Below are 62,071 nucleotides of genomic sequence, written 5' to 3'. Positions count from 1 at the left end.
GATTTGTTCGATCAGCTTGGTAGTGTAAGATGGTTTACCAAGTTAGATCTGAGATCGAGATACCATCAAGTTCGGATAGCCGAGGGGGATGAGCCAATGACAGCTTGTGTGACACGGTACGATTCGTATGAGTTCCTTGTGATGCCTTTCAGACTCACGAATGCCCCAGCTACATTTTGTACCCTAATGAATAAGGTACTTTAACCTTTTCTTGATCGTTTTGTGGTTGTTTACCTTGATGATATTGTGGTGTATAGCAAGTCCCTTGAGGAGCACATGGGACACTTGAGGGAGGTGTTCCAAACTTTGAGGGAAAATGAGTTGTTCATCAAGGAGGAGAAGTGCTCATTTGCCCAACAAGAGGTGTCATTCCTAGGCCATATTGTGGGAGGTGGTAAGATCCAAATGGACAAGAGCAAGGTTCGAGCAATTTCCGAGTAGGAGCCTCCAACCAAGGTAACGGAGTTGAGATCTTTCCTTGGGTTGGCAAATTACTATCGACGCTTTGTTGAAGGCTACTTTAGAATTACCACACCCTTGACGAACATGTTGAAAAAGGGGAAAGTATGGGATTGGAATCCGGAATGTGAGAAGGCCTTTAATAAATTGAAACAAGAAATGACGAGGGAACCCGTACTTGCCTTGCTGGATTTTTCGAAGCCTTACGAGGTACGCACAGATGTATCAGATTATGCTATTGGGGGAATACTGATGCAAGTTGGGCACCCAATTGCTTTCGAGAGTCGAAAGCTTAATGAGAAGGAGCGAAGATATACGGTCCAAGAGAAGGAGATGATTGCGGTAGTACACTACTTGCACACTTGGAGACATTATCTATTGAGTTCCAGGTTCGTGGTCCTTACCGATAATGTTGCCAATAGTTATTTTCTAACCCAGAAAAAGTTGTCTCCCAAGCAGGCTCGTTGGCAGGTTTTACTAGCAGAGTTCGATTTCACAATGAAGTATAAACCAGGAAGTGCCAACATTGTGACTGATGCACTCAGTCGAAAGATGGAATTCGCAGTAATTAGGCAACCTGATGGTTCTTTATTGGAACGCATTCGAGAGGGATTGTCCCATGATTCCACAACCAAAAATTTGATTGAGCTTGCCAAGGAGGGAAAAACGAGAAGATTTTAGCTTGATGGGAAGCTGTTATACACTCATGGACACCGCCTCTATGTGCCCCATTATGGGAAACTACGTAAGGAAGTCATGAAGGAGTGTCATGACTCGAAATGGGCGGGCCATCTAGGGATGCATCGCACTTTGGCCCTTTTGGAGGATCGTTATTACTGGCATCACATGGGTGTTGATGTGGAAACCTATGTGAAAACTTTTCTAGTATGCCAACAAGACAATGTCGAGTTAAAGACTCGAGCCGGTTTGCTTCAACCCTTGCCAGTTCCGGAAAGGCCATGGGAGAGTTTATCCATGGATTTTGTTATTGGTTTGCCTAAGTCTGACGGGTTTACGAGTATTCTTGTTGTGGTGACATGTTTTCAAAGTATGCGACATTATTCTGGCAACCAAGGACTGCCCTGCTGAGGAAGCAGCTCGGTTGTTCCTTAAACACGTGGTGAAATATTGGGGACTGCCACTGTCTATTATCAGTGATCGAGATGGGAGATTTACGGGCCGATTCTGGACGGAGTTGTTCAAGTCAATAGGCTCATATTTGAACTTTTCCACGAGCATGCATCCATAAACCGATGGGCAAACGGAATGAGTAAATGCATTGTTGGAGACATATCTTCGACACTACGTGAGTACCACACAAAGGGATTGGCCAAAGTTGTTGGATGTGGCCCAAATTTCATACAACTTGCAGCAAAGCGGGGCCACGAATCAAAGTCCATTTGAAATAGTGACGGGTCAACAGCCACTCACACCCAACGCTGTTGTGACCCATTATACAGGACCAAACCCGGCAGCCTATCGATTCGCAAAAGGTTGGCAAGAGAAAAATAATCTTGCTAGAGCTTGTTTACACAAGGCAAGTAAGCGTAACAAGAAGTGGGCCGATCAGAACTGAAGGGATGTGCAATTTCAAGTGGGTGACTCAGTCCTTGCTAAACTACACTTGATTTTGCGATATACTTGGTTGCACAAGAGGCTTGTGCGAAGGTATGAGGGGCCGTTTAAAGTTGTGAAGAGAGTAGGCAATGTGGCCTACAAGCTGGAGTTGCCAACAAAACTCAAAGTCCACCCAGTATTCCATGTAAGCATGCTTAACCCATTCCATAGGGATCAAGAGGATCCGAATCGAGGCAAGTCTAAACGAGCACCTATGGGGGTAAAGGTGTCGTACGATCGTGAAGTCGAAAACATTGAGGCAGATCGGATAATTAGACAAAAGTACCACCAACCACGACATGAATACTTAGTTCGACGGAAGGGACTTCCTGATAGTAAAGCAAGTTGGGAACCTGCCGAGGCATTGTGGCAGTTCCAAGGGAAGATTGACCAGTTCCATAAGGAGGATGCGACGAGGGCGTCGCTAGAACAAGTGGGGGAGAATGTCATGGGTTGCGCATGGGAGCACGCAACCATGACAAACTTGTGCGATCCATCGTATTTGAGGGAGGTCATTTGGCCCAATCAAACTGGTCCATTGCTTGGAGAGATTAAAAGTCCATCTCCAGAGCCCGATAAAATATGGAAGATAATCTTCAATGATATATAATTCGAGAAGATAAGATTATGTAGTCTTAGAGTCCTGATTGTATACAACTTTTTATTATAGCCATTGATGTACTTTAATTTACACCGTTGATTTTAGGGAGGCTCAACTATAAATAGAGACCTCTTTACTCATTGTAATTCATTCAGTTGTAAATAAGAATCGTGAGAGTATTCACTCTAAACTTTTCTCTCAAGTGTTCTTGCTTTTCTTTGGCTTTTTTTTATCTTTCAAAGTTCGTTCTTACTTCGCTCTTCTGTTGTTCTTCGTGGGTGCCTTGAGAGAATTCTGTTGAATCCTTTATCGTTGCGAGTTAGGTTGACTTAGGCGTTTTTGAGCAAAGAAACTGCCTAAGGCCGCACAGATCGCGTGGGAAAACTCTAAGTCCGTGACATAAGTAGATATGTTGTAATTAAATTTTTATTTGAACTTATTAATATTAATATGTTTGATCGGGCCAAAATGGTTTGAGGAAAGGAAATTAATGGAAAAATCCAGCTAAGGCCCAGTTGGGCTTGGGCATAAATTAGATATTGTATCAGTTTACGTCCATTAGTTCGTGTATATTTTATTGGCAGAATTCCAAAATTTGACCTCAATGTTTCAGGGTTTTTTCATTTTGGCCCTTAGCGGTTTTTTTGTTACAATCTCACTCACAATGTTGTCTAACATTTTTGTTTGATGTGGAATGCCAGACACTGTTGAGGTGTCGTGACATGTCAGTTTTTGAAATTAATTTATTAAAAAATATAAAATATTAAACAATTTTCTTTTTATTTCTTATTCTCCCTCTCCCTCGCGTCTTTCTTCTCCCCTTTCTCAAAACAAATCCTAGCTGCCACCCAACGCACCGCCATTCACCACTGCTGAATGTATGTATCAGTTTTGCGTGTAGTAGGGATCTTTCATGGTTCTGTAGAAATCTTAAAATGGTGTATTAAATTACTGAACTGATACAACTGAAAGCCTTTGTTGTTTCAATTTTTTATAATTTATTGGCGTCTTTGAGTTACCATTCAGTCTGGATATCATGTCACTTTTTAAGTCATTTTTTGGCATCTGAGTCAAATTCACGTGTATTATTTTAAGTTTACAATTTCCTTACTTTTATATCATTTATATTTAAGCCTTTTAGATTACCTCCAACACTATTACTTACATTCATTTCAACATTAATTAACGTGTCAAAATCATCACTATTTAATACATCATAATCATACACTTCTTCATCACTCATTAAATTTAATCAAGGGAACTTGCCAAATAAATTTAACATCAATGAAGATAATAAAATTTTTGGCATACACAACCTAGGCAATAATAAACTATAACAAAGCAAAGGACATCACACAATACAATACATAATTCTGTTACGCACATGCCATACACTTTAATATAAACAAATTTATTTCTATGATGTACATGACAGACAATAATCAAAGAAATCCAAATTTGCCATTCTCTTTGATACAAGCAAGAATCATATTTCAACAAATAAATTTAAACCTGCCATACACTTTAATACAAACAAATCCATTTATGTGATGCACATTGTAATACCCAATTTTAAGCCTGAGACCAAATAAATAAACAGTCCAATTTTACAAATAACCTAAACCCATTAACCAATTGGCCCAGTAAGACCCAAACCATTACAAACCCTAACACCGGCCCAAATTAAACAAATGCAGAAACCCTCAAGGGTTAGCAGCAAATTGGCGCCGCGTACTCCACGTCGCAGCAACCGCTCACATTCAGCAGCCTCTGCGCAGGACCTCTCGCCAGTGGTACCTGCAATAAGCCACGAATAGTAGAGATAGCAGAAAATATAGCAAAAATTAAGGGGATTTTTATTATTTTTTATTCTTCTCTAGGGTTCGGTTATAAAAACCGATTGAGGCATTTGTAAAGGGGGTTACGAATATTGTATCAAAAATAAACATTGAAAATACAAAAAAGAGAGAATGGAATAGATTTTTGAAGGTGATTTGTTTGGTATTTTTTTCCCACTTAGAGTTTTCTTTTTTCTTCATTTTTTTATCTCTATTTCATATTTTAAAAAATTAATAAAAAGGAAAGAACGCTTACCAGAAGGCCGAGGCTTATTCCTCCGTCGCACTCGGAGGCCAGGCTGAAATCAGGGTTTGGAGCGACGGCGGCGGCTAAAATTTGGAACCCTAGCAGGGAAAGCTAGGGTTCATCATTTTTGTTTTGAAGAAAATGGCAGAAAATGAAGGTTTTTTTTAAGTTGATTTTATAATAGGTACAAAACGGCGCCGTTTAGGGCCTGTTTCAGTGGCCTCAAAACGGCACTGTATAGGCCATACCCGCGTGCCAACCCGACCCGGTTCCAGGATCCGCGCGTTTCTTAATGAAGGGGCTAATTTCACTTTTAGCCCTTCTGATTTTCTATCACTTTGTAATCAAGTTTTTTTTATTTTTCAATTTTGCCCAAAAATTTTGCTTTTATTTCATTTAAGTCCTACGCAAAATGCTGCGTTTTGAAGGGCAGGAATATTTTTCTTTTTGGTCCCTTTTTATTGTTTGCGCATTCAAATTAGTCCCCATTTTTTTATTATTTCAAATGTTTACCTAAAAATTTCCTAAAGTTCTGATTTGGTCCTCTATTTGTTATTAATTATTTTATTATTAAATTAATTATTTTTACTATTGCTCTTATTATTATTATTTCTATATTAATACACACGCATTTTTTATATTAATATATATAAATATTTTTAAACTTTTATAAATACATAAACATATTTTACATATATATTTTTTTATTAATTTATTTTCATAACCTTTATATACATATATATACATTCACATTTTATAAACATTTTCCTTATTTTATAATTCATGCACATATACATGCATTTTTTTTATAATATATATATACTTTTTTTTCTTTTTTTTTTAAAAATCATTATAAGTTTTTTTTATATATTTCATTCATTTTTATTTATTTATTTTATATATGTATACTTATGTATATGTATTTTAATATATGCATACACATATTTTCAAACTTTACTTATATATTATACTTATATATATATACATATTTTGTAAATACATATACATATATATGATTTAAATTAAAGTATTTGTTTCATGTTGTTTATTAACATTTTATCATACTTGTAAAGAAAATATATTTGGTTTCATTAAAGCATTAAAATCATTTTTGTTCAAAAGCATTTTAAAATAAAACAATATTCGATATTTGGGATTTTCGAGAAGATTGAGCCCTAACGTATTAGGTTTCAATTTTCCATGTTAACCCTAAATAATCGAGAATATTTTTTTCAAAACACATAAATATAAAAATCATTTTCGAGAATTCAACATGTTATGTCCTAATGTATTGGGCATGACATATTGCTTTCTCGAGATGAAGATTTTCTTATAAAACTATCTTTTTAAAAATTCATCATTTGAGTTTTTAAAAAATATTTTTAACCCTCGACACTAAGACATTAAATAATCAATTTGGTACCAATTTTGGGCGTTACGAGGGTGCTAACCCTTCCTCGTGCGTAACTGGCCCCGAACCTGCTTTCTTAAATTTCGCAAACCAAAATTGTTTTTAAGGTGAGCCGATCACACCTCAATAAAGGATCGGTGGCGACTCCAATTTTTGTTTTTAAAGTCGATAACTAATTTTTGTTTTCAAAAAATAGTTTCGATAGCTTGGCGACTCCGTTGGGGACCGTTAGAGAGTCGAGCCATAAATTGATTAGTTTTTTGTCTTTTGGTCAAAAAATTGAATTTTGTTTTACATCATGATTTCCCCTTTGCATTTATTGGTTTTCATCGCTTGCTTAATTGGTCTAAGTCCGTTAGTTTATTTGCATTTTGCATTTCATGGTCAATTTTTACCCCTCTAAGTGGGAGTGAAATTCTACTCCTTCATGAGGTTTTCACCTCCGTGCTGGATAGTGGATCACTTTCGGGATGCATCCGTGCCTATGCCCTCGTGAGATTTTCATCTTCGTGCAGCCATAGGGAAATGTATTCCACTGAACCGAACTCGGTCCATATGAGCCTATAATGGGTGAGGATTGAGGAATCTGCTAGTTCGGGTACCCTTACTCTAGAAACCAAACCTCATATAGTGAACCTTAGGAATTCACCTTAGGTAGAATTACTCTGAACCTTAGTAGACACCTGACTAGGAGTTTTATTATTTCTTGATTGTATTGGATTTAATGTTTATTCTTGATATTAACTTGTTGTGTTTTGTTTTGACTGCATGGCATTTCATTATAGAAAAGAGGTGTTGATTCACGTTCGATTGCTAAATAGAAAGTTTTTCATGGAAAACAAATTTCTTGATAAAAGTGAAAGACAATACGATTGCCCGAATATAGCCCATGAAAACGTGATGCGAAAAGGGAAATAGTCTAACAAAGGAGTACACATCCTGGTTTCATTGCCTAAGGATTCAAGTTGACGAAGATTATTCAAGAGTCATCAAACGTTCCAACCTTTCTAAAAGAAGCTAATGAGCATGAGTGAACAAGGAGTTATGACCCAAATCAAGTAAAAAAGAGCTAGCAGTGGCATCCATTGGAAATTTGCGAGATTTATCTTAAACATACGAATGAAGAAAGAGATCGATGTTTCTTGGAGTATAAGGGCGATGCCGTATATATTTTCGCTTTATGTAAAGAAATTTGTCTTCTAGTAAAGTTTTCTAAACGGGATTGAATAAGAATCAATGTCTCTTTTTACATTCATCTCATGTATTTGCATTACATTACATCATATACATTAAAGACCACAAAAAGATTCTAATTGATTAAAATCATTTCAGTTAATTTGGAAAACCAATCAACCAAACACCCTTACGGTACTCGAGCAAAAACAAAAAATATGGATCAAAGATTGGAAAGGCTCAAACAGTTCTAAAAAGAAATGCAGGAGCAGCTCGAAAAGATTCAGCAGAATATGATGGACAAAATGATGGAATCTCAAGGGAATATGATGACTCAGTTAACGTGACTGTTGACTAAGAGAAAAGATAAGGGAAAGAGTCCTACGGCCAATGTTGAAGAGGAAGGTGATGATGGACCTCTCTATCCTCCAGGCTTTACTTCTCCACATCTACAGACCCAAGCCGAAGTATACCCGCGCAAGCCTTCTATCACAATCAAGCCTCAGCAGTCTCAGGCCGATGCTTCAAGGCTGATGAATTTCCAAGCCGGATCAGGCTCTAGCCCTGAGAATAATCCTGTCAATCCCGTTATCTCCGATCTTGATGAAGTGGTCGAAAAAGAAAAGATGAAAAAAGAATTACCAAAGCAACTAGAGGAAAGGTGGAAATGGATTGAAGAGAAATTCAGAACAATGGAGAGCACTGAGAACTATCGTGGGATTGATGCAAAGGATCTAAGTTTGGTCCCAGATTTGGTGCTCCCTCACAAGTTCAAAATGCCAGAATTTGATAAGTATAATGGGACCAGTTGCCCTGAAGCTCATATCACCATGTTTTACAGGCGAATGACTGGGTATGTTAACAACGACCAACTGCTAATACACTGCTTCCAAGACAGTCTAATGGGGGCAGCATCCAAATGGTACAACCAATTAAGCCGTACCAAGATTAGTTCATGGAGGGATTTAGCACAATCATTTATGAAGCAATACAGTCATGTAACAGATACGGTTCCTGATAGAATTACCTTACAGAACTTGGAAAAGAAATCGAATGAAAGCTTTAGGCAGTATGCACAGAGGTAGAGGGAGGTGGCCGTTCAAGTACAGCTGCTACTATTGGAAAGAGAAACAACAATGCTCTTTGTCAATACGCTGAAGGCCCCATTCATCACGTATATGTTAAGAAGTGCTACAAAAAGCTTCTCTGACATAGTTATGAATGGTGAAATGATTGAGAATGATATAAGGAGCGGGAAAATTGATGCATAAGAGAGTAACAAGAGGTCAGCCTCAAGGGGAAGAGAAAATGAGGTGAACAACTCAGGTTACTCTAAATCAGTTACTGTGAGTCAACCAGGAAAGTTGGTTTGTAATCAACAAAATTCATTAAGGCAAGATTCCGGCATAAAGACTAAGAAGTTCTAGTTTACACCAATCCTAATACCGTATAAGGAACTATATCAAAATTTGTTTAATGTACATGTTGTTTACCCTTTTCATGTGAAGCTTCTACAACCTCCGTATCCTAAATGGTATGATGCGAACGCACAGTGTGACTACCATGCGGGAATTACGGGGCACTCAATAGAGAATTGCACTACCTTTAAAAGGCTAGTTGAAAGACTCATCAACATGGGTGTTGTCAAGTTTGATGATTCATCCAGTACAAAAAATTTCACTATCCAATCATGTTGATAATGGGGTGAATGCGATGTATGAGGAAAAGTTAGAAAATGTTCATATCAATGCCATAGACACAACTGAAGGAGGGACCTTGTTAGAGATCTGCCCTTATGAACCTGGGAGCGAGCAAAATAATTAGACTATGGAAGAGATCTCTGTAGTATCTAGAGCTCGCTTAGAGTAATGTTCAGAACATATTTGTTGCTTTTAGCCTAGAGGCAATAAGAACTCCTTTGTGAAATAGGCTCATGTCTGAACGTCATTATTCTAATAAAATACATCTTTGTATTCATTTTTTTAGCCAATATTCTTTCATTCTTTTCGAATAATTATTCTTTCATTCTTTTGGATTTTCTTCCATGTTATTCTTTCATTCATTCATAATCATATTGTACAAATAATTATTCACAAATTCATACATTCTTTGTATATTCTTTGGTACCTACAATAGGTCCCTGGATATCAACGACATGAGTGACGCTGTTACAGACTCAGGATCTCCTTTTGAGCAAGACATGTGTTTAGAGGGATCTCATGACTTTGAAGATGACATAGATTGTAGCCCATCTCCAGACTTGTTGAGGATGGTAGAGTAGAAAGGAAATTCTACCTTATGATGAGACAATAGAGATTGTGACCTTAAGAGAACGTGCATAACCGGAGAAACAAAACAAAAATTTGTTGAGTGACCTCAAGAGCTCAAAGATGTCTTCGCATGGTCATACCAAGACATGCCCGGGTTAAGTATTGACATTGTAATCTGAATAGCAATACGATATCAGAAATTTGCAGTTTGTTCAAGGTAAACATCATGAATGATGCTTTACTGGGGCAATTCCTTTCTCTTTGACTTATCATAGCTTTGCCCGTTGAAGTCGAGTTGCCATCTCTCCGTATTTTTGTTGGATTTTATCCTAATTGAAGAGAGATCCAAAAATTTTCGTCTCATAAAGCTTTATAAGAGAAACTTGAGAAGATCTTTTGCGTACAAAATGAAAATAGAAGCTCTTATGTGGAAGACATTATCTGAAAAAACATTGATTCTGATCGAAAGGGATAACCAAGACTTGTCTAAATCCTATGAGTTCAGATTCAATCAAAGAAAAATCTGAAAAAATAAAATCAAAAAATAAAATCAAAAAATAAAAAATCAGGAAAAATCAAAATAAAAATAAAAAATAAAAATTGAAAAATAAGAATGATGAAAAAAGGAAAAGAAAAAGAAAAGAAAAAGGAGAGGCCAAGGCGAAAACCCGTAAAGGGCGCTTTGTGACCAAAAGTGGATTTGAGTTGAAAATCCAAAAAGGGCGGCTCAAATATTGATCAAAATGGGGTATGATGTGATCAGAATGGCTCAAATATTGATCAAAATGGGGCATGAGGTGATCAGAGCAGCTCAAATATTGATTAAAATGAGGCATGCAGTGATCTTGCTATACCTGAATCAGCAGGAAATGGTATGCGACATCTTGGGGCATCGACAGAGTACTGTAGATCTCCTAAACACATGTCAAACTCAAAATGGTCTTCAGCAAGTTTGTACAGAGAAGTTCAAACTGCGATATCTGGGGCACCTAGTTTTCATACAATTTATATTGAATTGTTTGTTATTGCAAGCATGTTGCATTGGAATAATGATTAATGGACCAATAAAACTTTCACAAAGGAAGTTTTGCATATTACTCTAGAAGTTTCTAAATAGTACAGTAACCTGAAACGGGACTATTGTTTAGAACACACCAGGTTTAAAGGTTGGAATCCGAGAAGGAAGAGTCTAATTAGGACTTGGTTTTTTGGATTTTGTTATCAAAAACATTGATTGAACAAAATGATAAGATGACAGGTTGGTGGCAAGACTTAGATGAACAAGTAAGAAATAATCAACAATCAATAAAAAGGGGTATCCTTGGAGAAGAGAATCATTCATTCGTGCATAGGCATTTGGTATGACACCCTGAGATTGGTATAAAAGACCAAAGAGCTTCACATTCTGTATCCTTGAATTGCGATAGGAGAGGATTGAGAAAATGCCAGATTTTTCTACCCTTGGGTTACAGCGGGAGAAAGATGGTACAAATTTTGCATCCTAGTAGATTGAACTTTGAAGTTTACAGTGGGGGCAATCTGATCAAGTGTTTCTTTGGAGAGGCCAGCCGAGGAAGAAGGCGTTATAGCACGTCAGTGATAAAGTCTTAATAAACTTTGAGTAATGATATCCTAAGCGAGATCATTCTCGAAAAAAAATAATATTCTACATTCATTCAAATGTCATTCATACATGTTTAGTTAGGAGCATTTGATTCATTCTGATCATGATATCCTAATCACTAGGCATAATTAGGTTCATAAATTGAATTATACAGGACATGTTCCCCAGAGAACAAGCCGGTGAAACTTCAGCCTTATCTCCCTGAGCAGCAGTGGAGTAGGTTGAAAATAGCAGATCGAAGATACCAGTCTTGTCTCCTTGAGCAGCAGTGAAGTAGGTTGAAAATGGCGAATCCTACTTCCCTGGCGTTGTAGCGAAGCAGATTGAAGCCACGACGGCGAATTTTATCTCTCTGGCGTTAAGGCTTGGATTAGCTGAAGTGGAGCGGATTGAAACTGTGGGCAGCGAATCCTATCTCTTTGGCATTACAGTGGAACAGATTGAAGCCACGACGGCAGATCTTGTTTCCCCGACATTGCAGTTAAAAAGATTAAAGCCACAACGGCGAATCTTACTTCCTTGGTGGTGTAGTGGAACAGATTGAAGCTACGATGGCGTATCTTGTTTCCCGACATTGCAATTAAAAAGATTGAAGCCACAACGGCGAATCTTACTTCCCTGGCGGTGTAGGGGAATAGATTGAAGTCACGATGGCGAACCTTGTTTCCCTAACATTGTAGTTAAATATATTGAAGTCACAACGGCGAATCTTACCTTCCTGGCAGTGCAGTGGAACAGATTGAAGTCACGACGGCAAATCTTGTTTCTCCGACATTGCAGTTAAACAAATTGAAGAAAATAATCCTATCTCCCTGAAATTGCAGTGGAGCGGATTAAAATCGGATCTTATCTCTCTAAAGTTGTAGAAGAGTAGATTGCATCCAGTCTTATCTCCCTAAAGTTGCAGTGGAGCAGATTGAAGAAAATAATCCTATCTTCCTGAAGTTGCAGTAGAGCAGATTAACATCAGATCTTAGCTTCTCTGAAGTTACAGAAGAGCAGATTGTATCCAATCTTATCTCCCTGAAGTTGCAGTGGAGTAAATTGAAGAAAATAATCCTATCTCCCTGAAGATGCAGTGGAGCGGATTAAAAACGGATCTTATCTCTATGAGTTGCAGTAGAGCAGATCGCATCGGACTTAACTTTAAAGTTGCAGCAGAATAAGTTGAAGCTACAAGTCTTATCTCCCTGAAGTTGCAGTGGAGTAGACTAAAGATAGCAAATTTTGTTCTTTTGAAAAGCTACAAGGTACAAGTCCTATCTCCCTGATGTTACAGTGGAGTGGATCGAAGCACCAATTCCTATACCTCTGAATATGCAGTAGGATGGAATGAGGCTACTTGAAAAAGAAGAGCACCAAGGTCTAACACGACCGGGCAAAATTGGCCATTTTTAGAGTCTTTGCTCTGTTCCCGTTACACGACAACGAGCAAAGAGGGGCAACTGTAATACCCAATTTTAAGCCTGGGACCAAATAAATAAACAGACCATTTTTACAAATAACCTAAACCCATTAACCAATTGGCCCAATAAGGCCCAAACCATTACAAGCCCTAACACCGGCCCAAATTAAACAAATGCAGAAACCCTCAAGGGTTAGCAGCAAATTGGCGCCGCATACTCCACGTCACAGCAACCGCCCACGTCGCAGCAACCGCCCACATTCAGCAGCCTCTGCGCAGGACCTCTCGCCAGTGGTACTTGCAATAAGCCACGAACAGTAGTGATAGCAGAAAATATAGCAAAAATTAAGGGGATTTTTATTATTATTTATTCTTCTCTAAGGTTCGGTTATAAAAACCGATTGAGGCATTTGTAAAGGGGGTTACGAATATTGTATCAAAAAAATTGAAAATACAAAAAAGAGAGAATCGAATAGATTTTTGAAGGTGATTTGTTTGGTTTTTTTTCCCATTTCGAGTTTTCTTTTTTCTTCATTTTTATCTCTATTTCATATTTTAAAAAAATAATAAAAGCAAAGAACTCTTACCTGAAGGCCGAGGCTTATTCCTCTGTCGCACTCGGAGGCCAGGCCAAAATCAGGGTTTGGAGCGACGGCGGCAGCTAAAATTTGGAACCCTGGCAGAGAAAGCTAGGGTTCATCAGTTTTGTTTTGAAGAAAATGGCAGAAAATAAAGGTTTTTTTTATTTTTAAAAAAGTTAATTTTATAATAGGTACAAAACGATGTCGTTTAGGGCCTGTTTCAGTGGCCTCAAAACGACGCTGTATAGGCCATACCCGCGTGCCAACCCGACCCGGTTCCAGGATCCGCGCGTTTCTTAATGGAGGGGCTAATTTCACTTTTAGCCCTTCCAATTTTCTATCACTTTGTAATCAAGTTTTTTTTTATTTTTCAATTTTGCCCAAAAATTTTGCTATTATTTCATTTAAGTCCTACGCAAAATGCTGCATTTTGAAGGGCAGGGATATTTTTCTTTTTGGTCCCTTTTTATTGTTTGCGCATTCAAATTAGTCCCCATTTTTTTATTATTTCAAATGTTTACCTAAAAATTCCCTAAAGTTCCGATTTGGTCCTCTATTTGTTATTAATTATTTTATTATTAAATTAATTATTTTTACTATTGCTCTTATTATTATTATTATTATATTATTATTATTATTATTATTTCTATATTAATACACACGCATTTTTTATATTAATATGTATACATATTTTTTAAACTTTTATAAATACATGAACATATTTTACATATATATTTTATTATTAATTTATTTTCATAACCTTTATATACATATATATATACATTCACATTTTATAAACATTTTCCTTATTTTATAATTCATGCACATATACATGCACTTTTTATCATATATATATACTTTTTTTCTTTTTCTTTTTTAAAAATCATTATAAGTTTTTTTTTATATATTTCATTCATTTTCATTTATTTATTTTATATATGTATACTTATGTATATGTATTTTAATATATGCATACACATATTTTCAAAATTTACTTATATATTATACTTATATATATACATATTTTGTAAATACATATACATATATATTATTTAAATTAAAGTATTTGTTTCATGTTGTTTATTAACATTTTATCATACTTGTAAAGAAAATATATTTGGTTTCATTAAAGCATTAAAATCATTTTTGTTCAAAGGCCTTTTAAAATAAAACAATATTCGATATTTGGGATTTTCGAGAAGATTGAGCCCTAACGTATTAGGTTTCAATTTTCCATGTTAACCCTAAATAATCGAGAATATCTTTTTCAAAAAACATAAATATAAAAATCATTTTCGGGAATTCAACATGTTATGTCCTAATGTATTGGGCATGACATATTGCTTTCTCGAGATGAAGATTTTCTTATAAAACAAAAGCAATATTCAAAGTTTGGGGATTTTTGAGAAATTGTACTCTAATGTTTTGGGTCACGATTTCTTCGTCTGACTTAAACAATTGAATATCTTTATAAAATTTCATCATTTGAGTTTTTTAAAAATCTTTTTAACCCTCGACACTAAGAGATTAAATAATCAATTTGGTACCAATTTTGGGCGTTACGAGGGTGCTAACCCTTCCTCGTGCGTAAATGACCCACGAACCTGCTTTCTTAAATTTCGCAGACCAAAATCGTTTTTAAGGTGAGCCGATCACACCTCAATGAAGGATCGGTGGCGACTCCAATTTTTGTTTTTAAAGTCGATAACTAATTTTTGTTTTCAAAAAATGGTTTCGACACACATGACAGACAATAACCAAAGAAATCCAAACCTGCCATACTCTTTGATACAAACAATAATCATATTTCAACAAATAAATCCAAACCTGTCATTCACTTTAATACAAAAAAAAATCATAAACCTTAAGAAATTTTTTAAACAAAATCCAACAAAAAAATTATAAACTCATTGAATATAAACATACACAGTGCATAAATCCAATGCGAATGCAATTTATTTCAACAAAGGAATCCAAAAAACCATAAACCCAAATCCCCCTAAATCCAAAAAATCATAAACCAACAAAGAAACTTACTCATAACAACGGATGCAACACCGTCGGTTGGTTCTCTTCTATTAACCATTATGACAGTTTTCTTTTCAATCTTGGAATCTTTTTTTGTTGTTTTTTTCTCCTGATCGCTTTTCTCTAAAATTTCAATTGTTCCCTTTCCCTTAAAATTTCAATCGTTCAATCGTCCAACCATTTTCTCTAAAAATTTCAATTAATTCCAATTGTCTCTTTTCTTATTTTTTTTGTCTGCCCTTCCCTAAACCTCCAAAATTAAGACCATTTGGCTCCTCATGTCTAATATGGCAAGTTAACTGGCCACATCACCTTGTAACTGAAAATGTTAGTGGGTGATTGATTTGGCACTTTTTGATAACGTTAGTGACTGATTTGTTATTTTTTTTAAAGTTTAGTGATTGCAAGTGTACTTTGGCATGTTATGCCAGACAAAATTGCTAACAATTGACTAACGGTTTCTATCTATTTTGGCTTTATTTGAAAAAAATTACGCCGTTGTGGGTGAGGTTGCAACAAAAAAGCAAGTGAAGGGCCAAAGTGAAAAAATACCAAAAGTTGAGAGTGAATTTTGAAATTCTGCCTTTTTTTTTTAATTTTCAAAGGTGTTTTCTAAAGGACTTTACTTACCTAAATTTTATGGGAAATCATAGACTAATTTTGTCCACTATCATTTTAATTCGAATTTTTTAAAATAATTTAATAATTAGCCTAATTTTTTTTTTCGATTGTTAATCCTGATTTAGAGTTAATAACCTGGTTTTAAAATTGAATTTTGAAATTAGGTTTTTTAACTGGAGTTCTAAAATTGGGTTTTAAATTTTAATTTGGATACTTGGGCCCGTTTCAAATTTGGCTATTAGATTTTAAATTTAATTATTGTGGCCATAGAAAATGGAAATGAAATAAATTTTGATGTACAAAAAAGAAAACAAAAGATTATCATTTTACATAGAAGAAGTGAAAAAGAAATGTAAGTTATTTTAAAAATCATAGAAAATTATTTTTTCTTATTTTTCAATTTTAGAAGTAATCGATAAAAAAATTACTTTTTATTAACCCGTTTTTTTAGATCACTTTGACCCAAGATTAAGTCTCAGCCACACTAGAAGTGAGCCACATTGACCCAAGGCCAAGTTTAGACGACCCTTGGATCAAATCTTCGTTACTAATTTTCAATTTCATGTCTCAATAATATTTGAATCAAGGTCATTGATATCATATCAAATTCTCAAGTAATAAATTCCTCAAATTTGTTTTCAACATCAAATCTCGAAAACCCTTAAAACGGACCTCGTTGATCCAAGATCAAATCTAAATGACACTTGGATAAAAGCTCTATTGGAAAAAAGAATCAAAAGATTATCTAAAAATTGTAACCCAACTTTTATAAATAATTTTTTTTTATTTGTCTCAATTCTTTAAGTCTTATTTCATTTCAAGACGTATAAAGCTTAAGATAATTTTACAAATTACAAATAAAAAGAAAGTCCCAACCCCCTAATTTAAGATGTGTCTAACATGTCAAATCATGATCATATATGAGTTTTATTTTATCATTACGATATTAAACTTGAGCCCGTATCATTTAGGAATCTAAAGAGATTTTTAACCTTTAGCCTAGATAAATCTTTACCTCAAGATAGGGTTATTAGGTTGTATGCATTGAGGAGTGGGAAATAGTTGAGGTATTTGTGCAAAAAGAAACAAATATCATTCAATGGAAATGTGTGACAAGTCTTCCATCATCCAATGCTTTAAAAGGGAAGCAAATGCTAAAGAAAGCAAGATTTCCCAAAGGAAAAAAAAATAGAAGCAAGATATAATACCAAGGCAAAATATTGCCTATGTAATGTAGGCAATTTAATTCTATAAATTAAAACCTCTCCCTTTCACACTTCTTATCTCTACAAATACACTAATGTACCTAAATTCTACCTATTAACTTCACTATCTTCTTTATCCAAACACCATCCAACCATTTATCTAAACCTCCGCTTTGCTTCTCCATAAGCCACGACGCCAAGGACGGTCATCATATACCCGCCGATGCCAACAGTTGTGACGGGATTTCTGAACAAAAGTATTGAGATAACAACAGCCACTGCACCTTTTGCATTGCCTAATACCTGAATCACAATATCACCATCCGTAAGGAAATGCAAGAACCGGTCGGAAAACACTAACAATGGACAAAGTACGTAAAAGAAAATGTCGAATCCATGACGAGTGTTAGTTCAGCTTTCGGCTATATAGGTATTATACAAGAGAGTGCTAAAGGATATAGAATGTGAGGTTTCGACTTTCAAGTGTATATTTCCAACTCAGGATTCCTTCCCGCGCCACTTAAGAACATGGTAGATTAGGCCAAGATTGAATCTGGCCAGGTTTTTGTAATCCAGACTAGCCCGGGTTACATATCATCAAGCTCTTATTTAACCTAAAATATATGGGCTCGGCTAGAGTGTAAGTGTTAGATATGGGTGTATGTTCAACAAAGGAATGTTCAAAATTTCTAGGTTTTTCCACGTTTTTGAAGTCCTTGAAGAGCTATGTCCTTGTTGCCATATATATCCGAATGAAGAGTTAGACAACATATCGAATGATTGCAAAACAATCTTCTTATTTTTCTTGTTCTTTTTTTTGTAACGTGACCTAACCCAAACATCCGGGATGAGTTTATTGCATACAAGTTTCACAGATTATAGCTATACTAGTGCTTCTACTTAGTGCAATTCAAACATTCAATAGGAAGCGGCTGGTGCCATCAATAGAATACCTTGATGAATTGACTCAAGACACTCTTTAGTGCTTAGGGTCAATATGTCCTACTGTAATCCATAGAAATATACATATCCAAAAGAAACTAGATGAAGGAAGAAGAGATTGAACCTGGAGTGTTAATGCACTTGTATGTTTAGTCACCAAGAAGTTCGATAAGTTAGCTGAATATGCGAGTGTGGAGTTAATGAAAAGAAGCAGCCACATGTATCTATGTTGTCTTCCAAGTGATATGATGACTTCTAACACGTTTGGCTCCATTACAAGTGCAGTAGGCACTAAAACTAGAACTGCAATTGGGGACATATAGAGTAGCAAATTCATCGAGTTCAACGTTTCCCTGCAAGAACAAAACAACAGCATAAGCAATTATGTTACAAGGGAAAGACAAAAGGAAATGCTTATAGGGGGAAAAAAAAAAAAAAGACCCGGCGGCCGGGCGAGAGAGGAATTCATGAAAGACATAACATGAAAATTGATTCTCTTTAGCGGACGGCAACAATAGACAATGATGGTAAATTAAACTACAAGGCCGAGCACTAACAGGAGAGTGACAGCTTCCTCTCATATGACTCTGGAAACTTGCCATGATTAGGGAATAAAAAGGAAAAACATAACTAAAAGCACTAACTTCTATAGCAGCGACTATAGACCGAACACATAAAGAAATGTGCAAATTGCAGATGATAAACAAATAGAAACAGAAGTGTTATACCCTTCTGAAGAAAGCAGAATGCCCTGAAGAACAGATTTGAAGGCCCTTGCAGCAGTTGCACTTATGCACATAATGAATCCGAAACAGTGAAAACCCGGTTCGCCCTGCAACCCATAATCAAATTCAAAGGTTAGAAGTTCGTTAATGATTTAACCAAATGAGCTTGTAATGAAAGAAAGCCTAGAACTACAGAATGTTACTTAGAGCTCTTTGTATCTTTCCTAGTTAATAACAAATCATAAATGCCTCAAAAAAACTGCTATACATATATACACAGCTAAAATAACGTTTCAACAATAGGATCTGCTGGATCAAAGGTCAACTTATACATCAAAGAAGGCATTACCAATGAACAGATCGGAGATCTTGAGCCAGTTTGTTTTGTTTCCTCTTCTAGAATTTTAAGACTCTCGAGCTAATTTTGCTTATATAAGCTATGCATCTCAGGATATGCTCCGAGATATGGCTAATCACAATGCAGTCAATATCTGTTGTATATATACTTTGGTACCGTATAGATACCGATCTAACTTCACGATATAAGATTTTACTAAGACTTACAGTAAAAGAGCAGTCCTGCAATATTTCTTAGATAAAAAAACTACGTTCTTCGACACTATTTCTTTCTTTAAGTACCCATGTCCGGCACCCCCAAAATACATAGAAATATGAACACATACAAGTCAAATACATACTCGACACTCCCACTCGAGTCCAAGTAAAATAACCATAAGACAACATCTGTAAATAATACAAATATTTGCTAGTTTTATTGTTTCAATTACTGAAACTAATTACTTATTTAAGCATAATATAGATTAATTAGTGAAAAAGAAAGACATTTTTTCGAATAAATTGACTAATGTTACTCTTGTCGATGTGACTATCGGATATGGATACATATCGACACGAATATGATTAGATTTAGAGAATCCTTAAAGACCAGGTCCTCATAAATGGATGTCTATACTTGAGAAAAATAAAGATTCACTGTTTATACAATATTGAAAGATCAAAGCATACATTTACAACTAACTATCATTCACAAATAACATCAATATAATCTCAGATCTATCATCTTGGTCACCACATATACATCAAAAACAAATTTGTGTAATGAATTTCAAACCAAGCATCATCATAAGATCCAAAAAAGCTGGAAAATTGAAAGAAAGGAACATACCCCACTGGCAACGACAACCCCAGTAACAACAGGGACTAAAGCAGCATAAGTAACCCAAGCTTCTCTCTTGAAAGTCATCAAGTAAGCAAACAAGGCAGTGAAAAATGGTGTAGTGGCACCAACAGCCTGATTAAAGGAAACAGGGAGGTACCTCAAAGAGATGTTACCCCCAACAACTGAACAACAAAAGACAACACTTAAAGTAGCAATCTTTAGGAACTGAGGCCTGGATTTGATTGGTTGGAGAGGGACAAGCTTGATGAAAACAATGGAGATGTAGCTGAAGAAAGCACAAGCTGACATGTGACACATTGTTAGAAAGATTGGGAATTTGAAACCATAGTTTGAGAGCAAGTATTTGTTTAAGAGAAGAACTCCAATGTTTGAGGAGTACCATAGGATTATGAGTGAAGCTATGAAAAGGGTTTGCTTTTTTGATGATGGCTGTTGGGTTGATGACATTTTTGGAGATTTTCAAGGTTCAGAGAGAAAAGGGTTGGATCTGTTTTCTATGAACTCGATGAAGGAGAAGAAGAAGAAGAGGACGATGTGAAGAAGATGCTGTCACCTGAGCTTCAATGGAATTTTGGATTTTTTTTTGTGGTTTTTCTTTATTTTTATTCATGTTTGCTAACACCTTTCTTAAATTTTATGTTAATTCTAATTTTTAATTAAATTATAAAAATGGGTTATTTCATTTTTCTTTAAAATATAAATCATTTCTGCTTTTTAATGAGAAAATTTATTTCCCCTATTTTACCTACCAGATAGTATATGTTGTTCATGTTTCAAAATCATAAACATTGCCCTTTAACAACATTCTTTTTCCATTTAAATTTAGTAAATTTTGATTTTACAGTTTTTCTATCATTTGATTGATATACAAGTTATAGAATTTTTTCAATTTTACAAATTTAACTAAAAATTGTTATATGTCTTTTCTTTATTATTTATTAAATAATGACATGTAAAATCGTTTTTTAACCTTTGTGAGTTGAACATTTTCATCATCGATGTATTAAATAGTTATTTTTATTATTTATTTATTTTACTTTTGAATTAAAAAGAGAAAAATACAAACAAGATTAACTATTTGTTTTAATCAACTAACAAGATCAACTATTGAAGAATGGTGTTTCATCTCGTGTGTGCATGTTACATAGTGTAAAAACTAAAATAGTTTTACACATTTTCATAACTAATTATATAATTAATATTTTAACGATTCAATCTTTGAATTTATCAATATAATTATACTTGTCATGCATGTAAAATTTTAAACTGATTCGATATTACTATCATATCAATCTAAAATACTCTATATATTAATATATATTCTACGGTTGAATTTTTTTACATGAAACAAATGGTTTGAAATTTTAAATTGACATCAAATTTTTCATGCATATAGATCATGAAATATAATGATCAGATTGTTAAAATATTATTCATATCAATAGTTATAGAAATGTGTAAAATTATTTTAATTTTTAGATCCCTCCCATATGTATTATAAGATTTAAAACCCAGAGCTAATGTAGACAGCTTATTTATGGATAATTATTAATTTTTTAATAATTTTAAATAAATAAAATTTAAAATCTCAAGTAGAATTTGGAAGGGTTAGATAAGTTTTGAAAATTTTACTTAAAACTTTTATGTGAGAAAACAAAAAAATATAAAACTATCATGAATATAAAAAATATTATTATAAATATAAATAATATTTATCTTAATATTTAAAATTGTTCTCGTTATATTTTATCTAAATTTAAAATTATGTTTTTTAATTATTTCATTAAACTTAAAAATATCATAAAATATATTATTTAATCTAATTTAAAGATATATAAATTTTTAATTTTAAAGAAAAATTAAATAAAGATATCTTATTTTTAAGGTGTAGGGTGAATTGTTTAGTATTAAATTAAAAGCAAAGTGTAATACATATACGTGTTGTTTGGTTCACTGTAATAGGCATATCATTACAGCCCTATTCCGTGGGCCCCACCTATTCTGTTGTTTGGTTGGGTGTAATGCCCTATTGCGGGCTTATTACATTACGCCCCTATTCCTAAAATCTGCTGCTTTTTATTACCGAAGGAAAGCTCAGTTTTGTTTCCGTTTTGGTTCTCCCGATTTCATCTGCCCTGTTTTACCATCCCAACCCGAAAGGCACCTCCACCCTCTCCCTCCCAACATCAAACAGAACCGCCCCTTACATTTTCCTTCCTTCTTTTGTTCCTGAAGGTAACTGCAAAAAAAATTGGAGGATCTGCCACACAAGTTCATCGCTTTCGAGCAGGAACTAGGGCTTCAAGAGATTCGGAAATACCAGCTTCATCAGAGAAGTGAGCAGTCTTCCTCATCTTCTTTATATATATATATTTTATTCACTTATTTTGTTTTTTATCTCAAAATTCTGACAAGGTTGGCTGTAAGTGGGGGTGTTTCTTTAACTTCAAACCTTGCAAATTGCTGTTGTTTTGACTTTCTTGTTTGGTTCTTGATTAGGTCTCAAGATTTCCTTGATCTCCATCCTTTCTGGGTATGTTTTGAATTCCTTTTTGTCCGAAACTTGTAAAAAATAGTGTTTGCTTTTACCAATTGCATTGGTTTCTTGATTGATTTTAATGAAAATGCTTAGTTTTACACAAACAGAAACTGAAATGAAGGGTACTGTGTGTTGATAGCTCTGATTGGTGGAGGGGGACTGTGAATCCTTCACCATGCTGTGTATTGAATATGCTGGCCCCTGTAGGTCTGTTTTTTGTTGGCAACTGGCAAGATTTGTAACCGTTAAGGGGACTTGTTAGATTTGACTTTTGTCTTCTATAACATGAATGCATTATCATTTCTGGTATCAAACACATCATCCTTCCCTTGAGTTTCTTTTCACTTTTCTACACAAACAGTAACTTGCTCAAATACTTTAGAGTTATGGCAAAGACAAGTAAATGAAATGGTGCTAGGCTTAGGGTGCATGGTCTAATCTTTCCAGCATTGTTGATTCTTGACAAATAGGGCCGAAGGTGGTTAGATCCTCCATCATCCATGTTTTTCTTTGTTTCATTAGTTATAATGTCTCAGCCCTTCTTCCCCTTGGGATTGGCTCCCACCACCCATAGTAGCCTCCTATAGCTGTTAGTGTACGGCTACTCAATCATCTTCACACTGAGTTTTGGGGGGTAACTTTAGAGTATCTCTTTTCAGAACAGACAGCAAAGGATCCATCGATTCTTGACAAATAAGGCCGAAGGTGGTTAGATCCTCCATCATCCATGTTTTTCTTTGTTTCATTAGTTATAATGTCTGAGCCCTTCTTCCCCTTGGGATTGGCCCCCACCACCCATAGTAGCCTCCTATAGCTGTTAGTGTACGGCTACTCAATCATCTTCACACTGAGTAATAGGGGGTAACTTTAGAGTATCTCTTTTCAGAACAGACAGCAAAGGATCCAATCGTCTATCGGTTTAGAGGACCTCTACTCACAACGGTCTCTTTGTTTAAGTGTAAAGTGTTGTCCAAAATCGACATGTCATTGGAAGAGCTTCCATTGTTCAAAATTCCATTGTTCTTGATTACATCCTTCCAGCCTCTGAATGTCTTAATTTTATTGAATCCCCAAATTTCTTATGTAAAGATGAGGTAAAAGTAAGATTACAGAACAAGCATATGATAAAAATACCTCCAGATGAAGCACAAGTAGCTATAAATCATTTGTTTATATTAAGTGTCCATGTGTTGTATGTATCAAGATAGGGTATCATTTGTTTATATTTAAGTGTCCATTTGTTGCACGTATCAAGATAGGGTATCAAAACCAGCATATCGTAAGATGTACAATGATCCACTTAAATCCTGTATGTTGTACATGTTGCTTTTGTTGAAGAGCCAAACCTTTTTCATTTTCTATGCTGTAATATTGCCATGTATTCACATACAAGCCTTCTATATTCTTCTTATTTCAGGGGCTATAGATTTAAGCAATTAATTGAACTTAATTTTTATTAATGGTACCTGCAACTAGTAATACCCATAGTTCTGAAGATGTCTGAATTTGATCACAAGGTATGGGTGCTTTCTCATTCTACTTTTATGCCTCCAGCTTTAACTAGTAAAGCACATGAAGCTTGTAGGTGAGTTAAATTTGTTTTAGTAAATAAATCTGTCTCAAATTGCTAAAATTTGAGCAAATAGAGGAGACACCTATTCATATTCACATTTAGCAAAGATCCAATGTTGGTGATGGTTCTGCTTCCCATTGTAATCTTTCTTTTCTGATAGATCCTATACTGTTAGAAACTTTATTATTACAGAGAGGAAAGTCCTTGTTAAGTATTTTGAATTCTTAAGAGTGAAGATGGTTTATTTAGTGAACTGTGGAGATTAATAAGAATTTTCATTTGGTGGATAGGCTATTCTAAATGTGAATTTATAAACAGATGGGACTGCTTCTGTTATATTAGGCCATTAGACAAACCTAAGATACTGCCACATCTTTTGTTTTCAAAAAGATGTAATCAGGTTAGTGTAGAGTTATTCCTGATAGTATGAAGGTGGCTTTCTTTAACTGGGACTGTATTTCGCCTACTCCCTCATAATATCTCTTTTCTCTATCTTGTATGATTTTTTAAATTCGGACCAATGTCTATATGCAGGCATTACTTGAGGAGAGGATCACTACTCAAGCATTAGCTGGTAAACGTCTAGTTCAGGTATTAATAACAATTTTTTTGCTTGTTCCATCATAAGCTGCATTGCTTCTTTTAAGGTCAATTAGATTTAGCTATGTCTTGGCAGCAAGGTAATATCATTTGACAAAAGGCTTAGTCGGGGCACTGCATTTTATCATTAAGAATATTTAAATAGTTTGGTTGATTTGAAGTGTTCTTTCTCAATCTTGAATGTTAATAGTTGTTTTGTAACCAAGGACTACTGTTAAGTACTGGGTTGTACAGCTTGATTCTATGAACATAGAGTAACCATTGACTTCATTGGTGTGTGGAAAATGGATCTCGGAAATTTTGTTGCTAACATTCAATTTCATGTGCTTTTGTTACAAATCATTGTGATTGATAGTTCAGCTCATCAAAAGGAGACTGAAACCTTTCAGCTCATCAAAAGGAGAATTGTATTTGCCTAGAATATTGTGATATAGAATTGTATTTGACTCTCCAAGGACATGGAAAACCTTAAAAAAGTATTTGACATATCCATTTTCGTCACAATTGTATGACATAGGTTTTTTGATACCTTTGTCAAGTGGGACTGTCTAATGAGGCAGTCTAAGCCTATAGAATAAAAATTGGATCATTAGATATAATCAAGTAAACAACTTGATTAAAAAAACAATTATTCAATATATTAGTGGTAAAATTTTTTCAAATACACATTGAAGCTGAGAAACTATCACTTTATTCTTAATTTTCATTTAAAAATAAAAATAAATAATGAGACACATGTTAGATTTTAAAATTTTGGTTGTGGTACCAAATAATAATCCTAATTAAAATTAACTAAAATGCTGGATAAATTACTTGTATAGTGAAATTTTTTTAATATTTTAGCATTTTAAGAAATTTAAATGAAGTTTTTGGGTGTCTCAAGTTGAGTTCAAATCGAGCTTAAGTACTATATTCAATGTTATTATGATTGAAAGTGCTTTTAAAAATTGTTTAAAGAAAAATGTGGTTTGTTAATGTTAAATTTGTAACATTGTTGTCAAAAAATATGGTTAAATGTTAAAATGTTCTTCTTAGAGATGATAGTGCAAAGTAAAAGATAGTTAAGTTACATGAGATTTAAATAATTTAATACAATGATACACGAGATATAAATTTTAAATATTTTTTAAGTAATTAATATAAATTGTTTATAAAATTAATGAAACAGATATCCATATAAAGAAATGAATTTTAAGTTGCAAAGATAATTTTAATACAATGATACACGAGATATGTATTGCAGTTTAAAAATAATAAAGTAAATTATAAATTATGTTTAATAATAATTATTTTAAATTATATTTTATAGTATTATATATTATGATTTTAGTAAATTCATATAAGAATGCTTAATACTAAGAATTTTAACAAATTATATATTTCTATTAAATTATATTTAATAATAATTATTTTAAATTATATTTTATAGTATTATATATTATGATTTTAGTAAATTCATATAAGAATATTTAATACTAAGAATTTTATTAAATTATATATTTTTATTAAATTATATTTAATAATAATTATTTATTATTTATATTAATAATCTTATTAAAATTTAATAAAAATAACAATAATCATCTACTTAAAAAAAATTCTGCTAAGGGTATTCTAGTCATTTTAGTTTTTTTCCTTATGCTATTACAACATCATTCCATTCAATCAAATACAAGAATACCATTACGCCTCTATTCCATTCCATTCAACCAAATAAAAGGATTACCTATTACGCCTCTATTCCATTACACCTCTATTCCATTACAGCGAACCAAACGTGCTCATAATATTTTATAAGGGTGAAGTAGTTCTTTTTGTTATTTTCCTATAATATATAATATTATGCATTTTGAAAACTTTCATATTTAATTGTGATTATGCGATTAATTTAATTAGGAAAATACAACGCCACCTTGTTGTTCATATTTGATTTTAAAGGTATTGCGGGGCAGAGTGCCACGTGTATTCTGGAGTTGTACTTTGAGTGGTCTCTGTAGGTGGAACGCTTACGAAGAAATCAAGTTCAATTTCGTTTTCTGTTCAATTTGTTGAGTGAATTTCAACTCATTTATCGAGGGTTGGCATATCCTCAATATACTTATTATCATTTATTCTAACACATTCTACTAATCACATTTTAATACTTAATTATTTTTAATCTCACAATTAACTTGAAAGGAAGTTCTATTTTCTATCATTACCTTTTAATTCCCTCTTCCTTGGGAAAAATTAAATCATAATGTTACAACAATCTCCAATTTGCTCAAAATAATAATAACAATAATAAATCTCATCAAACTTAGTACATTTATTTTCAAGTTAGGGAATCCTATCGAATTTTAGATTTAGTGGCTAAACCCTTTTGACTTTCAACCGAATGATATTCTCCGCTATTCTTGAACTATCATATGTTAGTAGACTAGGTTCTTATCAAAAGCCGGACACAAAATGAAAAACGTAATTTTTCTAGTAGGGAAAGTAAATTTTTCTATGGTAGCAAAAACTGAAAATTCTTAGCCACAAATCTGAATTGTAATTACAAAAGAAGTTGCAACTATAATCTCACAAATCTATATATTGAATGCTCACAAAAAAATAGAATAGAAAGAAAAAATATATATATACTTGTGTTGAATATTTTTTAGCACCCATAATCCAAGGAAAAATCATAAAAGTTCTACTAGAATAGAAAGAAAAAAAATATATATTTTAAAAAAAACCCTAAGTCCTATTAGAACTCCATGTGGTGCGCAACACACACACACAATGATTCCCTAATACATACGGTTCATTTGGCGTTTTATATGTTAGGTACAATTATATGCAGTACAAATTTATATTAATTTAAAACAAACTTATATAATTTATTCAACCTAATATTCAATTTTCTATTACCAAAATATTATTTGTTTATGTAATTATAATGAATGAATGAATTCAATAAAATTATTTTCTCATTCTAATTATAATTCCATTAAAGTCATGGCAATTTTACTGTATTAGAATCTATAAGAAAATAAATTTAATTGTCATATTCAAAAAAATTGCGATGACTAATTAATTTAATGTTCACTTTTGGACTCAATTATTCAATTACATTCAGTTAAATAGCAACCCAAAGAAATTAAGTTAATTCCCAAGTCACCTTTTGTTTCTTCCAAGAAAATGTATTCACTGCGAATAGTAATTCATGGATTTTATTTCTCATTCATCGTCTTGTTCATTTATTATAATGGTTCTAGTTTGCAATCCATACAAAGTTGTTTTGAGCTAACATAGGGGTCGATTGGACATGTATAATTAGAACTTATATAATTTTTAATTTAGTTCCTACTTTTGTCTATTAATTACAAGATTATTTAGTTATGGAGTCAATGCACTAAAAATACCATGATTAGTCTCCTCATTATATACCATTACGAAAACAACTTAGATTTATATTTTATCCAACGACCTAGTCTTTAGTGTTACTCTCACAGGATATTATTAATCTTTTTGGGTTAAATCATTTCACTCAATATGATCATATTTTTTCTTATGGCCACCAATGCATCTTCCATAATGAAAAAAATTATTACTAACAAATAGTAACAACAATCATTCGTCTTTGATGAATGACTTGTGGCAACATTTATTTTCCATAATTCATGCAATTATAATGAGAATATACTATTTACTATTTAATCAAGTTACGAATTCCAGTATTGTAAGTGAAATCAAGTCATACATAAGTCACATACCAACTTTTAGTTCTAAGACCAATGGAACACAAGCTTTCAATATATCGAAGTTTACAAGTTAGGTACATATGGTTAGTCACTTACTAAGGACTGAGGTAAGTCACATCATGAACGTCACAAGTAAAAAAACCATAAATAAATTCAAGATAAACAAACTTGTATCCTTCTCAATGTATCATCAATCTAAACAATCACACCTATGTTTCTATTTTCTAGGAGTCATCGGCTCCAATACCCAAGACAATGTATTTTCTCGATTGGACTTAACAGATAACATAATAGTCACTCGAATCAATTGTTTATTTTTATTCCTCGAACTATGAACGATTTAGACTACCTACTAATATAAGTTGTCCTCTCGCACTATAATCCATCTCTATTATGCAATTTAATATTAGTTAAATCTTAGGTAATTAATAAGTTAATATTTACTTATTCATTTTGTTTTTCATGCAAAAACCATTGATGACTAACATATAAATTTATTAATATAAAATATGAAATTTTATTTAAACAAATTGTTCAAAAAATTACAAGTTGTACTAAGGGTACAAAATTCTAACCAATTGCGAGTTGATAACTCACATATAATTATCTTGTAGATGCATCTACTAAAATCTGTTAGCTTGATAAATCAATCCAAAATTGCCAAGAGAGGGTGAATTGACTTATAAAAATTTGTGCAAGCTTGAGCGAAATGATAAGAGAATTGAACACAACCATGTAAAATTGTTCAACCCCAATTGCCTACTCCACTATCTTAGCTTTCTATAACTAAGGATTTTCCCAAATTCACTCGTTTGATCAACCTTTGAGGACAATGTTTAACCTTACAACTCCCTTAAGATTTCTACACAAATCTTAAGACTCAAACCCTCTCAAAGAGAAACAAATAAGCAAACAAAGAAATAACCCTTAGCAAAATTACAAAGAAAAACTTTTTAATTGATAGAAAAACAATGGAAGTTCACAAGTGTATACAAGAAAAGTATAAGAACTTTAAGCACAAAGGTTGATTGAATGAAATTTTTGTTTTGATAATCTCTCTTATTATTGTAGGACCTTTAGAAGCTGATATGTATACCTTCTAATTGATTTTCAACCGTTATGGTTGTTAGGATATTGAATAGAGTCATTGGGGATAAAAATATCAGTGCATTAATGTCACATATAACAACAGGTATCGATACTTTTTCTACGAGTATTGATACCAATAGTATTTAATGCCTAATTTAGTGACCGTTGGAACCAATACTATCCATACCCAGGAAATTCTATTAATACCAAATATGAGGTATCGATACTGTATTGATACTTGATAAAACCTTTGGAAGTCAGAATGTGAATTTCAAATCGATATTGAAAAATGTATCGATAAAAGTATACCATTATCGATACTTGAAGAAATTTATTGATACCCAAAAAGAGGAATTGATACCAAGATCGATACTTGGTAAACATTTTGGAAAAAAGAATACCATTTTCGTATTGATACCTGAAAAATGTATCGATAAATTTGTGAATATATTGATACTCATTTAAATTTATCGATACTTGACAAAAAGTATCGATACTGGATCAATACTTTTTGGCCTGTAACAATTTGAACATATTTGAAAAATGTTTGAAAGTTTGTTTGTCTAACTTGGATTCAAAAAGTATTTTCTAGTTATGAGTTCAATAACTTTTCTTTTAGATATCATTTGAAATGAAATTCTTACCAAGTTGTGTTTAAAATGATTTTTATTCAAAACATAATATTTGTTATATGAAAATTACTTGTCAAGTAAAGCTTGGTTCAACAAAATCATATTAAAACATCCACTTGTTGGATAAATGGACTCATATTCATTTCAGAAATGGAAGAGAATCAATATTAACTATTGCTAGTGAGGTTCTAATAAATCATTTTCTTTGAGAACAAACAACACTTAAGAAATATTTAGAATGAAGAATCTTCATGTTCTTTAATAAATATTCTAATCGATCATGCCAACTAATTAAAATAATAAGTATAAACTAGAGGAAATGTAGGTAATTTTACATTTAGAAAATTCATCCAATCAATTTCGATAACATATTTTATGTACTTCATAGCAATCAGATGGTCTAAAGTAGAATCTAAAAAATAGAACACAATACTATGTAAATAGACATGCTAGCATTATAACAAAGAAAACACCAAAATAATAAGTTTGAAGGTCATTGTAACAGCTCGTTTTCAATAAAATCGAAATAGTGGTTTCGGGACCACAAATCCGATTCCTAAGAAAATTTATTTTAATATTATTGCATGGTCTGCATTATGATAGAAATGTCGTATGAAAATTTCGTCAAGAAAATTTTACCGATTACATGTTTAATTGATAAAAGGACCAAATTGCATGAAATGCAAAAGTTGAGTTCTAATAGCTATAAGTATCTAATAACTATGTAATTCAAAATTAGAGGTCCTTATATGAAAAATAAATCATTAAGAGGAGTTAGTAGATAAGTATGATAATTCATCCATGGAAATTTAAGAAAAGAAAAGGACTAAATTGGAAAGATGAAATAATAAAATATGATATTTTAATTAAATAACAAAATATCATCATTTTCATCATCTTTCCCAAAATTGAAACATGGAAACCCTAGCCATGGAAACCTAAGCTCAATCCAACTTATTTTGTTTAATTATGTATGTTTTTTTGTCCCATTTTTAGTAATTTTTATATTTCTTAGATCGTAATAACTTAATCTAGTTATCTCGAGGATTAATTTGCAAATTTATTAAGGTACTAAATTTTTGTCATGGATGAGTAGGCATGAATTATGAAGTTTTATGGTAGAAAATGAAAGGTTTTTGTTAGTTAAACAACTTTTGTAAAAGGAATTTTGATGAAAATTATGATTTAAGGACTAAGCTGAAAATTTGTAAAATTCATGGAAAAATTTTGAATTTTGTGGAATACATGGACTGCTAATGTTATATGTAAAAATCGGTTAGGCTTGGAATAATGATTAAATTGCATGAATTTCATTTTCCGAGCCTAAGGACGAAATCAGAATTAATTAAAAGTATAGGGGCAAAATGGTAATTTTTCCTAATATGTGAATTGAATTGAATTGAATATGAATTGTATTAAATTGAGTTAAATTTACTCGTATAGATTCGAATAGATAAAATACAGAATTAGATCGAGGAAAAAAGAAAGTGTCAGATTAGTAAACAACAAATCAACGAACACTTGTCAAAGTAAGTTCGTGTAACTAAATTGTGTATATTTATATGTTGGAATTTAATGTTGTATATGTGAATTGTATAAATTTCATATGTATGAAATTGATTACATATCCGATAATGCCCGATAAATAATAAGTTTCGTTTGGATAAATGAGATTCGATGGATATAGGGTTCCTGAATTGGTTGTGATCCTACATATATTGTGGACACACCACAGCTTGAAAGAGCGTCCCGTTATTAGCCCTCTCAAGCTTCCTGTTATATGGTTCCTGATAGCTTCCCTTTAATGGCTCTTCGGAGCATCCCGATCGATTGTGATCCTGCATATGTTGTGGACACACCGCAGCTCTTATGAGCGTCCTGATATATGGCTCTTCATGAGCTTCCTGATTAATGGCTCTCCGGAGCTTCCCGATATGGATCGCTTAAACTTTCTGATATATGGCTATCCGCAGCTTCCCGATTAATGGCTCTTTGAAGCTACCTGTTATTGGCTCGCATGAGCTTCCTGACTATGGCTCTTATGAGCTTCCTGTTATACAGTCCGGATAAGCTTCCCATTATATGGCTCACAAGAGCTTCCTATTATATGACTCGAAAGAGAGCTTCCCATTTATGTGCTCGTAAGAGCATTCTTGAATATGAATTGACGGATCTTAGATTTGTACATTTCGTGTGTACTACCCGTATGTCCATCGATATTTCATATGGTTCAACAGGCAAAGTTCCAGTATAAGTTAAGATAAGTTCTAGATAAAATATTATCTGTGTCTACCTGAAAATACATGGAAATTGTTACATGATGAGCTCATACTTGATTCTTGATATTTACATGAAGTACATGACTAACATGTTTGAGGAGGTTTTATGTGATTAGGCTAATTGCAAAATTTCTTTGGATGCATTTTTGTATGTTTATTTTAATGAAAATGAATGGTAAGTTAATTTCTCGTTATACGAACTTACTAAGCATTAAATGCTTACTTTATTTTATTTCCTCTGTTTTATAGTAAATTGAAAGCTCGTTGGGTTGGAAGCTTGGTGGAGATATCTCACACTATCAATCGGCCCATTTCGGTACAAATATAAAACTAATTTTGGTTGTAATAGCATGTATAGGCTAACTTGGTCAGTGTTGGCATATAAATGTTTTGGTTGTAAATAGCCAATGGAATGGCTTGTGAGGAATATGTTTTGATGTATATATATAAGTAGATTTATCATGTTTAAAAAATGAGTTGATTATGCATATATGCTTTTGGTACCTAGGTAAATATGAGTAATAGAATGATATAATGATAAATTGTCACTTGAAGTGCTTAAGAGCACATTGGTTGTATGTGGCAATATGTCATGTTTAAGACATGATTTTAGCATGTTTTGAGTGCTTTGATATGATATGTAAATGTGCAATTTGTAGTGATAGGTTGATGTCAAAATTGGGTAAGAAATATGGCTTGGAAATGACCTTATTTTGTCCACACGGGCAGAGACACAAGCGTGTGTCTCAGTCGTGTGTGACACATGGCCTAGCACATGGGTGTGTGGTTTGGCCGTGTGTCCCTTGCATCTTAAAAATTTCAAAACCGAATGCTCAAAATTGATCACACAGCCTGGCACACAGGCGTGTGGCTTGGCCGTGTGATCCCTGCACCTATTTAATGAAAATTATTATGTTTACACGGCCTGGCACACGGGTGTGTGACTTGGCCGTGTGACCTAAGTTAGAGAGTTACACGGGTAAGGACACGTGCTGGGACATGGCTGTGTACGTACTTTGAATGCCTACGGTGCTTGAGACATGGGTGTGTCTCTTGGCCGTGTGAGCCACACGGCCTGTTCACATGGGCGTGTGCCCCTTGCACCTTGGAAAAATTTTGAGATTTTGCGAAAAATTCTCTGAGTACCCGGTTTAGTCCCGACTTGATTCTAATGTATGTTTTGGGACTCGATTGCTCATATAAGGGACTTTATGAATCATTTTTGTTATGAATGTTAAATAATAAGAAATGTTTGTATTGGATCTGTATATTCCGGTAATGCTCCGTAACCTTGTTCCGGCGACAGATATGGGTTAGGGGTGTTACAGTCGTTATAAATGGCAAGCAAAAAAAAAATCTTAAATGTCATCTTTCAAGCAACCAAATATAGAACATTAGCTTCAATACAATAAAATCAAACCATGGACTTACAGTTTAGTAATCAATAGCAATAATTATAAATTATAGCAACTAATTCCTCAATATGGATTATAGAAACTCTACAAATTGACATGTTAGCATTTAAAATGATCAGCATCATAAAGATAACGTCAATATTCTTTTAATATCTAGATTTGTCATGGTTATCAATTAGGTATGTCAAATTTGATTCAACATCAATCTTATTGTTTTTCTCTGCATTCTCTTCATTTTTCCACTTCTAGTATTGAGAAGAATTATTAGGATGATCCCTTTGACGATTATTATGGACTCATTTACCATGTCCACAATTATGTCTTTTGAATTTATTATGTATTGTTGCATTCGTTTTAGAGAATGGAGTAGATCCAGTAGAATGAGATCTTTCATTAATAACCATTATTTTGTTCAACCACAAGTAAACATGTATTAACTCAAAATATTTTTTAAAAATCTTTTTCACGGATTGTTATTGTAGGAGCACATTCGAAACATGAAACTTGAAAAGATTTTCTAGCAAGTCATCATCAATAATATTCTCCCTGTACGATTGTAATTGAGAAAATATCCTAAATACTGTAAAGTTATACTCACTTATAGTTTTAAAATCTTTCAATCATAACCAATTTTAAGTAAAATTATAATTGGCCATACCATTTTTTTTAAAAAATAAAATTATTCCACAATTTAAGTCAACCCTACACAATCATAACCAAAAATTTTGCTTTCAACTCTTCACATACAAGTTTAGTCAAATATCAAGTCTTTAAAGATCTCCAAGAACTATGTAACTAAATCTTTAAGCACACATACTGTATACATGTATTATAACTAAAGAAGAAAAAAGAATCTTAATTAAAAAATGAAACACTAAAATAATATTTTTTTTCAAAGAGAAATATAAGGAAAATTCACTAAATATATATTTTTAAATAAAGTTAATGAAATTTGCATGCAACATTAAAAAGGGTAAACTAGTTATAGAAATGTAATGGTGCATGATAAAAGAAATCTTTGTTTAGTTGGGGAAGATGGGCCTCATGGTTGTGGGTTTGAGTCCTTTTCACCCATATCTTATTTTGTTTTTTTGATTCACGCGCAAAGCATAAAATCCCACAGGGTTGTAAGTTTCACTCTCCTCGGAACTTTTTTCCTTTATTTGTTATCTTCTCTATCCTTTTAACAACTTAAAATAGAAGTGATTAAAGTTTCATGATAACTTAAAAAGAATAAGAAAAAAAAGAGATAAATATGTATTTTATTTATTATGATTCTTTTAAATATAAATGATATAAAATTCTATTCTCAATCAACATTAAAATGTTAAATTACATCAAACTTCTTATTATAATAAACATCCATTTTATAATAATAAAATATTTATTACTATACTAAAAAATGTCTCGTAAAAAATGTCTCGTAAATAAAATGTCTCGTAAAAAATGTCTCGGGACTTCCTGGTATCAGAGCCAAGGAGGAGCAGGTATTCTTAAGTTTAAGAAAATATTCAATTTGTTTTCGTTATTTCTGAGTTCTGGTTTAACTATCTTTATTATCGTATTATTATTTTGCTGAGAATTGATACAGTATCCAGTTAGCCATGGGTTAGGCGTGTCAAGGACTAAGTATCCCCGTAGGCAACTTAATTAATTCAGAGATTCAGATAGTAGAACCCCCTGTAGGAAATACGAAAACAAAGAATGTTTCCTTTCCTTAGAAGAACCAATTCTTCTGCTAGCTTTGTTTCTAATCAATCCCAAGAATCTGACCAAACCTCAAACAATACTGTTAATGAACAAGAAGAACATTATGAGAATATTCCCCAAAGATTTGATAATTGGACTCTTCCAAGAGTTCCAACAAACCAAGTTTACAAAAAAACAACTTTTGAAAATTTAAATGCTTTTTGCAGTTATGTTATAAAAACAAAAGAAAGAAGTTTACCTATTCAAAAAGAATATGAAACAATCCAATTATTAGATAAAGTCGTCATTAATAAACTCAAAGAACAAAGATACAAATACATCCATTTTGGATTAGTCCAGGTTGGAGTCAAACCTCTTAGTGTTGAAGCCACTAAAAATACCTCAATATTAGTAGTCTTAAGAGACCAAAGACACATCATGTTTAATGACTCATTATTAGGAACTATAGAAACAAGCCTATGTACTGGCCCAATACATTTTAATTGTTATCCAAATTTTATGGTTTCTTTGACTGATAAAAACATTTTACAATCTTTAACACTTCAAATACATACCCATAACTACAAAATGCTTCCAGGTACAGAAGTATTAACTTTGGTTTATAGACTCCATTTCAAAGCCATGTATTCTGTAGTTAATACCAAGGCTTTACTCCAAAGCCCAAAATGAGAAACCCTCTTAATAGAGACAGGCACCACAAGATCTCATACTACAATCCCCAGAACAATACAATGGCATGAGATAAACCTTCCTGATAAGTGGAAACTTGAAGGTGCTACAGACCCTGTGGCACCAACCCCCATAAGAAACACTTCATTAAGTGAAACTTCTCAGCACCAAGATGACACAGTTGAATTAAAATTCAATAGGCCACAAAGAATGCCTCCAAGACACTCATTCGAAATAGGAAGTACCAGCACAGCTTTTAGGAGGTTAAATATAGAAGAAAAGTCAAATCCAGAAACACAAACAGTAGATTTTAGGACAGCCAGAGCCTCTGTCTCTTCTATCCCAACAACATTTAGGACCAATTTACAAGGAATAGATAATTCCTCAAATATAGCTCAACCTATCTATGCCAGACAAGAAGAGAGTCCCCAAAATTCACCTAACATGTCACCAACTTATTCATCAATGACTAATAATGCAAGACAAAGAGAAAATTCAGAAATATTTGTTTTAGAAAAATTGTTTGAAATAAATAAAGAATGGTGTAGAAAGCACTTCTATTCCAACAAAAATAAGCAAAAAAGAGAAGATTACTTTAAAAATTATAATGATAAAAAAGAAAATATTCTTCAAGAATATTATAGATTTATGAATACTCATAAAGTCCATATAAAATTCTTTGAATGGTTTGAAGAATATTATTTAGGATCTGTTAATACAATAAGACATAATACTAGATGGCAAACTAATAAAGGAGAAGTTGAATCTCGACATCCCCCTTTAATGGAGGTTCAATATCTTCATAAGAATACTGGAATAAAAGCAAACCCTTTAAGAATGAGAGCTCCCGATGCAGGAGAACAAATCTCATCAAAAGATATCAAAATGATAGTAGAACAAAACAATTATACAAATATTAATCTTCATACAATAGGAAAACAATTAGATTATATTGAAAATTTGGTAGAAAGTCAACCAATCAAGAGAGAACCAGTAAAAGAGATAACCGAAAAAAGTTCCAAAGAACCAATATTCACACCTTATGAGATTCCAAAAGCTTTCCAAAAATCCCAAAATGATTTCCTAACAGAAATCCAAAATAGACTTAATGCTTTAGAAAACCATAAGTCTGAATTAATCGCCCCTGATACCCCAATACAAACCCAATATTCAGTAAATACATTACACCAATCCTCCCAATCTGACTCGGATCAGTCAGATGAACAACAAATTAACAAGATGGCTTGGAAAGAACCAAAAAGATTATATTATCCAAAAATTACTGCACCTGATCTTAACATAGAAGAAAAACCTGTTTTCCAAAATAAATACAATGCTAATACAATCTATGAATGGAATATAGATGGAATGTCCGAATATAATATTCTTACTTTATTACAACAAATGACAATGGTTTCAAATGTTTATAAAACCCGAAATCAAAATGGATTAATCAATGACCATGCTATAGCTAATCTTTTAGTTGTTGGATTTACTGCTCAATTAAAAGGATGGTGGGATCATGCACTGGCTAAAACCCAACAGGAAGAAATTTTAAAAGTAATAAAAAAAGATGACCAAGATAGAATTATTTTAGACGAACAAGGAAGAGAAATCCAAGATGCAGTAACAACTTTAATTTTCTCAATCTCTAAACACTTCATTGGAGATCCTTCTCATCTTAAAGATAGAAATTCAGAATTATTATCAAATTTAAAATGTAAAAAACTAACCGATTTTAAATGGTATAAAGATGTCTTTATGACTAGAGTCATGCAAAGATCTGATAACCAGCAACCATTTTGGAAAGAAAAATTTCTAGCAGGACTTCCCACATTATTAGGAGAAAAAGTTAGGAATCAAATAAGAGAAAATTACAAAGGTATTATTCCATATGAAAAGCTTACATATGGTGAACTAATTAGTTTCACCCAAAAGAAGGATTAAAAATTTGCCAAGATTTAAAATTACAGAAACAACTCAAGAAAGAAAGATATCAATGTAGAAAGGAATTAGGATCATTCTGCCACCAATTTGACATCAGGAATGAGCCTTCTTCTTCAAAAACATGTTGCCCTGAAAAGCCAAAAAATAGGAAAAAGAATATTTCAGAATATTATAAAAAACCTAAATATAAAAAATACAGAAAAGGGAAGAAACAACAAAAAACAGAAAACAAAATTGACAAAACAATAAATTGTTATAGATGTGGAAAACCAGGGCATATCTCAAAATATTGTAAAATCAAAAGAAAAATCAATAACTTAAATTTAGAAGAAGAGATAGAACAAAAATTAAATGAAATCCTATTAGAAACAACTTCTTCTGAAAATGATACATCTACTGAAACAGATGAATTACAAATAGACGAATTACATACAACATCCCAGTCTTCTGGAGATGAGAATGAACCTTCAATTAATATGCTAACTAAAGATCAAGAATTTATGATAGAAGTTATTGATAAAATTCAAGACCTAGAGCTTAAAAGAGAATACCTTTTGAAATTAAAATCCTCATTAAAAGATAAACCAGAAAAAGAAAAAGAAATCATTTCTAGTCAATCACAAATGTATAATATACAAGATATAATATTTAATAAATATGAAAAAATAAAACCAAGACAAATTACAAACACTGAATTACAGTTGGAAATAAAACAGATTAAATCAGAACTTTCTCAGCTTAAAATAGAACAACAAGAAATGAAGGAACAAATTAGATCCTTAAAACACGAAACCTCAGAAAAAAGTTCATCAGAAACTGAACCTGAACCTGAAGAAAATACACAAGAATATATGATAGTTCTAACTGAAGTATCTATTCAAAGATATTTAATAAAAATAAATATTGTCATAAATAATGAATTTCAATTAGAAACAACAGCCCTTTTTGATACAGGAGCGGACCAAAACTGCATTAGAGAAGGAATAATTCCAACAAAATATTATAATAAAACATCAGAATCTCTTAAGGCTGCAAATGGTAAAAAATTAAAAATTACTTACAAAATTCCCAATGCAGAAATATCCAACAAAGGTATAAAATATCAAACATGTTTTTTAATGGTAAAAGATATTACCCAAGATGTCAATTAGGAACCCCATTCATATCCTTACTCAAACCTTATAAAGTAACAAATAATTCTATCTCCACTAAAGTTTTAAATATTAAGGTAGAATTTACTTTTGTAGAAAAACCGAAAATAAGAAACCTCAACCTATTAAAATCTTTATCCATTCATAATGGACAAATTAATAATTTAATTAATTACAAACAGAAGCAAATCTCTTTTCTAAAAGAAGAAATATGTTTTAAAAAATTAAATGAACAATTAAGAAAAAGAGAAATACAAAAAAGAATAGATCAAATCAAAAAGGAAATAGAATCAACAATTTGCTCTGACATTCCTAATGCCTTTTGGAATAGAAAGAAACATGAAGTAACATTACCATACGAAAACGATTTTGATGAAAGACAAATATCCAAAAAAGCAAGACCAATACAAATGAACAAAGAAATGGAAGAATTTTGTAGAAAAGAAATACAAGACCTTCTTAATAAAAATTAATTAGAAAGAGCAGTTCCCCTTGGAGTTGTTCAGCATTTTATGTAATAAAAAATGCAGAACTTGAAAGAGGAATGCCAAGATTAGTAATTAATTACAAACCTCTCAATCAAGCCTTAAAATGGATTAGATACCCAATACCAAATAAGAAAGATTTGCTACAAAAACTTTGTAATGCAAATATTTTCTCAAAATTTGATATGAAATCCGGATTTTGGCAAATCCAAATAAAAGAAGAAGAAAGATATAAAACAGCATTTACTGTACCATTTGGACAATATGAATGGAATGTAATGCCTTTTGGGTTAAAAAATGCTCCATCTGAGTTCGAAATAATAATGAATGATATTTTTTACCAATATTCTCAATTCACAATAGTATACATCGATGATGTATTAGTATTTTCAGAAAATTTAGAAAAACACTTTAAACATATATCAATCTTTATAAAAGTCATAAGAAATAATGGTTTAGTAGTTTCTAAATCCAAAATAAGTTTATTCCAAACCAAAGTAAGGTTTTTAGGTCATTACATTACCCAAGGAACCATTACCCCAATAGAACGATCTATAGAATTTGCTAGCAAATTCCCAGACCAAATTCTTGATAAAGTCCAATTACAAAGGTTCTTAGGAAGCCTCAATTATGTTATAGACTTTTATCCAGGTCTTAGCAAATTATGTAAACCATTATATGATAGACTCAAAAAGAATCCACAACCTTTGACAAAAAACCATACCAATATTATCACCCAAATCAAAAAACAAATCACTAAGCTTCCTTGTTTATATTTAGCTGATCCAAATGCCCCCAAGATAGTTGAAACAGATGCTTCTGAAATAGGGTATGGTGGGATCCTAAAACAAGTTAAAGGAGGAAAAGAGCAAGTAGTCCAGTTTACTTCCAGACACTGGAATCCTACTCAGCAAAATTATAGTACTATTAAAAAAGAAATTTTATCAATTGTTTTATGCATTACAAAATTCCAAAGTGATTTATTAAATCAAAAATTCCTTTTGCGAATCGATTGCAAATCAGCAAAAGAAGTTTTACAAAAAGATGTTCAAAACATTGCCTCAAAACAGATTTTTGCAAGATGGCAGCCAATTTTGAGCATATTTGATTTTGATATTGAATACATCAAAGGAGAAACTAATTCTTTGCCTGATTTTCTCACCAGAGAGTTTCTTCAAAAATGCCCCCCAAACTCCGAGACAATGGAAAAGGGAAAATAGAAGAATCATCCAAAACCCAAATCACATCAAAACCAATTAAAACATGGTATGAAATTTGCCATGAAGAAGATGAGAAATCATCATCATCGTCAAAATCCTCCAAAAATACAATAATTCAAGATGCACAAGATCCAAATGAGATTGGTTCTCAAATCAAAAAATGGATTGAGTCCCTATCTCAATCTCCAGAAGTAGCATTGGCCTTTTCGCAAATGAAAGAGGAAACTCCTCTCAAACAAATTGCTGCTGAAGCAGCAAAGGTTTCAAAAATAAAGAGATTGTTTTACACAAACCAAAATCTCTTAAAAATATTTTAAAAGAGACTTCTCTCCAAGAGGTTTTTCCAAAAGAGATAGCAGTATCTTCACAAACTGTTACACAAAAATCTTCACAATATTTTCCAAACAAATATTTTGAAAAAATTCTTGTTATGGAGGAAGAATTTTCAGAAAAACCTCCACATATACTGGCAAAAGAACTTTTCAATGGATGGCATTTCAAACCATTGGATTCTCAAAAACCCCAACAGTATTATGAAAATATACTGGTCCAAACTGGATCTGTTTTGTTCAAACATTACACAGATCCAAAAGATCCAAATTTTATTACCCATTCAACAGCCCAAATATTAAAAATTCTTCGACCAAGAGATTGGAGTGAAAACCCAAATGCTCCAAAGAAATTCCCAGCCAAATTTACCACCAAAATAGACCATTACCCATATTTTACATATTGGGATTACCAAATGGCATGGTACAATGCCTTTTTAATGAACAACCAACACATGAGACATTCGTGGCTCATATATTTCAAATATGGCACCCAATTCAAATTCCCAAACTGGTTCCAAGAGTGGTGGAATTGGTATGGACCATCATCCTTTGAGATACTACCAGAAAAAATTCAAAACTTATGGCCCAAATTCTTTGACAAATTTCATCCTGAACCAGATCAAAAACACATTTACAGGACAATCCATTTTTTCTCAAAACTATGCATTTACTGGATTGTCTCATGGAATTATTCTTATGAGCAAGACCAACACACTGGAATTCCATTATTAGTTCGCAATTACAGGACTAAATGGTGGGACAAATTTAATGATGAGAAATATGATTCAAAATATTTGGATAATTTTTTCAACAAGAATCCAAGATTATGTAAGTCTGCAGCCCCGGATCAAACCACAGCAAAATTTCTTCAAACAAAGTCAACAGCCAGTGCAATGTTAGCTCAAGCCAAGACAAAAAAAGAATACAAAAAACTCATGGCTGAAATGCTCAGCTCATTGGACTCCGAATCTGAAGATGAATCTCCGGCATCCTCAATCAAAACGGTGGATCTTGCAGATGATACCACTTCGGTAACCATCACCAGGTCCAAAAAGAAATAATACATGAACAGGAGAGATTCCCTGCAAGAAATGATGTGAACAGGAGAGGTTCCTTGCAACAAAATAATGCGTGAACAGGAGAGATTCCCTGCAAGAAATGATGTGAACAGTAAAGATTCCCTGCAACAAAATAATGCGTGAACAGGAGAGATTCCCTGCAAGAAATGATGTGAACAGGAAAGATTCCCTGCAATAGAATAATACGTGAACAGGAAATATTCCCTGCAAGAAAAGACAAGTGAATAGTTATGTAATTTGTATTTTGTAACCAGAGAATATATTCTCTGAAAATTTATTTTCAAAAGTTTCAAATGTAATGATTAAACGATTTAGATGATGTAAGGAGAGAATAGCCCTCTATAAAATGCTATCAGTTTGTGAATGGAAGGCAGAACTCGTTTTTACCTATTTGAGTTGTTTCTCCAAAAAGTTTCTCAAAGTTTCTCAAGACATTTAAGTTTTCAAAAATTTAGTTTTTAAATTTCCAAATTTTCAAATTAAGTTTTCAAACTTAATTAAATTTCCAAATTTACGAGACATTTTTTTAATATGGTTTCAATATTTTAAAAAAAATAATAATCTTTTTGATAATATTGATGTGAATCGATAGTTTTTTTATGATTTATCTTTTGGTAATATATTTTCTTGATTAGAGGTTGATAAGAATATTTAAAATGGTTTTATAACCATAAGAGTTAGGTGAGATGGCAAAGGTCTCTCTTATCTTAACTAGTAGTTGAGAGTTTGATCCTCGTCCTAGGTATAGAGCAGCTTTAAAAACTTGTGGCTAGCATCTACCCTTTTACTGGGTTTACAGAATGCGGAAGATTAATTATTGGATTTACCCAAGCAAATACTTTGAGAATAAAAAAAATGGTTTTTATCATCTTCTAATTTTTTTTAAAAATTTGCTTCATTTATTTGTTTCTTAAATTTTATATTTTTGTATTATAATATACATTTATTTTGCAAATAATTACATTGGTTATTTGTCATAAAATGGTATGAGATATTTTATTAAATTGTTATTTGATTAACTTTTTATTCTAGTTATATTTAATTGTTTTGATTACAATTTTTAAATTATTCTTATTGTTGATTGTACTTCAAATATTTCTATTTGATTTAATTATGAAAGGTGTATTTGCTACTTTTTAAATATTTGATTAAATTATAATTTTTTATATTTATATTTATATATATAAATAAATATAGATTTTACAATTAAGTAATTGTATTGAAAATTTTGAATCATTGCCAATCATAGAAAATAAATATGTGAATAGGTAGTAGGCGAAAAAAGGAAAGGCAAAATAGTTGGAAGCAATGCAAGAAAGGAATGGTTGGATTGAATTGAATCGAATCTTGAATAACTTTAAAATATTTTAGTATGGAAATTTTTATATTAAAATTTATATATTTATATTGAAATAGTCAATGCATTCAAGTCCAATTTTAATTAATTTTACTCTTAAAAGAGATGGTGAAAGAAGAAATTTTCTTTTTTATGAAAATGCTCGTTTTGGTAGCATAAAAAGTGTGGATGATAGTGTAGAAATACTTTCAACTCAATTTTATTGGAGGTGATTTGCAAAATTATGAATTCATAAGTTTCTAATCAATAGTAAACTGCTACGTCATTCGAATTTAAAAAATTATTATTTTTCTCTCTTTTTGCTTTTTCTTTCTTTTTTCTTCTTTTATAGTGTCGGGCAATATCAACAATGCTCAAATTTTGACCTTCTGAGGTCGAGATATTAGCAATTAATTTTGTTTTCAAACTTCACCACCTATTTGCTTGACTTGATGAGATCGAAAAGGTTATTTCATCAATCAAACTAATTTTTTTAGAATCGAACCGGCCGGTCAAGCCGACTAGATCAAGAATCAATTAGGGTACTAGTTCAAAGATAAGAATTGAATCGATTGACCCGCAAACCAATACAAATAGATTAAACCAAGCTACAAAAAACCAGTTGAACTGATTTTCTTTAGTTTTAAAATATTTTTATTTTATTAATTTTTTAATAATTTATTTGATCGAACCAGAGGAACTGATCAAACTAGAAGAACTGATCAAGCCAGGAACGGGTGGACGGATTGGTTAGATTATTGGTTAGTTTTCAAGAAAGAAAAAGAAAAAGAAAATATATATAATAGTTCTTATCTTTTTTGCCACATGTCCATTTTAATTGGTTATTTTTACAAAAAAGTATACTTAAAGGTTTAACTAACAATTGAACTAATTGAACTAAAAGAGGTATCAACTTGGGAAAAATAACAGTTTAGGTACCACTTATGACCAGAAAAATGTTTAGGTACCAAATTAAAAAAAAATGCATAGTTTAGATGCCAATTTGTTGGTTAAGCCTTTTTCCCAAATAAACTTAATGGTTCAACTAACGTTTGACTAACAAAGATACCAACTTTGGAAAAAAATAGTTTGTACCACTTATGAAAAAAAAAATTAGGTACCAAGAAGAAAAAAAAGAGAAAGAAAGAGTATAGTTTAAGTACCAATTTATGGGTTAAATTATTTTAAAATATTAAATATCTAAATAAAATCATATACACTTTAGATAATAGTTTTTTTTTTCATTCTTAATCATTTTTGTTTATAAATCCAACCAAAGTTAATTAATGGAATTTAAATATTTATTATTTAATAAAAAATAGGTGATGGGTGTGGAATCCACCAAAAATAAATTTTTTATGTTTAAAATTGAAAATTAAATTTGTAATATTGGGAGTAGGGTCAATCTCACAAAGACTGAGTTGATCAATTTTATTATATTTTACAACCAAGAATTATACTAATCTGCGAAATTAAAGAAGGGGATTAAATTTGAATATAAAATAAATAAATAAAATTAAATAAAAATAGAATCACAATAAAAATATGCAAACAAAAATAGATTTGAACAAACCAATAATTTGAAAGCTTCTACTTCAGGCAAGATTTTGACTCCGGCATCAAGCTGATTCCGAGCAATGTATTTTATCCTCCAATCAATAAGTTAGTTATAGTGATCAATGAATAACCTCAAACTCTAGCCATTTCGTATGTAAATTAACTTCGGGAACAATCCGACAACTAACCCTTACCAAGCGAATAACCTTGAAATCAGCTTCCACGCTTTAATTTCTTAGTAGCCTTGCGAACTAGAAAAACTCGGCTCAAATTAACTGCCTCAACTGCGTGATCATTTAAACTTGATCGTTAACTCTCTTGACAGATCCAACTACTCACTCAATTGGTCAAATCAATTTGTTCTTTGGTGAACCAAATATGACAATTATGAATCATACCAATTTACCAACTATGTCTTACAACACTAAACCAAGGGGATTTTCTCAATTTTAATACTAAAACGACATTGCAAGATGATAGAATCTATCTCCTGAATCGAAAAATTAATAAGTGGGATTTCGAATTCTCATAATTCAAATACCAGATTAATTCTCAATCTAAAGCTAGAATCAAATTTAGCTACCCGTAATTTGAAGAACACAAAGAAAATAGTGCAAAGAATAATAATAATAATAACAATAATAATAACAATAATAAAAAAATACTTGCTCCTTAAAATAAATCTAGTCCTCATAAATCTCTTAAAAAGATGTATTTTAAAATAGAATAATAAGAAAAACAATTATTAAAACAAAATATTTCTAAAAAATCCACAAGTCTTATGCATTACTCTAGCTTTCATGTAAAATGTTTCTATGTAATTCACTTTTAACTTATTCTCTCAAAATTAATAAAACTCATATCCAAAGTTAAATAAAATAAATAGTAAAAATACGTTAGTTAAGCACATTATCAAATTCCTCCCCCTTTCCCACTTAGCCAAGGTTTGCCTTCAATTATCACAATCCCTAATCCAATCAAGCAAATAAACGTTAGTAGCAATTCTAATCCTATAACTATCTTCTCAAAGGAAATACATCGATTCATAATTCAATTAACTGCACAACTATTAAATCATTTCAGAATTAGGGATCCTTAAGATTTATTTATGCTAAATTGTCAAGACACTGAAATTAACCAAAATTCACCACCATAAACAACCCTTTGTCCAATTTCCTTGTGTTCATTTTTTTCTAATGCAAGGCTTATCTAGAGTGTCACGAGATCTTTTTATGCGAAGAAGTATAACAACCCAAGCATCCCACCCTAGTTATTCAATCTGTCACATCTTTAGATGGCTATTAGCTGTACTCATAATTGTCAATATTAGCGGAATAAGTGAATAGCTTAGAACGTCACTCAATCTTTTGATGCGAAGACAAATAACAACTCAAGCACCAAATTTTGATTACTCAACTGATCATAATTCTAAGAATTTACTCATAATCTAAACAAATAGCGAAGTATTTATTGAATCACAATTTTTTCGATTTTTTCAAAATTTTCAATTTTTTTTGAACACAAAATAATAAGAAAGAGTACTTAGTGAAAAATTCATGCAAACTATGTATTTCTATCAATTTAGCAAAAATCAACATCATGGAGCATTTAATATTGCATACAATTTTATCTCAAATAATTATCCAAATCTTGTTGGATCCAATGCCCTAAGTGTAGTGTATTCGTTTGTAAACTTGTATTTTTTCAAACAGATTAATTTAATAAAATTATTCATGAATTACATTAATACCATTTGTATATTATCCTCAATGGTTTTTGCATGCAAAGCAAAATGGAAGTAAATATTAGCTCATTTGTTATCTAATATTTAATTAATACTAAGTGGTATTACATGGTCAAATCGTAATACGGAAAGACAACTTATATTAGTAGATGATCTTAAATATGTCATTAGTCTAATCGAAAATGAACAAACTGATTAAAATTAATATGTCATCTATCAAGTCCAATTGGGAAGATGTTTTGTCTTGAGCATCGGAGCGGATGACTCCCAAAAGATAGAAACATAGATGTGATTGACTAGAATGACAGTACATCAGATAAGACCTAAGAAGAATAGATCCTAAAACTCTTTGCGGATTTATTCATTTGTGAGGTTCATAGTGTGGCATACATTAAGCTTGAGTGGATGATGGACCATGTATAAGTGAGTCGTATACTTTGATGTAAGTAAAAACCTGAGTTCAAATAGATAAAGAACCAAAAACTGGTGCATTGGGTAATTGAGAATAAGGATACAAACACATTCCAAACATCTTGGCCAAAAGCCTAAACACATAATCTCACTAAACATGTTAGTTATTTATTTCATGTAAATATCAAGAATAAGGATGAGCTCATCAAGAGTCAAGTTCCATGTATTTCATATATATATATTGTACTACCTAATTTTAGCCCGGGCCCATGCAGATTAAATAAATAAAAAAATAAAAACCAAATAAAATAAAATAATAGTCCAAAAACAATAGTGTCTAGTATTACAAATCCCAAATACCTACAGCAAACCCGTATGGCCCAACAATTAAAGCCAAACCTAATTTAGTCTAAATTACACTAGCCTATTTAACCCAAATACCAGACCCAAACCATGAACCCAGTTAAGCCCAAATCAAAACGGTCCGAATTCCAGAAATCCCTAGGGGTTTCTGGAAAACACTTGTGCCTCAGCCCTAGCAGCTTTCTGCCCTTGCGCCGTAGCCGAACCAGATCCCTGCGCTTGTTGCGCCTCCGCGCCAAGTCCACACGCGCCTTCTCCAGGCTTTACCTGCAACAACCAACACCAACAAACAACAACAGAAAATAGAAGCAAAAAAAAAAAAGAATAATAGAATAGGAAAATATTTTTTGTAATTTTCATTCTATATTCAGCTATAAAAAGCGGATTTGTTTCTGTAAATGGGGCTTTCTTTTTTTACGCATATTGAATACAAACAAGAAAGAGAAGAAAAAAGTTTTTTTGGAAGGTGATTTTCTCCGTCGTTTTTTTCTCTTTTCTTTTTGATTTCTTGGATTCTTTGTTTCTTTTATACACCAAACAAAAATAAAAGGAAGAAAAGGCTAAGAGGAGAGTGGTTTACCTATTAGCCGAATCATCGTTTGCTCCGTTGCGATCGGAGTTGAGCGAGAATTTGGGGATGAACAAAATGCGGCGGATGGTTTTTCTTTTTTTCTGAAGGCTGTTGTAAATGAAGTTAATGTGTGTTTAGGGTTTTCGGTAGCTTTTATCCAATATATAAAACGACACCGTTTGAGGCCGGACTCTGTGGCTCCAAAACGGTGCCGTATTGGCATTGATCCGATGATCCGACCCGATTCGAGAAAAAGGATCCGCGTGTATTATACTAATGGTTTATTTTCACATTGAATCCTCCTATTTTCTCAATTTGTTTTGATTTAATCCCTTTCAGTTTTTTTTAATTTCGGCCATATAGGTTTATTTTGTTTTCAATTTCATCCTCTCATTAGTTGAGGAGACATACGTCCAAAACGACGTTGTTTTTAATGATCTGACCTGGTTTCCTAGACTGGTGCACTTAATTGCTGCATTAGTCCCTTCAATTTCAAACAAATTTCAAATAGGTTCTCTTTTATTTTATTTATTTTCAATGTTGTTTCATTTTGGCCCATACTACTGCAATGCTTTTTGAATGATAGGGAATATTGTCTATTTGGTCCCCTATGAAATACGCGTGTTTCATTTTGGCTCCTTAATTATATTTTGTTTTTGTTTTTCCCTTATGATTTTGTTTTGAATCCGGTTTAATCCATAATCCAATATATTCATTTTCTAAAAATTTTATTTCGATTTTGTTGTCTTTGGTATATATATATTTATTTATAAACCTAGCATTATTTTAGTATTTAAGTTTTAATATGGTTTTAAAGTTTATCATTAGAATTACTTAAAATATAATATGCTATTATTTTAAATTAATATTATCTAAATTTATCATACATATACTATTATAAAGTTTTCTTTTCATTTTGTATGTATCATTTATTTAAATTAGCATATGTATATATATTTTGAGTTTCTTTTCAGGTAATATTTACTTGAAAATTCATTTATATATTATTATTTCATATAGTATTCATTTCTAACTTTTTGATATATTTCAATATTCATTTTATTTATTTGAAAACTTGTTACATTTTATTTATATTGTTTCGCTTAGCTTTTCTTCCAAAATCGATGATTAACTCATTTAGTTGTTGAATGTTGATATTTGTGTTCGCATGATGTGTGTTGGATATTATTGCCCGCCTATTTATTATATTATTTATTAGTATTTATTGGTTATTGATGATTATTAGTGTATACTTTGGCTTATTAATTATTGCTTCGTATTGTACATTATTATTCCATTGCGCTCTATTCGCTCAAAAGATTGCGTTTAATATGGTTTAAGTTTTGAAATTATTTTTCAAGATAACGTAATACTCGGTATTTGAGATCTTCGAGAGGATTGAGCCCTAACGTATTGGGTTCTAATTTTCCTCGTTGAGTCTAAATAATCGAGAATATTCTTTAATCAAAACACATAAATAAAAAGCTCATTCTCGGGAATTTGATACGTTGTGACCTAACGCATTGGATATGACATGTTGTTTTCTTGAGATGAAGATTTTCTTTTTCTCTAAAAAAAATAAAGGCAATATTTGGTATTTAGGAATTTTGGAAAATTGAACCCTAACTTACTGGGTTTTGATTTCTTATTTGACCCAAATAACTGAATATCCTTCTCAAATTTAAATGCATGAGTTTTTAAAGTTAAAAGATAAACTTAATTTCGAAGATTAAATTGTTGCACCCTAACTCACTGAGTATAAAAATTTATCTCTTTGAAATGAGTATATCTTATCATCCAATTCGGTTTGTTCAAATTTTCTTTTCAAAGGATTGTATTTTAAAATCTTTTTAAATTCTCAATACTAAGACATTAAACAATCAATTCAGTACCAATTTTTGGGCGTTGCGAGGGTGTTAACCCTTCCTCGTGCGTAACCGACTCCCGAACTAGTTTTCTCAACATTTGTAGACCTAAAATCGTTTTCAAGGTGAACTGATCACACCTCAATAAAATATCAGTGGCGACTCCATTTCTATGTTTAAAAGTCGATCCCCGTTTTTTCAAGTAAAAATGGTTTCGACATATATATATACATATATATAATGGTAACGATTGAATTTGGATTCATATGTTCTCATGTCAGGATTTTCCCCGTTGAATCATTTAAAATATCGATGGATACACGTGTAATGGCCCAAATTTAAGGTTATCGGAATAGAGGTTTCGTAACCACAAATTTGATTTAAAGAGAAATTATTATTAATTTTTATGATTTATCGAGTGATTAGATATAAGTATTAGAGTATTGATAAGAAATTTTATTGATTGCATGCCTAAATTGCCTATTAGGACTTAATTGCAAAAGTGGGTAAATATGAGTTTTAGATGATAAAGGATTTATTTGAAGTGCATAATCAAAGTAGAGGTCCTTAAATAGTAATTAGACCATAAAATTTCCATGGACAAAAATAGGCATGCATAGATAAAAATAACTAAAGTTTTATTGAAGGGTATTTTAGTAAATGAATAATAAAAAGAATAAAAAGGGAAAAAGATGGAAAAAATATCATCTTCTCCATAGCTTGTTGCCGAATTTGGAAAGACACCATAGCTAGGGTTTTCACACTTTTTCAAGCTCATAGTAAGTGATTCTGAGCCCCGTTTTTAATGCTTTTTGCGTTTTTGAGATCCCGGTAGCTTAATTTAGCTTATTCTAACAATAATTTAACCTAGGGTTTATATTTGGAAAAATACTCTGTAACACCCCTTACCCGAGACCGTTTCCAGAGTCGAGCACGAGGCATTACTTAGCTTATCTTACCAATTTGGAGCATAAAAACAAGGTTTGAAAATTTATTTCATTATTCGCAGCAAATCTGTCCAATCGCGCAGCAGTTACTAAATTAATTATAACTTGAGCTACAGAACTCGAAATTTAATTCCGTTTCTACTATTTTTAGTGATTTTTCAAATTCTCATCTCTACTGCTGTCTGGATCTATTTTATGGTAAATTTTACCTATTTCATGGTTTCCATGGATTAGCTAGCAATTTGACATACATAACACCAAATATGATCATGATTAGCCATTCCAATGGCTAATCATTACCAAGCATTTCCATACCACTCAATAACCATATCATAAGACCATATATACAAAATGATTATAATGCTATACATGCCGTACTCAAAATATACAAGCCATTATGCCAAGATGGTATACGGATAGTGTGAGTGGGCCTCCGACCGTTCCCGATTTCCGAGCTAGCTTGTCAAAACTGTAAGGAATGAAAAGGAGGGAGTAAGCATAAATGCTTAGTAAGTCCATATGAAATTAATAAGCAATTACCAACATGCTTTTAAGATAAAACACCACAATTGTACAATTTCTAATGATTTTCTAAAATCAGAACAGGGGATCTCGAAGTCATTCAAACTCTGTCTCACAACAATTTAAATATCTTATAACATAAAATCCAATTGCATGCACCGTTTCCTCTATATGAAACTAGACTCATCAGGCTTTAATCTCATATTTTATTCAGCCCTTAACTCAATTTCCATAATTTATGGTGAATTTCAAAAGTTACACTACTGCAGTAATCCAAAACTGCCAAGGCCATATTTATTCATTCACCAGTATTATTCACTAAATCCATACAATATCATTTCATCCATCATGGTAAGAATACATAATTATGCTTCATAAGCATAGATCCATAATCTCAATGTCATCAAGTATCAAGAACTTATTCCAAATCGTGTCATTTTCATAGTATTCACCAATTCTTAATCTTTTCGGGCCATTTTACATTTTCGTTCATAATCAAATTAGGGAACAACTACGGAATTGAGTACCTCATTATCACAATGCCATAGTAAAATTATGGTCTTGCACATAGTCACATATCACATACCGAGGCCATAGCCCAGCCATGGTCTTATACGAATCACATATCACACTGATGCCATATCCCAGATATGGTCTTATACAGTAGCACATATCACACCGATGCCATATCCCGGATATGGTCTTATACGGAAGCACAAATCACATTTCTCCGAAGCCATAGCCCAGCTATGGTCTTATACAGAAATCACATTTCACATGCTGCCATGGTCCAACCATGGTCTTTTCCGTCAATTCGTCTTAGCCACTGAATGAAAGTACTCAAGTCCGTTGTTCCATTTAATTTGTACTTTTATTCAAATATCATTTTACAATTATCACAGTTTAATGACATTTTATATACAATAATATACTATATCATTCATGAAATTTTCATTTCAAAACATTAAATTACACATTGCATTATTAAAAATCATATGAACTTACCTCGATATAAAATATTAGCAATCGAGCCTATTCCTCGTAAACTTTATTTTTCCCTCGATCACGACTTGAATCTCGTTTCTCTTGATATGGTGTAAAAATATGAAAAACCAGCATAGGAGACCTGGTACGACGTTTCTGGCTGAGAAAGATGAAGAAAATGTCTAGATTTTTCAATTACATCATTATTTAATTACTAACTTTTATGCTATTTCCAATTTTGCCCCTTGTTCACATTGTTTTCTTGCTTATTTCATACCCAAACCGTCCAGCCATTAACCTTTGGGTCTAATTGCTCTTTAAATCCATCTTTTTAAATACTTAAGCTATTTAATCACATCTCACAATTTTACAATTAGTTCAATTTAGTCCTTTTTACCTAATTAACTACCGAAATCTTAAAATCTCTTGACGAAACTTTAATACTAACTTATTTACACTCCATAAATATTTCTAAAAATATTTATGGCTCGGTTTATGAATTCGAGGTCTCGATACCTCATTTTAGACCCAATTTACTTATTAAATTCTTTTCTCTCTTTTTTTTACACAAAATTCACTAATTCAAAATTCTTCTAAATTCACACTTGACTCATAATTATTAATTTATTAAATTTTTAAACATACTTGTCGAATTTAGTGATCTCAAATCACTGTTCCGATATCACTGAAATTTGGGCCGTTACATACTCATAGTTGAAAAGTGTTTATTTTGATGTTTTATGATAGAATATGAAGCTATAAATTATGTTAAACAACTTTTGCTAGCCGATTTTAAGCGAAAATGAGGAAGTTGACATGATCGGTAAAATACCTAATGTTCATAAGTAGATGTTAGAGTGAGAATTTGATGTTGTCATAGAAGAGAAAAATGTTCAGCATGTTGTAAAACATAATAATAAGAGATGAAGTTTAATTTTCAAGCTTTGGGGCAAAAGTGTAATTATGTAAAAGTTTAGGAGCAAAATTGTAATTTTTCCAAAGTTAGAGTCGAGGGCTGTATTAATGAATGTGAGTATTAAATAATTTAAATTTGCTATTATATATCAAGAAGAATGGAATTCGAGGTTAGATCGAGGAAAGAATAAGATTGAAGACTAAGTGGTAGATTTGGCTATATTTGGTACCGAGGTAAGTTTACGGTAAATAAATGCAATACTTCAATAATTATTATTAATGCTGCTATTTTACAGAAATTATGTATTTATTTTATGAATTTATTTGATGTTGATTCAAGTATGAGACGATAGAGAATTGATATTAAAAAGTCCCGTTGAAACATAAGGAATGTATTGGATACAAATGTCATGACATTTGGGTAAAGAGATCCCATGTAAGACCATGTCTGGGACATGGCATTGGCATCCTTGAGATCATGAGAGGTCCCATGTAAGACCATGTCTGGGACATGGCATTGGCACCGAGACGAGAGGTCCCATGTGATACCAAGTTTGGGACATGGCATTGGCACCGAGATGAGAGGTCCCCCGTAAGACCATGTCTGGGACATGGCATGGGCACCGATATGAGAACTCCCATGTAAGACCATATCTGGGATATGTCATTGGCAGTACATGAAACATCCCATGTAAGACCATGTCTGGGACATGGTTTTGGCATGTTATTATCAGAAAGAGACCCAAGTATCCTTATTATTCCAATGTGGCTCAACAGGCTAGTAAATAACTTATGTTCATTAAAGTTCAGTTAAAAGCATAAATGGCAAGTTCAAGTGAGTTATAAGAGTCAAGAGTATATTATGCTACCCATTGAAAATCAACGTTTCAGCAAGAGAAAAGTAAGTCATAATTATGAGTTATTAAGTAATCAAGCAAGAGAATAAGTAAGGAAGTAAGTAAAGAGGAAATTAAAGATTATGTCACTTGAGTATTATTAATTGTGTTAAATGTTGTTATTTATTTTCTTGTAAACTTACTAAGCATTATGCTTACTTTGTTTATTTTCTTTTTATATAGCATTATTAATCAAATTCGAGGATTCTAAAGACGTCGGAGATCATCCACACTATCAACCACAATGACTCGGTATTTTATGATGAACTATGTTTGAACTATGGCATGTATAAGGACTTACTTATTTTGAATGTTGTATTATGATTTTGCTAAAGAATGATGTGTAAATATCTAATGATGAATGGTTGTCAAAATGGCTAAGTATGAAGGTGTTTGTTGTTATACATGTCTAGGTGATAAATTATGCATAGAAATCATGAAAGAGTAATAATTTGCAAAGAAATAGATTTCAAACAGCAGCAGTGACGTGATTTTGAAAAATAACTTAGGATAGTATATAATGAATTAGATGGTGTATGATATATACAATGAAATCTTGTTGAGTCTATTTTCATGTAAAAATAACGGTTTAACAAAAGGAATTTTATATTTTGAGATATGTGAATTTTGGTGAGACAGGGTCAGAACTATTTTTGAAGTCCCCTGTTCTGAGTTTAGAAAATCACTAAAAATTGTACAAAAATATTTATGAGTTTTAATTTATATTTTTGAAGTCTATTTTCTGTATAAACAAGTGAGAACACCATATGAAATCTGTACAATGAGATAATTAAATTTTAGTGATAAAAGGTTAGGACAGCCAAGTAGTGAAACAGGGGAGACTTTAACTATTAAACTGTACTAATTGGTCGAACCAAAAATTTTGAAAAATTTATGGTAAAAAGATATATGAGTCTAGTTTCAGGAAAAATTTACGGATTTAAATTTCAAGTTCCGTATCTTGAGTTATAAATAATTTAGTAACTGCTATGCGATTGGATAGATTTATTGTAAATAGTGAGATTAGTTTCAAAAGCAAATTTTTATGCCTCAAACTAGTAAGACAAGTAAAGTAACGCCTCGTGCTCGACTCCGAAAACGGTCTCAGGTAAGGGGTGTTACAACACGGGTAGTACACACTAAGTGTACAAAACTGTAATTCATCAATTCATATTTAGGAATGCTCATAATAGCACATTAACGGGAAGCACTCTCTCAAGCCATATAACGGGAATCTCATGTGAGCCATGTAACAGGAGCTTATCCGAGCTTTATATCGGGAAGCTCATAAGAGCCATATTCAGGAAGCTCATATGAGCTAATAACAGGTAGCTCCAAAGAGCCAATAATGGGAAGCTCCAGATAGCTTAATAACGGGAAGTTCAAGCGAGCCATATCGGGAAGCTCACAAAGAGTCAATTTAATGGGAAGCTCGTGAAAAGCCTTTAATTGAGACACTCATAAGAGCTAAGGTGTGTCCACAACACATGTAGAATCACCACCTATCGGGAAACTCCGAAGAGCTATAATGGGAAGCTCACAAGAACTATATAATGGAAAGCTTGAGAGGGTTAATAACGGGACGCTCTTTCGAGCAGTGGTTTATCTGCAACATACACAAGACTACAACCAATACGGAAAAACTTGTATCCATCGATTTTCATTTGTTCAAACGAGACTTAACATTTATTCGGCATTATCGGATATTAAAGAAATTTCATATACATGGAAAATATACAATTCACATATACACATTTAATTCAAAAATATAAATATGCACAATTTAGTTACATGAACTTACCTCAACACTTGCTCGTGTATGAAAATCTACTAATCCGACACTTTTTCTTTTCCTCGATCTAACTCCTTATTTGATCTTTCTAGATCTATACGAGTAAATTTAACTCAATTTAATACAATTCTTATTCAATTCAATTCACATCCTAGGAAAAATTACAATTTTTCACCTACACTTTTGATTAATTATGATTTCGTCCCTAGGCTCAAAAAATGAAATTCATGCAATTTAATCATTATTCCAAGCCTAGTCAATTTTTACATGTAACATTTATAGCCCATGTATTTCACAAAAATTAAAATTTTTCCATGACTTTTCCATCTTTACAATTTAGTCCCTAAATCATAATTTCATCAAAATTCTCTTTACAAAAGTTATTTATTTATCAATAACCTTTCAATTTCTATCATAAATTTTAAAATTCCAGCATACTCATCCATGTCAAAGTTTTAATACTTTGGTAACTTTGCAAATTAATCTGTAAAATAGCTAGATTAGATTATTACGATATCGGGAATATAAAAATTACTAAAAACGAGACAAGATTACTTACCTAATTAAGCTTGCTTGATGTCTTTTCTCTTAGCTAGGGTTTTCATAAAATAATTTGGGGAAGATGATGAAATAAGATGATATTATTTTATTATCATCTTTAATTATTTCAATTTCCAATTTAGTTCTTTTCTTTATTTAATTTTCCATGGATGAATCATCACATTTATCTACTAACTCCTCTTAATGGTCTATTTGCTATATAAGGACCTATAGCAACTATAGCAACTAGAACTCAACTTTGGCATTTTATGCAATTTGGTCCTTTTTATAATTAAGCATGTAATTGGTAAAATTTTCTAAACAAAATTTTCATATGTCATTCCTATCATAATGCAGACCATGCAATAATATTAAAATAATTTTTCTTTTGGCTCAGATTTATGGTCTCGAAACTATTGTTTCGATTTCACTGAAAACGGGTTGTTACACGCTTGCGCATTAAAACAACGAATTTATGAAACTATTTTTAAAACCCAATTTTACTGCAAGTGTACAAGTCAGTTGTAATATTTATAGTGTTACAATGAAACACCGAAGTATTCTAAGGATCGAACCCAAAGGAAGAGGTGATTGAGCAATAACTAGCATACACAATAGAGTCTAAGTGGCTACCAGTATGATTTTATAGTACGACAGTCCATAAAAGATTATTTTTGAAAGAAAAATAAATATTCTACCCTAATGACTAAATTGAAAGAATGTAAACTGCAGGGACTATCTCACAAATAACTAATGGGGGTTAGTTGACTTCGAGGTGGTTCACCAAATTTTGAACTCGGGACATAAATCGCTTAAATTACTAAGTGGCTCTATTTTATCTTTCGATGTCAATTTTACCGACTTAGACAAATTAGGTGCAACTTATCTTCCGACCTCATTGGTTAATCTGGAACTAATGAAAGGGTGCGTGACAAGATTACCTTCTAGTCTCACTTTATCTTAATATTCCCTTAGGGGCATCACTAGCTAAGTTTTATTCAAATTAGTCCAATTTGTTACGATTTAGACCATTTTCTAAAGATTTTAGTTTTCCACATCTCCTTCAACCAACCTTCTTAAAGGTTTAGCTACACATACTGAAAATAAAGAAAATAAACATAGAAATGGAAAATAAGGCATCCATGAAAGTAAAGATTAAGAAAAATACAAAAGTTGAGATTTTTATACAAAAAAAACTTAAATAGCATGAAACCAAAAAAAATTTAACAAACAAATCTAAAGGAAGAAATATAAAATGAACAAGCTTTGACAGATTTAAAGTAAAATAAATTGAAATACATTAAACTAAAGCTTAGGTAGTCCTGAAAGCAAAGTACAGGGACTAGAAATGTAAATAAATCTTAGCTACAGTATTAACCAACTTAACTAACATAATGAACATCAAGAACAAGAAGTAAATGCAAAAAAATAAACTCTAATCTAAGGTAGAATAAGAGAAAAATAAAAACCCTAAAAAAAGTGCAGAGAAAACTAAAGAAAAACTAGAGAAACCTAAACCTAAACTAAGCTAATGTGTGTTTCCCCTCCTCCTTAGCAATTTTTGATTTTTTTTTGAAGTGTATTTTGATGACTTTTCGATGTAAAAAATGCCCTTACACGGGTGATTGGTGGGACAAGTAGATAAAGGTTTCCCTTTTTGTCCAAGTTTGTCCCTCTGACGAAGGTGATATTGTGATACCACTGAAGGGAATACTTGGTCTTTTTGTCTGGGATGTCACGATTCCAAGGGTTGGCTATCGCTATACCCTTGCCCTTGGTGTCATTCTCACTCGTTTTCAACCTCTAACGCTTCTCTATAGCATTCAAACACACGTTAGGCCACCAAATGACACTATCGGCCAATTTGGGTAAAAAATAGACAAAATTGAGACATTTTCACTTATTATTTGAAAATGTGAAAATATGAAAATAATGAAAAACTATGCTAAAAATTATATTTTGCTTGAGAAAAAGCTCCTTAAGTGTGTAGGAAAAGCCTAATTTTCCACGTCAATTTGTGGTAGATCAACATGTCATTTGTATCCTAAGCATTCATAAGGTTCATACAAGTCATGTTTCATATTCATATCACTTAATTATATATAAATTACTTCATCACAAGAACTCATCTATATAGTTTTCCATTTTCAATCATAACTTTTAATTTTATTAGCACTGCAACTTAATCCATTTCATCAATTACCATTTATCAAGAAAATAAACACAATCACAACATTCGTAGACAATTATTAAATCACAACTACAACAACTAATTAATTAATCAATTTACAAACTTACCTATTAAAAAATGGCTACGAACGCGACACCAATGTTTACTCTACTAACTTTCCTTTTCCATGATTATTGTCCAGTTGATTCATTTCTTGATCTAAATAATAATTTTAATCCAATTAACCTTTTAAAAAAACTTAAATAATTAAACTTATGCATATAAACCCTTTTATTATTTTAAATTTTACCCTAAAATTTTATCCTTTATGCAATTTAACCTCTAAACCCGGATCTTTCAAATTAAACAAAATATAGCCCAAACCATACTACCTGAGTTTCTTATAGTCTTTGTATAGCCCATATATTTCACAATTTCACAATAATTTCATGAAATTTTACTATTTTAATAATTTAGCCCTTAAACATTAAAATCACTAAAAACTACTTTACAAAATAGTCCTATTTAGCTATCAAGCTTATAAATATACCATCAAACTTCAAAAATACCTCAAACTCAACAATGACACAATTCAAAAAATTTAAAAAATTTATGAATTAACTCCCGAGTTAGATAGATTAAGCTACAACGATCAAAAAAACATAAAGATCACTAAAAACGAGCTGAAAGAGTACTCACATGCAAATGTCGATTATGCTTCAAGAAAATGGCTATAGCTTCTTGTTATTTTATGGTTTTGGTGGAAGAAAATAAAATGGGGAAGATGACCCTAATTTTGTTTTTATTAAACTAACCTTTATTTAATTTAAATTTTAAAATAACATTATAATATAATTAGCAAAACATGCACTCATCTTCTAAAAATTATGAAAGTGGCTAAATTACCATTTAAATCCCTTAATAAAATTTAATTAAGTCACTAAACAACTAAATTCAATGGAATCAATTTTTTACGATTGTTATGATTTAGTCCTTTTTCTTAATTAACCATTCAATCGCTAGAATTTCCGAATCAAACATCAATACACATATATAGTCATTTCATAAATATTTAATAAAAATATTTACAGGCTCAGTTTACAGAAATGAGATCCCGAAACCTCATTTTCCAAAACCATTTAACTTTAGGGATAAATCACTTATACTTAACTGTTCGTTCAATTAGCAAAAATGTTCAAATTACTATTTAATATAATACTATATTTGACATGTAAATATGAAATTATAATATTTACGGGCTCACTTGTTGGATTTGTGGTTCTGAAACTACTATTTCTGACACCACTAAAAAACAGGTTGTTACAATGATATCCTCTCATTGGCATTACATGATAGATGAAAAGCAAATGTAGGCACGGGTCGTTTGTATTTGTGATGAATGACTTAATTATTATTTGATAGTGATTGGCTTTTTATGAAAGAAGATGTAATGGTTACTGTGAGCTAAAATATGACCATATTGAGAGAATGAATTTATCCCAAAGAGATTAAGGATATCCTATGAGGATAACACACTTATGATAAGGTCATTAGATGAACACTAATTGAGTTACTTTCTAATGATATGTCGTTGGGAGAGCTCAGTCACGACACTATAATGGAATGAGTTCGTGAGTAAATTAGTTTATAATTAATAGGCAAAAAATTGGAATTTAATTATAAATCATTTGAACCTTAATCGCATAAGTCCAATTGGTCCCTCCGCTGGCTCGTTGAAACCAGAAATGAATTACATGTTGAATAAAATGAACAGAAATGAATAGGTTCAAAAATGGAATTAAATTAATTGTTCATTATGAATATGTTGAAAGTGGAAATTAAATATATTTTCTCATAGATTCTTTTACAGTAAAGTTTTCATGATTTTAACGGAATTAAAATTGAGTTGTAATATTTTTTAATTAGAAAATTAATTTAAAAAAAATAATATTTATTTTGGAAAATAGAAAAACATGTATTGTGTTGGATTAAATTATAAAGTGTTGAGTTAAAAGTCCAAGAAGTACATATAATTGGATTCGATGTAGGAGAGGCCCAAAACCCCCTCATAACAAGTATGGGGGGAGAAAACCCTAATAAAATAACTAGGGTAGCTGCCCCTCTCTCGCCTAATTCAACTAGGAGATTGTTTTTCGACTGCCTCCAAACATGCGAACGTTTAGAGTTAAAATCGTGCAAATAAATATAAATTAAGTGTGATATTTGCAAGCGAACAGATTAAATTGTAATATAGATTAGTGTTACAATGAAACACCGGGAAGTATTCCGAGGATCGTACCTAAGAGAGGTTGAATTAAATCTAAAAATATTATTATCTACAGTATTAGGTCTAAATAGTACTTATTAAAAATCATATTACGACAATAAATAGAAAAGATTAAGATAAGGGAAAAAAATTAAAAATCAAAACTAGGAAAATAATGTCAATAAACAAAAAATCACTCAGACTTATAGATAGAATACTAACTCACTTCTGTGGTTGTAATCAATTTCAAACTTAAGGCTTTTATGAGAAAATTAATTATTACCTAGACAATATTACCTCTCGGCCTCTACTGTCTAACTAATCAACCAATACACGCTTACCTCTCGGCCTCACTTTCCTAACTGGGATAAATACATGATTTACACGGTATCCTCATTTCTCGATCCATTTACCTATATTACTTCCTAGAGTCGTCAAGCCTAGGTTTAAGAACACATGTATTTACACTAATTAATCCTACTGGAAAAACCTTAACTCTTTCGTTAATCACTCTTCACTTCTGCTCATTAATCTCCCTAAAGATTTAGCCACTCATCGTCTCAAAAACCATCTTTCCTACGATTAGATTAATCATGCAATAACACAAAATAATATAAAAGAGAAAAGATAAAAATTGTCTGTATGATATCTTGGGGTGCTCGGAATAGTGAAATCTCGTCATTTGTAAACAAATAAAAAAAGAAAAAATACTGAAATATTGAAATTACAAAGACTTGGATTTAAATCGAATCAAGCCGAAAATCAAGAAATAAAAATGTAACACCCTATACCCAAC

At 32.0% G+C, this 62,071-nt stretch overlaps 1 protein-coding gene and 2 long non-coding RNA genes across 3 annotated transcripts; 1 reads left to right on the top strand and 2 right to left on the bottom strand.

Annotated features, from left to right (window-relative positions):
- Window positions 1–16,945: 16,945 nt before the first annotated feature.
- LOC107920952 (UDP-URONIC ACID TRANSPORTER 1) lies at window positions 16,946–20,560 on the bottom strand. Its single transcript, XM_016850782.2, has 4 exons — window positions 19,934–20,560; window positions 18,751–18,854; window positions 18,147–18,375; window positions 16,946–17,383 (listed from the first exon to the last, which is right to left on the bottom strand). Exons 1-4 carry the CDS (start codon window positions 20,393–20,395, stop codon window positions 17,237–17,239), a joined length of 942 nt encoding a protein of 313 aa, XP_016706271.1. The 5' UTR covers window positions 20,396–20,560; the 3' UTR covers window positions 16,946–17,236.
- A 1,432-nt stretch (window positions 20,561–21,992) lies between these two features.
- On the top strand, window positions 21,993–25,146 carry LOC107921048 (uncharacterized). Its single transcript, XR_001690916.2, has 3 exons — window positions 21,993–22,284; window positions 22,448–22,481; window positions 24,595–25,146. It is a non-coding gene; the product is annotated as an uncharacterized lncRNA (long non-coding RNA).
- A 22,583-nt stretch (window positions 25,147–47,729) lies between these two features.
- On the bottom strand, window positions 47,730–48,622 carry LOC107921076 (uncharacterized). The gene is made up of 2 exons (XR_001690923.2): window positions 48,388–48,622; window positions 47,730–48,074 (listed from the first exon to the last, which is right to left on the bottom strand). It is a non-coding gene; the product is annotated as an uncharacterized lncRNA (long non-coding RNA).
- Window positions 48,623–62,071: the final 13,449 nt, after the last annotated feature.

This window comes from Gossypium hirsutum, chromosome D01, assembly GCF_007990345.1.
Source record: "Gossypium hirsutum isolate 1008001.06 chromosome D01, Gossypium_hirsutum_v2.1, whole genome shotgun sequence".
NCBI lineage: Eukaryota > Viridiplantae > Streptophyta > Magnoliopsida > Malvales > Malvaceae > Gossypium > Gossypium hirsutum.
The sequence above is the reverse complement of the archived record's forward strand: the minus strand, read 5'-3'. Positions and strand labels throughout refer to the sequence as shown.

What these genes read in the sequence shown, in the direction of transcription:
- LOC107920952 (XM_016850782.2), bottom strand. Translation starts at nt 20,395, where the DNA reads ATGTCATCAACCCAACAGCCATCATCAAAAAAGCAAACCCTTTTCATA. An exon ending in ATTCTGCTTTCTTCAGAAGG is followed by an intron (nt 18,376 to 18,750) that starts GTATAACACTTC and finishes TTGTTCTTGCAG; the next exon opens with GGAAACGTTGAACTCGATGA. An exon ending in CAAGTGCATTAACACTCCAG is followed by an intron (nt 17,384 to 18,146) that starts GTTCAATCTCTT and finishes ATTGTGATTCAG; the next exon opens with GTATTAGGCAATGCAAAAGG.